The sequence below is a fragment of the Cannabis sativa genome, chromosome 3 (assembly GCF_029168945.1).
Source record: "Cannabis sativa cultivar Pink pepper isolate KNU-18-1 chromosome 3, ASM2916894v1, whole genome shotgun sequence".
NCBI classification, from domain to species: Eukaryota; Viridiplantae; Streptophyta; class Magnoliopsida; order Rosales; family Cannabaceae; genus Cannabis; species Cannabis sativa.
In genome coordinates this window covers 11,569,280-11,638,560 of record NC_083603.1, presented here as the reverse complement: position 1 = coordinate 11,638,560, position 69,281 = coordinate 11,569,280, and the positions used below count along the sequence as shown (strand labels likewise).

Genomic DNA, 69,281 nt, shown 5'->3' with positions numbered 1-69,281 from the left:
AATTCTAATTATCATTATGAATTAATTTAATATTTTTTAAATTTAATTCAAGATATTAGTGTAATTTGAATTTTAAAATAGTAAATATCTATCTTATTGCTTAATTATCTATCTTATTTTTAAATTTGATTATATCTTATCTTATTTTTAAATTTAAGGTCAGATTTTAACTATTTTTAAATTAAATCTTTTTTTAATAATTTGACCTTATTTAAATTTAAAATAAGATAATTTTAATCATGTAATTTTAAATAGATGTAAGATATTTTGCTAACTTTTAAATTTTGTTATTTTATTTATTTAAATTAAATTTAAAATTTGAAAAGATATTTCATTTATCTTTTCTAATTTTTATTTAATTTTTATTTTTTAAAATAACATTTAATTTTTTAAAAGTAGTTAGCAAATTTTAAAATGATATTTAGGTTGGTTGAAACCTAATTTTTCAAAATTGTAGGTTTAATTTTAAATATTTTTTTTAAACAATTTTGAAATTTATATTAATATTTTTTTCGAAAAATAAATATTTATTTTTTTTATTTATTTTCGAAATTTTTTAAATTAATTTTTTTTAATTAATTAATTATAATTTTTGAAAATTTATTTATTTAAAATTAAATAAATCCTACTTCCAACTATCCAGCTAACCTTGTTGCAGGAGTATGTGGTTTTAGCTTGTGTGTAAGTTTTCAAAACCTATTATTACTTGATTGCAAATAGCCATGGTTACTTTTTGCCAGATCTAATGATCTGATGGCTCCCTTAGTCAAGTTAATAATTTGTAATAGGTAAATTTTACAATCTTCTTTCATTTGTGTATGACCTAGCAACATGATAGGATCCATCCAAAGTGTGCCTGTGTGAGCCTATATGTTTATTTTATTATATAGATGCATATAGGTTGTTGCTAAATAAAATGTCACACCATGATAGATTTTATTTAGGTCCATTTAGTTATTGGACCTATTCAATTAATAACAGTTATTTATTTTAAGGTTAAATTCTTCTCTTTTGGGCCTTGTGTGAGAGTTGGAAGCCATAGAAGTGGGTACGACATACTGAACCCAGCACCCCCTCACATGAACTACCCCAATTGTGAAGGCCCATTTGCCTGATTTGAATAACTGTACTAGGTTAATTATATTAGTTTGACCTAATAAAATTGAATTAGCAACATAATTAACTTTTAAAATATATGAAAATTTACTTTCATTTTAATATTTTAAAGTTAATTTTAAGAAAAACACTTTTAGTTTAGATATTATTTCTAGACAAACTATTTGTATTTTTCTTGTATTTAATTAAATATAGAATTTTAACTAACTAAGATTCTTTCTGGAACTTATTTAATTAAATATTCCTATTTAAGTTATAAATTAGTTGTATCAACTGATTTTTCTTATCTAACTTAAATTTGAATATTTGATTTAAATTTTAAATCAAGTTGAGGAATCTTAGGCATTAGTTATTAAAGATTCTTAAGATATTTTTTAAGTTAATATCTTTTCGAATATTAACTTAAAATGGAATATTTTAGATATTTTTTAGGTTAATATCTTTTCGAATATTAACTTAAAAAGATATCTTCAAATTAAGTGGTTATAACTTAATTTTGATATTTAATTAAATCTAAATTTGGAATTATTTAAGTTTTAGATTTTTTTTTTCTATATAACTTAAATTAGATATTTTTCAAATTTTTGAAAAGATACTTAGTCAAATAAGATATTTTCTAGATAGTAATTTCTAGACTACTTATTAATTCTAATATTTTAATAGGAAAATAATATACTTTGTGAAATTAATTATTTAAATAATTAATTTTGGTACAATTTTATTAAGTATATTTTTCCTAGTATTAAACTAGAAGTAGATAATTAAGCCTTCTCTACACTTAATTATTATTTCTTGAATTTAATACATTTAATTAACTTGAAAAATCTAAATATCTAAGTTGATTTTAATCATGATACTTGAATATTTATTGATTTTTCATGACACTTAATTAAATAGAAAATTATTTTTAGGTTGAAATTAAATTTTTCAACTTAAATTTAAATAATTTTCAATATATATTTTTTCTTTATTTTATTAATCAATTTCGAAAAATGGCATTTTATTTATGCAATATTTTTTATTTTTTTTTTAATTTTGAAAAATAGATTGAGTTGTAAATTAATTATTTATTTTAATTAATTCTTGGACCAACTACAATCAATGATTTTTTCATTTAATTGATTAATTTAAAATAAATGAATTTAATATATATATATATATATTATTAGAAATTGAATTAACTAGTCAAAAGAAAATCTAGATAGGTGATATTTTTGCTTGAAGTATTTCTTTTCTATTTTTATTATTTTCGAAAATTGTATTTTTTATATACTTTAAATTTTCGAACTCAATAAATATATTCTCAAAGGAAATTTTTAAGTTGCTAATTATTTAATTTAATTCAACTTAAATTAATTTCCTTAATATTTATATTTAAGATTATTACTAAGATGGAAATAATTAATTTTATTTCAATCACCATCTAAGTATAATTTTATAAATATTATATTAAATTCTTATTTTTGAATCTCAATTCTAAATTTCGAATTTAATGAGAATTTATTTATTAGAATAATAAAAAAAATACATTTTAAAGAATGAGCTTTATTATTATTAAGATATTCGATCTCCATTGTGGGTTTTACACCGCGTTTGTTTTAGTGAGTAATCCTCCCTAATGGAGGAACGTTCATTAGCAATTTCGCACCGTTTAATCTCGCATGATAAGTGGTTTGTAAGTGTTTTATATGGTATAGATCACCCTAATGGTGGCGACCATATTTGACTTGCAAATTGCGAAACAATGGTAGAAGCTCATAAGATAGAATAGCCTTGACTCTCGCTTAAACGGGACAACGCTGGATTCCAATCTTGATCGAATAAAAGGTTGCTAGAATGTTTAACATTTTAGATGAGCTGACAACTCTATTCAATGGATGGTAGCTTTGACTCTCGCCTAAACGGGACACTGATATCAGTTTGTTGAAAAACCTTGGAAATTATTTAAGATTGAATTTTTAAGTATTTTCTCATATCATTCCTACTTGCTATGTGCTTATAATTTCTGAATTGATTTCGTGTTAAACCATTATTAATTTCTATTTGTTGATTTCTATTATTTTGTAGTATCCTGTATTATCAAAATGAATCCCATGTTATCACTGTTAACTGAAAACAAGCTGAATGGATCTAACTTTAATAAATGGAATGAGAACATTAATATTGCTCTCATAGGAGAAAGTGCCTTGTTTGTTTTAACTGAGCCGTCACCTGAAGTGTCTGGGGACAATGCTTCCAAAGCTTTGAAAGAAAAGTATGAGCGTTGGCAGAAAGCAAATGACAAAGCTCTATACTTTATGCTTTCTAGCATGGTTGACACCCTCAAAACTCGGTTTTCTAAAACTGAGAAGGCTGCTGAAGTTATGACGAAGTTAAATGAGCTATTCGGTAAGGCATCACTTCAGTCACGCTTTGACGCGACTAAGAAGTACATTAATGCACGGATGGAACCTCATCAAAACGTGCGTGACCATGTTCTCCTCATGTCTAGTTATTTCCAAGAAGCCCAGGATCATGGTGCTGAAATGGACAGTGCTACTCAAGTAAGTCTTATCTTGAATAGCCTGACTCCAGCATTTCTACCATACACATCAAATTATGTCATGAATAAGAAGGAAATTGACTTTCATGAATTAGTCAATGACCTTCAAACTTATGAAAATTTGATTGGAGGACCCAAAAAGAAAGGGAGTAAACCTCATAATCCTGGAAATGGTAATGGGACGATGAAACCTGAAGCAAATATTGCCTCTGCTTCAAAGCCCAAATCGAGGAGGAAGTGGAACAACACCAAGAAGCGAACTAAAGCCATGAAGAATAAAAAGGCTGCTCCTTCTGGTGATGCTACACTTAAAGGAAAGTGTTTCTACTGCAATGAGAAAGGTCATTGGAAACCCCAGTGTCCTAAACTTCTTGCAAAGAAACAAGGTATTTCCATTAATAAACTTTAAAAGTTTAGTGAATTATTATCCAATTGGATTTATGATTCTGGACTAACTTTGTTTATTTGTTTTCTTCTTCTTATAGGCCAAGCTACTTGAACTCAATTGAGTTGGATCAGAAAGCTGGACCAAGGGTGAAATCGTCCAGATGAAGATGAAGCTCTTCAATTATTTTTGAATTAATTGTTTTAGTTTAAAGACAATTTGGATTTCAAATTTTAGTTAGGGATATTTATCCCTGTTTCTCTTATATTGTTGCAATACATTTTTTTATTATTAATAAAGTATTTTTTTTTTCGAAATCACCATTGCAAATTATGAGATTGAGCTTCATTTATTTTATCTTCATCAACAATTACCACATTATATTTGTATGTTTGTATGTGTAAGTGTTTTTATTATTGATGCAAATTCTATAATATTTACAACTCTTCATAGATTTATATTAAATAAACACTAGAAACTATTTCTATGTTTATTAATAATTGTTCATTCTAATACAATTATTAAGAATTTGTTTAATAAAAGGATCTTTTGATCTGATAGGGGTGGAGAAAAGTTAAAAAAACTATGCAGTTCAACGATCTTTTATATCTAATGAACTCTGGATAGTATTCAACTCCACATAAACTCTATCACACTAAGAGAATCATGATCTTTACAACCTTTAGGGGTGGATCATAATCTCCATATACTTAGGGGTGGAGGTTATCCACAAGTACCCTATATGTATATTCTTAGGGGTGGAGTCTATTCCACAATTCCCTATATAACACATATCTTCTTTAAACATGGAAATAATATAATGAGTCAGCTATTGTCAATATAAATTCTTGATCTTGATTGTATGTTCCATTTTGTTTTTACTGTTGTAAGTAAAAGTTTGATACCTTTGAAAGTTCTTTGTTAAAGTTTCACACTACCTTAATTGAGTGGGAGAATTTTAAAGTTCTATACCCATCTTCATTAGGTTGATAATTGTGATAGGTACTTAAGAACACTACTGAAAAGCAAATCTAACCATTTACATGGATAGGTATAGCTTATCAGAATTATGAGAATAAGATAAAGAACTCTAGTTCAGTCCATTCGAATGACTTGAACCAAGAATTCTTAATCCTCATAAAAATTTGATGGTATCTTAATTTTGATTACTTTATCTCTGGCATGTATTTTTCACTTCAAAATACTAGTCTGCTATGTTGATGACTTAGTCTTAACTTAAAGTTTCAGACTAATACAAAAGTCACAACTAGGTAACTCTCTAAACAATCAGAGGTAAAAAGTATTATTTAATCAGACATCTGCTATTGAGTGGGAGCTATCTGAGATGTAATCAAATAGGGAACATTAGAAGATATTCAAGAAAGATTTATGAAAGTGATCTATATGTCAGATATTAAGGAACTGTGTATCAGTTATCCTTGTATCTCACCATCTAATTTCGATTTCTATAAGATGGTGCTTACTTTGGGGGTGGAGGAATTATTGTATAATAATTCAAGCTCTACCAGAGAAGAATTATAACTTTGTGTATTCGAAATCCAAGAAAGTTATATCACTGAAGATAAGTCTACACTGTATTATCTCAATTACATATTTTAAAATATGAGAGATATGTCTTCTGTTTATCCAGATGTACTTTTAATACAGTAAAGATTTCAGTATCCCTTGATGAGTAAAGCATATAGTAAAGGATGTTTCATAAGTGTATTTATGAACTAGTTTCCAGAAGTTTGGGTGGATTCAAATATACTACACTTGATCTGAAGATCAAGACATCAGATTGACCTATTTGCGCAGTTTGTTTTATATTAGTGCAAGTGGGAGTTTGTTGGGTTTTATGCCCTAAATAAAACTCTTTACAATCTGATTAGTTATCAATACAAGAAATTTGAAGTGATTGATGTTTGCATGAATTTTACATGCTAATGGTTTAATATGTTTAAATATGTTTATTACATTCATACACACAAAATCAGTTAAATCCAGATCATATGTTTATTCACAATTACAGTATCGTCAACACAGTGGAATGTGATTGTGATCATATGAATCAAAAGTCTTGGTCCCTGTTTCATCAGTGTTATTGGATTTACACTAATGTGATAATCAGCGATGATGTGTACTTACACTTGGAGTAAGTGTTATGTTCTTTCCAGGACATTAGTAAAGTATACTAGTTTCGAATGTATGGAGTATACATTGGACTGGACCGATATTGCAACTAAGTTAAGATATTACAAACTTACCGTTATACATATCTTCCCAAGTCAATATCAGTAGTTGATCTTAAGATTAAAAGAATCTAAATCCTGATATGCTTAGGCTCAACTCAGGAGTGCTATTCATGTTCTTAGATTTATTAGTTAAGCCTACTTTTGGGTCAGGGTGATACGTATATTTTGGGAACATGATAGTATGATTGAGTGGGAGTGCTGAACATAAATATGGAATCTATAGCTTCTACTGGTGTATAGAAGTCAAGTGATGATTCCCTTCGAGCTTAGCAAATAGAAGTAAATGGATGAGCTCTTGTTTAACTGACTAATTATTAGATCACTAAATACCATTTACAGGTAGCTAAGTGTTTTAAGGGGCAAAATACATTGAGGGGTGAGAACGGTAAAGAAATCCCATCTCGATGTAGCTCATCTATATAGAGGATCTTTAAACCACAATAAGATTATAACAATGGTTAAATGAGATAGTATATTGATATCGTGGAACATACAATATGCTCTATATAAGTCTGAGAGTGCAATTCTAAGTTCTAAGAGTGGATTCAACGAAGAATTAATAAGTAGGAATTTACTTGGTAAATTTGGTTCACTTATTGGAAGCTCAGCATATAGATCCATGGTCCCCATTCTAGTTGAGAACATTCTGCTTGTAAGACTCATTAATTGATTCGTGATTGATCAATTATAATTCTAAAGTTAGACTATGTCTAATTTTATGAATTTTCACTAAGCAGGGGTGAAATTGTAAAGAAAAGAGTTTCTAGGTTTATTTATTTATTAATAGACTTTATATGTCTAATTAATAATTAAATTAAATGACAATATTATTTAATAATCTATTTTAGTTATTAAATAATTAGTTTTGGCATTTAAAAGATTAGAATTGGAAAATTGGCGTTTTTGAGAAAATAGAGATAAAATTTGATAAAACTGCAAAATCAAGTGAGGCCCAATACTACACAATGGCCGGCCACTTATTGTGGGATTTTAAATTAATATTTTCATTATTTTAATGCCAAATAATTCCTAACCTAAACCTAGTAGTTGCCTATAAATAGAAAGTGATGGCTCAGTCACATAACATGCTTTCATTAGTAATCTGACAGAAATTTCTCTCTTGAGAAAAACTGAGCCTTCCCCACTTTCTATACTTGGCCGAAACCCTCTCTCTTCTTTTCCCTTCATCAATTTCGTGACCCTAGTGAAAGAGTAAGTGCCCACACACTGCAAGCAGTAACTCAATCATAGATTGGAAGACTGTGAAGGATCAAACTTGAAGAAGAAGGACATTCGGGCTCAGATCTTGATTATACTCTGCTACAGAAAGGATTCAAGGGTTAGAGATCTGAGTGGAAGGAGACATTAATTCCGCTGCATCAATGTAAGGTTTTCTTAACTTTATATGTGTTTAATTTATCGTTTTAGAAAGTTCATATTTAGGGTGTTTAAACAACATACTTGTGAGTAGATCTAAGATCCTGGTAAAATATATTCCAACAATGACATGTTTACCCTTATGTGTATGCGAGATGAATTTTTGGGCCCTAAGGGCATTTTGGTCATTTGACCTCAAATTACTATGTTTGACAAATTGAATTTTGAGGAAAACAAAAAAGGAATTTTCTGGTTGTGTATCCCTCTCACTCGACCTCTCTCTCTCTCTCACTCAAACCCTCTTTTTTCTCAATCTTTGATTTCTTGAGAAATTGGTGTGATTATTGCATGAATTGGAGCTTGATACTTGGGAATTGTTGGAGTTTAGCCTTAAATTGAGAATTGAGGTGACTTCCCTTGGTTAATCTTTATTTATTAACTGAATTTTTTTAATAAAGAGGAGCATGAAATAGATGTGGTGTTCTTGATTATGCATGTTGTTAGATTTGATGCTTGATCTTAGTTAATTGAGCTTGTTGTTGTTCTATGCTTCTTTGATGAGTTTGGGCAGAGATTTTATGATGTTTTCTAGGTTGGAATTTTATATTTTAATAGTGTTATGCTGCTGAGTTTTTATTGTTGATATGTGGGTTTGAAGCTCAAGTTTGAGAGCTTGAAGTTGTGAGTTTTAAGCATGTTTTGAGTTGATTTTGTAATCTGAATTTTGAAGTTTATTATTGAAAATTGATGCATGAATTATGTATTTTAATACCCTATCTTTGAGCTTGATAAGTTGTGAACATGTTTTGAGTGTTTGCTTGTGATTTGGGTTGAAAAGATTGGGTTGGATGGCTGAAATTCGTGTTCTTGCTTGCTGGTTTCTGGGTTTGGAACCCAGGTGCCGCGGCATGCTCTGAGCATGCTGCGACCTGCCCCTGTTGTGGGAACCTGGGAGTTGGCCCCAGGTGCCGCGGCATGACTTGGGCATGCCGCGGCCCGCCCTCGTGGTTTTGGGCAGTTTTGTGTCGAACTTTGAAAATTCATATCTTGTGATTCCGAACTCCGATTTGGGAGTTCTATATATCGTTGGAAAGCTCGTTCCGAGCTCTGTATGATTATATGAATTTTAAATGCCATGATTTAATTTTATGAGTTGAAAACCAGGGGTTAACCCTATGTGTGAAAATCCCAAATTTGTGTGACTAGGATTACCGACACCTGATCAGGAGCACCCGGGGATTCAGAATCTCTGTCGATTGCGGGACAACAGGTAAGACAGTGATTAGCATGTAGAGTATGGGCAGTGGCACCTATATTGAATGTAATGACCGCTTTAGTAATTTGGATTAGTAAAGGCAGTTAGCATTAATTTATGATATTTTATGATTATTTATTAAATTAATTATTTGTGGACCGCAATATTTAGAAATGAATATAAGAGTTATAATTTCTCAATTTCGGAGATTTTATTAAACTCTAGGGGCATTACTTGGTTTATATGTGAAATATGTTATTTTTGTAATTTTTGCTCGGCGACAATGAAAAATGCGATGGATGGCTAGTTTGATCACATGGATAAGTTTATAACCTTATTTCTTAGTGGGAAATATTTTATAGAAGATAAAATATCGGAATTAAGCGGGGTTATGGAATTTGACCATTTTACCCCTAGCTTAAGAAATACCCTAGTTTTAAGTCTAAGGGGTATTTTAGTCATTTATTATTAAGATGATTAGGTGGCTGCCTAATTAGATGGCACATGGTAATTAGTATTTTCAGCAAGGGATTAATTAATCAATCCCTTTTCATTTGAAACAAAGTTAAGGAAAATTGAAGAAAAACTAAAATATAGAACCCTCTCTCTCTTTCTCTCTTTCGACTGGGGCAAAAACCAGAGGAGATCACCTTTTTTCACCATTAATTTTCTGGATTTAAGCTAAGGATTCAAGGAGGAGCAATCAAAGGTAACCCTAGAACCATAGTTTTATGTTTTGAAGCTTTTAAGTTTAGTTTGAACTTGTAATTTTTAAAATTAGTGGCTGTTATGGTTTGAGATGCTTAGGGATCGAATTTTAGGCTTAGTTTGAGTTGGTTAAGGGTTCTAGCAGCTGGTTTGGTTGGTTGATTTAGGTTTTGTGCAAGTTTGAGCATAAAACCTTAACTTTGGTCTTTAATGGCAAGTTGAGTTTCTTTGGTTTATTCTGTGAAATACTGGTTGGAAATTATTGTTTATGCATTGTACAGGTATACTAAAAAGTTTGGTAGAGTTTGGCTTGATTTTGAGGTCATGGGGGGAATTTTTCGAGTTCCTAGCATAGAACCAGAATTCCGGTTCTGGGGGACCTGTAGCAACCGGTCGACCGGTTGGTGTCCCAGAACCGGACTTCCGGTTGGGAACCAGTCTGCTGGTTGGGGCAGTTTTTGGAACCCTAGTTTTTTTTTCTTCCATTTTTGAGATATTTAGGGTATTGCCATGTTATTTATCGATAGGGAAACTTTTAGTTTCAAGTTTAAGTCCCTGGAAAGTGATTTAGCGAGTCGCTCATCTATGTTATAATTAATGTGATTAGGACATCCATCTAGCACGAGACTTTTCGTTCAGGTCGGCCAGCACACTTGAATTCAGAAAGAAGGTAAGAACTGTATATAACGTGTGATATGAATATCTGAGTGTATGTATATGTTATGTGTATATGCATGCTTAAAATGTTATTTGCACTACCAACACTTATACAGTTATGGTATAGAGTGCATTGGTATAATGAATGTTATCTGAGAGTACCGTGATACCAGCATCAGTACGGAGAGGTACTGGGAGTGCGTGGTATATCACTCAGGGGTACTTAGGGTATGAACAAACTGTTGGGTTTTATGCCCTAAATAAAACTCATTTCATATAATCAGATTTACTCATTAATAAAGATCAGAAATAACATTTTATGTTGCATGGTTCACATGATTTATTTCATGATTATATGTATATAATGTATGAATTCTTCTTAAGTCCAGAACATATGAGTTGGTTAAAGATTATAGTGTTGTCAGCACAGTGGAATATAATCTTTATTATATGTTCAAAAGTTGATTCCCTGATTTGTCAGAACACTGGATTTAGACTGACATGGTATAATCAGCGATAGGTATTCTTACACCTTGGAAAAGTGTTATGTCCTTTCCAGGACATTGGCAAAGTTTACCAGTATCGGATGCATGGAGTATGCATTGGAATGGACCGATATTGAACTTTGAATTAGATTTTGAAACTTACTGTAAACATCTATTCAATTCAATATCATAAGTTGATCCTAGATCACATGATCGAAATCCTGATATGGTTAGGCTCAATTTCAAGAGTGTTACTCGTGTTCTTTGATTTGTTAGTTAAGCCCAGTTTTGTATCAGGGTAATACGTACATTTTGGGAACACGGTAATGCAATTGAGTGGGGAGCGCTAACATAAATATGGAATCTATAGCTTCTATTTTGCAAATAGAAGTAAAGGATGATTTCCTTCGAGCTTAACCAAACGAAGATAAATGGTGGAGATCTCATTTCACTTAGGTGAAATATCATTTATACAGGGTTAAGTGTTTTAAGGATAAAATACATTGTAGGGTGTTACGGTAATTTAATCCTGTACAGTGTAAATCATCTATATAGAGGATCATTGATCACATTAGGGTTATAACAATGGATAACAAATGACGTGTCTATATCGTGGAACATATAGAGCGTTTCTATATGACTGAGAGTGCAATTCTAAGTTCTAAGTGTGGATTCAATGAGGAATTAATAAGTTAGGGAATTTACTTGGTAAATTCGGTTCGACTTATTGGAAGCTCGGTTATATAGACCCATGGTCCCCATACTAGTTGAGGCCATACTGCTTGTAAGACTCAGTTAATTGATTTTAATTAATCAATTAAAATTCTAAAAGTTAGACTATGTCTACTTTATGAATTTTCACTAAGCAAGGGCGAAATTGTAAAGAAAAGAGATTTTAGGTTTATTTATTAATTAAGATATTTTATATGTCTAAATTAATAAATATATTAAATGACAATATTATTTAGTAATCTATTTTAGTTATTAAATAATTAGAATTGGCATTTAAAAGGTGAAATTGGAAAATTGGCATTTTTGAGAAAATGGGAATGGAAAATAACAAAATGGGAAAGTTGCAAAGTGAGGCCCAATACCCTTTGTATGGCCGGCCCTTGCATAGGAATTTCCATTTGTAGTTTCTATTATTTTAATGCCATGCAATTCTAACCTAAACCTAGAGGGTTTTCTATAAATAGAAAGTGTTGGCTTGAGGAAACAATGACACACATCTTTGATCACTTTGTTTCTCTCAGAAAAAGCCTCACACGCCACCTTCTCTCTCTCTTTTCTTCTTTGTATTTTCGAATTCCCTTGAGTGATGAGTAGTGCCCACACACATCAAGTTGTATCTCAATCATAGTATGGAAGACTATGGAATTTCTGCATCAAAAAGGAGAAAAGAAGATCCAGGTTCAGATCTTGGTGATGCTCTGCTACAGAAAGGAATTAAGGGTAGAGATCTGAACGGAAGGAGTCATAATATTCCGCTGCACCCACTGTAAGGTTTTCTAACTTTATATGTGTTTATTTTCATTGTTTTAGAATTCATATTAGGTTGTTAATCCAACATACTTGTTAGTAAATCTAGATCCTGGTAAAATAATTTCCAACAACTGGCACCAGAGCCATGGTAATGATTTACTTTCATGTAATATGAATTAAAACGATGAATGCATGTTTCTGTGTTGATTTGGATGGTTTCATGTTGGTTTATGTGCTTATGTGATGAATGTTAATGTTGTACGAAATTTTTCCATGAAATATATTTTTTCAATTTTTGAAAATATTTTATTTGGATTCCTTGTGAAAAATTAAGCAATTTTGTTTTTTACGGAACTCGATTCCGATAAAAATTGAAAAAGTTATGAATTTTGGAAAATCGGGTTTCTTGGATGTCGAAGCTAGGTGCACGAATGCACCAGGTGCTTCGATCCGCGCGCGCGTGAGCCTGGGTGTGCACCCTGCAGACGCCGAAGTCTGCCGCACACGGGACCCTGCTCCCGCCGAGGTTTCTCGCCCATGACACTCCATCCGCGCGCGTTTGAGGCTGCTGGCAGCCTCCTGGGCTGCTGCATGCAGCCACTTTCCCAAAATTGCGATTTTTGGGATTTTTTTCCCAAAAATCCAATTTTTTTCATGGGATTGTTTCCCAAAATTCATTTTTCCAATTTTAAATATTTCTAAATTGAAATGTTTCCAATTTTAAATATTTTCAATTTGGAATTTTTCCAAATTTAAATATTTCTATTTTGGATTGTTTCCAATTTTTAAATATTTCCTATTATGGTTAGATTTAAAAATTTGTTAACTTCTTTAATATTTATTTATTATTTAATTATAAGATTAGATATTTTGATATTTAAGATATTTTAAATTAAAAGATAACTCTGTCTTTTTATTTAAAATATTATATTAAAATTATCTTATATGACAAATTAAATAATTAATAAATTTGAAATTAACATAGATATTTTTATAGATATACTTACCATAATGTTTTCAAATTCAAAAATTTGTTATTTTGTTAAATATTTAATTATTTATAAATTATAAGTATAAAAATGATATTTTTTTTTATATATCATTTTTTCCTTATTAGAAATTTATAAATCATATCTTAAATATTTAAATAACATAGATATTTTTGTAGAGATTTGAATATTGCTTAATTTGAGATATTTTGACATATAATTATGGTAATTATTATTTAACCAAATCTATTTTAAAATTGGTTTATTTTATTAAATTATAAGGTCTGAAAGTGATATTGGAGATTCTTTCCTTTTAAATCATTGATCTTATTAGATATTTAATTTAATTTGATTCAAATAAATCTAGATATTTTAAAATTAGTTTCCTTTATTTGGTTAGTTTAAGAATAATAATTTAATTATATTAATATCTTGTTTTCACATCTGTTACATGGACAATGTTTGTTTATTTATATTGTTTATTCAAAATTTTTTAACAAACCTATTATTTATCTGATCTAAATTGCTATGATTAACTTGTTGACAGATCATGATCCAATGATCTGATTTTAATCATAGTCCAATTGACGATAGATCTTATAAATAATTTGTAACAGGTAAATTTTGTACTTCTTTCATCTGTGTAAACCTAGTAACATGATAGGGTCCATCCAAATCATTTGACCTGTGTGAGCCTATATGTTTGCTTTTGGACTTAGATACATATAGGGAGCCCATTTAAGTTTTTACTAAGTAAATGGACTAGGTTGCTAAAATAAATTTTGACATAAGGAAATTTATTTAGGCCCAATTAGATTTGGGCTTATTCAATGAATAACAATTGTTTATTTTAAGGTTAAATTCCTCTCTTTTGGGTCTTGTGTGAGAGTTGGGGGCCATAGAAGTGGGTACGACATACTGGACCCAGCTCCCCCTCACATGAACTACCCCAATTGTGAAGGCCCATTTGCCTTATTTAAATAATTGTATTAGGTTAATTATATTAGTCTAACCTAATTAAAATTGAATTAGCAACATAATTAACTTTTAAAATATATGAAATTTATTTTTCATGTAATATTTTAAAGTTAATTTTAGAAAAACACTTAGTTAATGATATATTCTAGACAGTTATTTCTAGTACTAGTTATTATTTCTAATATTAAATAGGAAAATATCATAGATTGTGAAATTAATTGTTTCCTAATTAATTTTGGTACAATCTAAGTTTATAATATTTTCCTAGTATTAAACTAGAATTAATAATTAAGTTTTCTCTTTACTTAATTATTTATTTCTTGAATTTAATACATTTAATTAAATTGAAAATTCAATATCTAAGTTGATTTTCATCATGATACTTAAATATTGTTATTTTCATGTTATTTAATTAAAGTTGAAAATTATTTTAAGTTTGGAATCTTATTTCAGAATAACTTAAGTTTGAATAATTTTCAAAATATATTTTATTTTATTTTATTAATCATTTCCCAAAATTTCGAAATTGCATCACCTAGATGCAGAAATTTCGAATTTTATTTGAAAAATAGATTAAAGTTGAAAATTATTTATTTAATTTTGGACCAACTTAAATCATTGACTTTTTCATTTAATGGTTAATTAAAATAAATGAACTAAAATATATTATAATTAGAAATTGGATTAATTAGTCCATGAAAGTCTAGATAGATATTATCTGTTTTGCTTGAAGTATTTTTCTAAGTGTATTTAATTAAATAGAAAATTAATATTTAAGTTGATTTTTTAATCATGATACTTAAATATTTGAAATTTTTCTTAGATATTTAATTAAATAGGGAAATTATATTTTTTGTTGAAAATTAATTTTTTAATTAATTTTGGGACAACATAAAATTAGAGTAATTTTCCAGGATTTATTTTATTTTAAAGCATTTTCGAAATGCAATATATATTTATAGAAAATTAAATTTGAGTTGTAAATTAATTTAAATTAATTTTGAAACAACTTAAATTGAATAATTTTCTAAATAGTTATTGAAATTATTACTAAGATGGAAATAATTCACGTTATTTATCAATCTAAGTATAATTTATAAATATTAAATTAAAATTTATATTTGGAATTTTTCATTCTAAATTGGAAATTTTAATTAAATAAATATATATTTAAAATAAATGGATTAAAGTAAATATTAGAAGAAAATACAACCCTTCATTAAATAATGAGCTTTATTATTATAAGGATATTCGATCTCCATTGTTGGTTTTACATAGCTATTGTTTTAGTGAGTAATCCTCCCTAATGGAGGAACGTTCATTAGCAAGTTAGCACCGCTTAATCTCGAAAGATAAGTAATCTTGTAAGTTTTTTTTATATAGTTTATGATCACCCTAATGGTGGCGACTATATAAGACTTGCAAGAATATGAAACAATGGTGGAAGCTCATAAGATAGAATAGCCTTGACTCTCGCCTAAACGGGACAACGCGGATTCACATCTTGATCGAATAAAAGGTTGCTAGAATGTTTGACATTTTAGATGAGCTGACAACTCTATTCAATGGATGATAGCTTTGACTCTCGCCTAAACGGGACACTGATATCAGTTTGTTGAAAACCTTGGAAATTATTTAGGATTGTATGTTTTAGTATTTTCACTTGCCATTCCTACTTGCTATGTGCTTCATAATTTCTGAATTGTGTAGGAATTTGTATTGAACCATGTTATTTTCTGTTATTAAATTGTAGTTTAATTTCGAATCTTCATTGTTGGTCTAACTTGATTTGTTTTTCTAATGAGATAAATCCCTAATGGATTTTCACCATTAGGCTAACATAATAGTGTTAGATCTCGAAAGATAAATATTGTATATGCAATATCTAGCTGTTCATCAATTGATGACACCTTAGACTAGTGTTTTACAATATGAAACAAGAAGATTGTATAAATAAGATTACTTTGACTCTCGCTAATCGGAGCATCGTTGGATTCTTATTTAAAACGAAATTATCCTAATTCCTCTTAGCTTATTCATTTCGAATTAGCTTAAAGACATATCATTGGATGAATGGTCTATAAATCATATGAAGTCTTAATTTCTCTTAAGAAATTAGATGACGCATATGATTATATTCCTGGAATTCTATCCCTAAATGATATAAATCCTCAATCTTAGATATCTCCTACTTGTATAGGCAAATCATAGAGTTAGATTAGTAGTGGTGGTCCAAGAGAGAATTACTAATTATACAGTTACACTTTAACAAGTGTTTCATAACCATTTTCTTTCAATGGATTCAAACTGTATGAGTTTAGTATTCTGTGACCAGAATCCACTTGCACTATTCTAAGAACTCTTTGTTGTAACTAAAAGATACAACCACATATTTCATAAATCTATGGCAGTTGTATCTTGTTCATAGTGGTTTTGACAAGATCATTCTCTGCAAAGAGTTAATATGCCTATATCCACTGAAATTAAGTTCATCTCATTTGCAGATGGATGTACATTCAGGGGTGGATATGAGTTATCGTTGTATTCTTAAAACGATCACTCTAGATTTAACCTTATGCAAAAGAAATTTGAAATGTTTGAAAAATTTCATGAATTTCTAGCAATAGCAAAGGTAAGTGGTTAAAGATCTTGCGAACTGATAGGGGTGGAGAAAAAGTTAGTAGATATGCAGTTCAAAGATCATTAATTTGATTTTGAATAATATCCAAACTTACCTCCCCAGAAATTCGAGTTGCATATTGATGATTAGTTACTAGTCGTTGCCTAAATCCTTATATGGTAATTTCAGAATGATGTAATGGTTGTATACCTAATGTAAATCATTACTAGATTCATGGATGACCTAATCGAAAGAAAAGCTAGAACTGCTAACCCTGGTTTGCATGTTTGTTAGCTATTCTAAGTGATTAGGGGTGGAGCATCCCATAGTCATTAGATAAGAAAGTGTTTGTTTAAACAAATACCACTTTTTCTAAGAAAATGACTAAGTCTGAAAATAAAGTAGCAAATAAAGGAGATATTTTTTCTTGATTCCATAAGTGTTCTATCATCTTATTCGTTACAAGATGATCCCACTACCTCTGTTGTCTTAACACAACTGAAGAGGTCTATACCATTTAGTTTTCTTTGACATAGTTCACGGTACCTTGTTGTAGTGGGAGAGTTTCTAGGAACTCACCTTCTTATAACTTGGAAGACACTAATGATTAAAATCCATTGTGAGTTTAAACAAGTAATGGATTGTCAAGATAAGAAACTAAGAAGAAAGCCAATAAAACTATGATTTGATCCATTCACATGGAGTAACCTAAAGTTTTCTATTACAAGGACATGAAAGGAAATTTTCGTTCATAAGTCTATTCAATGGACTTAACAAAATTTCATGTTCCTAGTATTGTAGGTTTGAGTTTATCTAAACCTATGGCTTGTGGTATACCTGGTAATTACTTACTCTAATGCAAGCAACTTACTTTAGTAAGATGCTGGAGCATTTTCTTTCCAATGGAAATCTATAGAAGCTTCACAACTTCTTAGATATAGATTTTATTTAAGGAAAAGTCTCAACTATTCCAGAAAAGATAAAGACATGAAAGAATTTCTTGAATCAACAGTGAGAGGTCTCAGATATGCTTTAGTATGCCTTAGACCAGACACCTGCTGTTGAGTGGGAGTAATGAGTAAGTATCAGATTAATCCAGGAGAGGAACATTGGAAGACAATCAAGTAAATCTTAAGATTAAGAAGAGGAACTATATGTTAGTCAATAAGGGTGTTTGTTTAAAACTCTTAGACTACACCACATCAGATTTCAAGACTTGCCTTTGTGCTAGAAAGTCTGCTGATGAGATGGTGATTACTTTGGGGGTGGAGTAGCGATTTTAGAGAAGTGTAAAAACCTATCTGAAATCTCTTGGTCTACCAGAGAGAGACTGAATGTTAAAAGTTGCAGGAAAGATACTTATTCAGTCTAAGGAAAGTTCTATACTTTTGTGGCAGTGTTCCAACTTGCCTTAACTACTAGGGTTACTTCCTGAATAACAAAAGAGTAGTTGCCCAAAAGTATAGAATCCAGTATCCCAAAAGAGTAAACATATAGAGAGGAATTTCACATTATCAAGGATTTTGTGATTAAAAAAGAGTAATGGTGGAGAAGAGGTTGTGTTTAATTCAACCTGTCAGATCCCATTACGAGGAGTTTACTACTATTACACTTGATTGGTATATCAAGGTGTTAATGATTATTTGAAATGCACTTTTTGTTTTATATTAGTGCAAGTGGGAGTTTGTTGGGTTTTATGCCCTAAATAAAACTCATTTCATATCATAAGATTTACTCATTAATAAAGATCAGAAATAACATTTTATGTTGCATGGTTCACATGATTTATTTCATGATTATATGTATATAATGTATGAATTCTTTTTAAGTCCAGAACATATGAGTTGGTTAAAGATTATAGTGTTGTCAGCACAGTGGAATATAATCTTTATTATATGTTCAAAAGTTGATTCCCTGATTTGTCAGAACACTGGATTTAGACTGACATGGTATAATCAGCGATAGGTATTCTTACACCTTGGAAAAGTGTTATGTCCTTTCCAGGACATTGGCAAAGTTTACCAGTATCGGATGCATGGAGTATGCATTGGAATGGACCGATATTGAACTTTGAATTAGATTTTGAAACTTACTGTAAACATCTATTCAATTCAATATCATAAGTTGATCCTAGATCACATGATCGAAATCCTGATATGGTTAGGCTCAATTTCAAGAGTGTTACTCGTGTTCTTTGATTTGTTAGTTAAGCCCAGTTTTGTATCAGGGTAATACGTACATTTTGGGAACACGGTAATGCAATTGAGTGGGGAGCGCTAACATAAATATGGAATCTATAGCTTCTATTTGGCAAATAGAAGTAAAGGATGATTTCCTTCGAGCTTAACCAAACGAAGATAAATGGTGGAGATCTCATTTCACTTAGGTGAAATATCATTTATACAGGGTTAAGTGTTTTAAGGATAAAATACATTGTAGGGTGTTACGGTAATTTAATCCTGTACAGTGTAAATCATCTATATAGAGGATCATTGATCACATTAGGGTTATAACAATGGATAACAAATGACGTGTCTATATCGTGGAACATATAGAGCGTTTCTATATGACTGAGAGTGCAATTCCAAATTCTAAGTGTGGATTCAATGAGGAATTAATAAGTTAGAGAATTTACTTGGTAAATTCGGTTCGACTTATTGGAAGCTCGGTTATATAGACCCATGGTCCCCATACTAGTTGAGGCCATACTGCTTGTAAGACTCAGTTAATTGATTTTAATTAATCAATTAAAATTCTAAAAGTTAGACTATGTCTACTTTATGAATTTTCACTAAGCAAGGGCGAAATTGTAAAGAAAAGAGATTTTAGGTTTATTTATTAATTAAGATATTTTATGTGTCTAAATTAATAAATATATTAAATGACAATATTATTTAATAATCTATTTTAGTTATTAAATAATTAGAATTGGCATTTAAAAGGTGAAATTGGAAAATTGGCATTTTTGAGAAAATGGGAATGGAAAATAACAAAATGGGAAAGTTGCAAAGTGAGGCCCAATACCCTTTGTATGGTCGGCCCTTGCATAGGAAATTCCATTTGTAGTTTCCATTATTTTAATGCCATGCAATTCTAACCTAAACCTACAGGGTTTTCTATAAATAGAAAGTGTTGGCTTGAGGAAACAATGACACACATCTTTGATCACTTTGTTTCTCTCAGAAAAAGCCTCACACGCCACCTTCTCTCTCTCTTTTCTTCTTTGTATTTTCGAATTCCCTTGAGTGATGAGTAGTGCCCACACACATCAAGTGGTATCTCAATCATAGTATGGAAGACTATGGAATTTATGCATCAAAAAGGAGAAAAGAAGATCCAGATTCAGATCTTGGTGATGCTCTGCTACAGAAAGGAATTAAGGGCTAGAGATCTGAACGGAAGGAGTCATAATATTCCGCTGCACCCACTGTAAGGTTTTCTAACTTTATATGTGTTTATTTTCATTGTTTTAGAATTCATATTAGGTTGTTAATCCAACATACTTGTTAGTAAATCTAGATCCTGGTAAAATAATTTCCAACACAAACCCTACCAGCACTCGTACATTGAGGTACGTAGTGTATGTGGTATAGTGGCTATACCCTAGTATGGAACGTTCGTACTCATCTGTTAAGCCTTGTAAATAGGTGTATGGGCGCCTAAGTACAAGTCGAAAATTATAAGATATGTTATATGCTTTTCTTACTGAGTCTCTCGACTCACAGTTTTGCTTCCTTGTGTAGGTAAAGGAAAGGCGAAAGCTGAACAGGAGTGAACCTGAGCTGGGATGAGATTGTACATGTCAAAGCAGCGCGACCTGGAGTGTTCGGTCTCGGGACATCTGGGGATTGTATTTTTGTAGTCGTTGTGCGACCTGTTTGTTTTGTATTTTGGAATATTAAGTTAAAAGTTTGAAAACGGGATCCCGACACTTGTAAATATTTTAATAAATTATAAATTTTATTAATTAATATAAAAGTTTTACTTTGACACGTTTTTCAAGAAAATTCTTTGATTAGCAAAGATTGCACTGTAATTGAAAAAGTACTGTAGCGTGTCTTAGCATTAGAGCGTTACATTGAAAGTGATATGTATGATTGTTTAATTACCGGGATTAGGGTTATTACCCTAATAGGAACGGTATAGCTAGCTAGGGTTATTACCCTAGTGATATATGTATGAAAATGCCATGTCATGTCATATGTAATGAGATTCAAGGGTTATGCGCTTAAGGCATAATCAGGTTGGACTCGGTAACCATAACCGAGATGAACAAATTCTAAGGCCTTAATGTATTTAGACGTGTGAGAGCAACACGTAGGTCTACGCCACGTAAATTTAAATAGATGTGTGAGCGCAACAAATAGGTCTACACCACGATGCAGGTTTGTGTCACACAGACATATGTGAATGGCATATTTGTTTAAGTAGTATGATGAGCATCTTATTATTGTAATGTTATATACTGTCTTGCTAAATTTGGCTCACGGGTGCTCTACTGTGCAGGAAAGGGTAAGGCATTAGCTGATCAACCATGAGTTCAGTAGCTGGGCGAAGAATGTACATGTCCGGGCCATATCAGACCAAGCGGGTTAAGGGTCTACTAATGTTGATTTGGAAACTCTATTTTGCCGCTTAGGTCGGCTAACTGAAAGAGACTTGTAATAAAGTTTATAAATATTTTTGGGATCCCAACTGTTGTAAAGTTTAAATTATTACAAGTTTTATTTTCATTCAGTTTTTTGCAAAAATTTAATTTCTGCGCTATTTTGGTTAGTAATCCCGTTTAGGGGATTAGGGTTTCTTAAATAACTTGGGTAGCGTGCCTAATTATTTAGGGCGTTACAGAAGGAGTCCATGTGGAGACAAAAGTCTCGGGAATACTCGTTGAAGCTTGGGGACAGAAGCACAAGGTTTTTTCATGCGGCGGCTTCAATTTGAAGGAGAAGAAATCAAGTGTGGTACCTACAAGACAAAGAGGGAACGATGAGGGAGAACACCAAAGAAATTTCAGTTATAATAAATGATTATTTTAAAGAGCTTTTTACCTCTGATAAACCTGAAATATCAATGGAAATGGAAGAATTATTTGATAGTAAAATTGATGAGGAGGCAAACCAATGCTTGACTAAAATTCCCTCGTGTGAAGAAATTCGAGACAGTTTTGAGCATACACCCCTTAAAATCTCTTGGTCGGGATGGACTTCCGGGTTGGTTCTTCAGAAAATATTGGGATGTGGTTGGGAATAATGTGTGTTCGGCGGTCCAAGAAGCCTTTATCTCAGGAGAAATTCATCCTAAGCTGAATTACAATTTATATGCCTCATACCTCAGGTGAATAATCCTAGACGAATGGATTAGTTCAGGCCAATCAGTTTATGCAACTTTCGTTATAAGATCATTGCCAAAATTCTAGCCAATAGAATGAGGCTTATATTGAAGGTTTAATCTCCCCATTCCAATCAGCATTCATACCGGGTCATTGGAATGCAAAGTCTTCAATCTTAACCCAAGAGCTTGTTCATACAATAAGGAAAAAGAGAGGAATGGGAGGTTTGATGGCAATCAAACTGGATATGCACAAGGCATATGATAGGATGGAATGGACTTTTATTCGAAAAGTTCTCAAGGCTAATGGATTTGATAAAAAAGAGTTGTGGGTTATTAATGTCATGTGTGACTGGGGTATCTTATTCTGCAATCCTAAATGGCATTCCTTTGAAGAAGTTTAAGCTGCAAAAGGGACTAAGACAAGGAGATCTTTTGTCTCCCTTCATTTTTCTCCTTTGCCAAGAAGTTCCTTCCAAGATCATCCAAAGACAAGAGAGGGAAAACAAGATCCATGGAATCCAAATCGCAAGAGCTGCAATTCCAATTTCCCACCTCATGTTTGCGGACGACACGATCCTCTTTGCTTGAGCTAACAAAGAGGAGGCAAAAAACTTGACATGGGATGCCTCAACAAGTACGAGAGATGGTCAGGATAAGTGTGTAGTAAGGCTAAATCAAGCGTGCTATTCTCTAACAACCTAACAGCTGATAAACGAAAGAAAATCTTGAATCTGCTCAATATTAATCAATCCCAAGGGGAGGAAAGACACCTAGGCAACCCTTTTGTTTTCAAGAGAAGGAAAAAGGAAAGTTACATGAAGCTGAGAGATAGTATGCTGCAGAAATTAGAAGGGTGGAAGATGAAGTTATTGTCATATGCAGGGAGATTAACTTTAATAAAAACAGTGGCATCATCAAAGCCGATTTACACAATGAGTACAAACAAAATACCAATCTCAACTTGTAGGGACTTGGATGGGTTGATTAGAAGCTATTGGTGGCAAGGAAATGTGAGCAAAGGAAGATATTTGGCTTTAAAGTCTTAGGATACAATCTGCCAGCCAAAAGCTACAGGTGGACTTGGGATTAGAAGATTCGAAGACTCCAATAGAGCCTTAATTGCAAAGCTTGCTTGGAACATTGCTCAGGGGCTGAGTAAGCCGTGGTAGACTGCTTCTTAAGTAAGTACTGCAAACATGAAACGTTTTTGATAGGAAAGAAAAAGAGCAGTGATTCACACTTATGGAAATGTATTCTTGAGGCTCGGAACATAATTCTCAAAGGTTCATTAGCCTTACCGGCTGGTGGAGAGTCAATTGACATTTGGAGTCAACCTTGGATTCCTTGGCTGGAATTTATGGACTTTAAGAACCTGATGGACAGCTTCAGGCCAAGAAGATACACTGCTAGAACAATAGCAGACTTATCAACAGGGAATGCATGGAACAAGGAAGTTGTTCTGCAATTTTTTGGAATGAAATCGAGGGATATGATTGTGGAGATTCCTAGACTCCCATATCCTAACAGGGATAGGGTAATATGGAAGGAGAAACAAGAGGAAAATTCTCAGTGAAGAGTGCTTACATAGTTCACCAGAAGCTCAGATTTAAGGAGGGTCAAGATATATGGAAATGGCTTTGGCATTCAGATTTTTACATCCAAGAATTTCGGTTCTGTTGTGGCGTGTATTTCATTATGCAATTCCAGTAAAGGATAGACTGCCTTTTCTAGTGGACAAGGAGTGTCCTCTCTGCAGTTATAAATTGGAAAACTGCTTACATTTATTTAGGGACTGCATCTTCGTTAAATCATTATGGTTCTCGAGCGTTTTTCCTATGCGTATAGATAAAATTCTAGGGGAAAGTATGCTGACATTTGTGGAGAATCTAATTAAGGGTCTTTCTGGGACTGAGATAGGAAGAAAGGAGATCCTCACATATCTGGGTTGCATTGTTGACCAAGTATGGATGAGCAGGAATCAATCTTGCCGGGAAGGAGTTTCATGTCATATCGATGAGGTTCAGAGCAGAGTTAAGAATGTATATGGAAAATACTCGAACTTTAGTAATGGTAATACAGATGCAGAAGTTGGCCCTAGTCAAGCTGTACCAACAGAGAGAAAAGGAAATTGCGCACCATTCAGGAAGTGGAATGGATCCTATGCACAGATGCGTCTTGGTACAAGGGAGAAGTCGAATTGGCAGCAGTTTTGATCAACAAGAACACAGACTACTGGACAAAAAAAAACAGAGTACAACAAGGCCATTTCTGCATTAGATGCAGAGCTAACTGCTATCTCTATGGCACTGTCTTGGGCACTAGAAGAAGGAAGGTATGAAATTCACATTCTCTCGGATTGTCAAATAGCAGTGCAAGCTTTAGACAAGTTCTTAACAAGTCTTTGACAATTTTAAATTACAGTAGTAAGTTTAATATTTGCAAGTTTTATCATATTAGCCGTAGTTTGAATCATTTTGCGGATGAATTAGCAAGAAGTGCTAGAGTTTCTAGACAATTTGAAGTTTTGTATCAAGGGAAGGGTGATCCCCCTGTGATCCCTATATATTTTCCTAATTAATGAACATCTGTTCTTCCCAAAAAAAAAAAAAAAACAATATCAAATAGTACATGAGATGTAGTTTTCAATAATTTCAAACCATTAATTAATAAATAATAATAAGTTTCTATCATTTTGAAATACTTCACAAAAATTGATACAGACACTAGTGAAGGTTGAGGTCAAAGTTAATAACTTAAAATCTTGGTGACAATTAAGTTAATCGTGCATATTATATACATTACAATAATAAACCGACCATTTAAATATTTTATTTAATTTTATCTAACTAGTTGAGAATGCTATTATTCACTAGACTATTGTAGTACTACGTATACATTGAAGTTAGTGAAATTCAAAGAGCAATTATTTCTTTGTTTCAGTACAATTGACAAGCCATAAAGAAAAAGCTAAGATCGAAAATGGACTACATAGGCATATATATCACATTTATTATAATAAATGTCTTAATTAGGGTTCATCTTTTTCCATTGTAATGGGTAGAAGCTTCACACAAAAACAAAATATCAAATCCCACTAACAAGCTATTTCCCATTCAAGAGGGGACACGTGACTTAGCCACTATAGACATTATTATAAGGTGTACATAGACACAAATTTGACCTCTTGCATTGCATTTGCATCCTTATAACAATATTATATATATACAGACATTACTTTATTATTCAAATCACTCAAATTGATGTAAGCAATTGTATCATGACTGTATAACTTATTATTAGTGAATAGGGGCTATATGGTTAAAGCTTATATCATTAATCTCTATTATAAAGGGACACAAAATGAAATTGAGACCAGGTAAACCCCTAGAGCTACCTCCACTTAATTTGTACTATGTGTCAAGTTTGATATACATACCCAGCTGGTTTTTCATATAGGAGATTAAGTTTGCTATGTATTATTAATTAGATTTTGCTTTCCTTAAGTCAAAATATTATTTATTTTTCATTCTTTTATTTCATGATCATTTCATCAGGACCATGTATAAGGAATTAATAGGTATAGCTAGCTAGGTCAATATACCTTCATTCAGAATAGCTAAAGAGGTCTGAGGAGATCATAAAGATAAAGTTTTCTACTTAGTTACATGCAATTTAATTAATTTCAAGAACTATGTTTGGCTGGAAAGATTTTTAGGTGGAAAGGTAGAAGGAAAGGAGAGGAAATCATTTTGTTTGGGTCTAAATTTACAAAATTCAGTCCTTTCAAAGGAAGGAGGAGAGAAAAAAACAAAATAAAGTGTATTAAACGTCTAAATACTTTTTATACCAAACAATATGAAGAGTTGTTATCCTCTTCATTCATCCTCTTTATTAAGTAATAGTGTCCTATATAAGGGTTATATATTTATACTTATCTTATCGTAATAATAATATTATAGAGATCATAAATATATATTATGTATCCACCAGAATTTGTTGTGTACAATAGAATTTATAGTGCTAATTGTTAGCTTTAACCGAAATAGTTAATTAAAGTATTGTTTGGTAATATTTTTATGTTTTAATTTTTTAATTACGAAATGAAAATAAAATTTTTGTTTTTAAAATATTTATTTTTGAAAAATAAAAATGTATTTTGTAATCACTTTTGTTTTTCAATTTTAAAAATAGAAATCAAAAATGTGTTCTATAAAGTTTATTTTCATTTTTAGTTTTTGATTTTATTTAAAAGTCAGGTCTAGGTTCGGAGTCAGAATCGAGTTCGCGCGGGCCAGAGGTCAGATTTAGCGCTGGGACCGTGGGGGGGGGGGGGGGGATTTGGGTCCGGTACTCTGGTCAGAGTCCAAAATATTAATTAAGAAAAAAAACTGTTTACAAAAATATTGAAAGTGATTTTTTTTTTTTTGTTTTTAAAATTTTGATTCTCAATTAAAAAATTGAAGAAAAGTGAAAATAGTTTTATTAAACATGTTTTTGAAAAATATTTTTACTTTTTTTAATTTTAAAAACAGAAAACTAATTAAAAAAGTGTTTCCAAACGCCACCTAAACTGTTAAAAATTAAGTGATGGTTAAAAATTGAAAAGTGTTTCTAAAAGTGTGGTTAGAACTTAATTAACTCCCACAAAAACTTTACCAAATCCCACATCCTCCCACCAGAATCAATCACCGGCATTAAGCCCCATAGAGAAGATCTCCAAAGGTGGGCAACAAAGTTACAATAGAGAAATAGATGTTCAGTTGTTTCCACTCCTACCTCACAAAGAGGGCAGCACGTGTCACTAATCTGCATTTTTTTGGCCAAAGTCGCATGGGTCGGGAGAGCATTAAAAAGGATACACCACCACATATACTTGTGGCGCTCAAGGCCTTTGAGGTTCCACAGCTTATTCTAGAGAAAAGGCATTACAACACGATCAGGAGCATGGGCAAATGCTTAGACCGAATAAGCAGACTTAGTAGAATACTCTCCTAAATGGTCTTTGGTCCAAATCCAATCATTTTTTTCACAGCCAGAAGGGATACCCCCTTCAAAATATCACGGACCGTGTCCTCATCAAATAAGGATTTCAGCTTATGAAGGTCCCACTCACCAGAATCCAGTAAAATGTCAGCTACCCAATTGATATCCAGAGGATAGTTTGCCGCAGGCTTGAGGGTAAAGGTTTTTCCATGTAAGATCCAAGAGTCCTCCAAGATATTTGTGTCTTTCCCATCCACAACCCTCTTACACACCCTTTTATCTAGAATAGATCTTGCTTTGACCACGTTTTTCCAGAACAACGAGTCAATATCCTTGTAAGAGTACTTCATAAAAGGTTTATCTTTCAGATACTTAGCCTTAAGAACTCTGCAACAAAGAGATTGGTTCTCACTAAGCATTCTCCAACCCTAGTTAGCCCAAAAAAGCCTAGTTCATTTCTGTTGTTTTGCGAAACCCCAACCCCAAGAGATTTTGGGAGACACACACTATCCCATGCCTTTAAATACACCCCGCCATTACCTCTTTCACATTCCCACCAGAAGTCTCTGGCCAATGTATGCATCCACTTTCGATGCCATATGCTTAGATAACTTGGTCGTTTGCATAGTATAAACTGAAAGTGCCAACCCCACAGATTTGATCAAAGTAGCCCTGCCCGCTTTAGAGAGAGTTTTAACTTTCTACCCTTGAAGTTTAGTCACTAGGTTATCGATCACAAAGTTAAAATCCGCATCATTTTATTTAGATCGAAAAAGCGGTAGGCCTAGAGAATTGATGTTACCCACCAAACCTTCAATCTCCAAAATATCTTTAATTCCCCTTTTCATACCCTCACTTGTATTATTGCTGAAGAAAATAGAGGTCTTGAGTTTATTCACACTTTGACCAGACCAGTTACAAAATTTCTCAAGGTACTCCCAGAACCCCTTTGCCTCCGAAATGGTAGCTTTACCCACCAGTATAAGGTCATCCGCAAAGAGAGGTAGGATAACCGGGGGCCATTCCTGCTCAAGCTGATACCCTTAATAACTCTTTTATCTAAAGACATCTCTAGAAGATGGGACACAATTTCTGCCGCCTAGATAAAAAGATACGGGGAAAGTGAATCCCCTTGTCTGACACCACACTAGGAAACGATTTTTCATACAGGCTCTTCGTTGAGACAAATGTTCAGGGAAGTCGAGAAGATCCATTGAGAAACCCAATTACGAAATCTATTCGGAGCCTTGAAACTTTGGAGCACATGATCAATAAACCACCAACTAAGCTTATCATAGGCCTTAACAAAATCAATTTTAATTGCAAAAAGGCCTTCTTTTCGTAACTTTCTTCTTTTTATATGAGTGAATAATCTCCTGGATTAGTACATTGTTATCTTGAATACTCCTTATAGGAACAAAAGATACTTGCGTAGGACATATGATTCTAAGAAGGATAGGCCAAATTCTATTTGCAATGATTTTTGAAATCACCTTATAAACCACATTGCAAAGAGAGATCATAAGTCTAAACTGAAAAACCGTTCTTGGATTGAGGACTTTTGGAATTAAAACTGCATTTGGTAGCATTGATACCCTTATGCATACCACCAGACATAAAGAAGTCCTCCATAGCTTCACAAAAATCCCTTCCTACAATATTCCAATAATGCTTGAAAAAGAGTACCGACATAACGTCTGGACACAGAACCTATAAATTGCTGTAGAATATATATATATATATTTATATATATAGGTAGCAAACATTATGTTGCAAACGGAAGAAGATGACATATTAATGTGACAAAATACATACATATCATGATAACATTTTGTTGGCAAACATATTAAAGTTGATGCACAATAAAGTTGCTACATAAATTGTATTAATTACTCTTTTTTCGGCCATAGATATAGCAAACATGACAAATCATGTGTATGCATATTAATTATAGACATATCTCTATATATTCATAAAATTGTAGTTTAAACACAAAAGAAAGAAATTAACATCAATGTCTAAAGTTATGACTTTTACAATTACCTTGATGAGATTAAATTAAATAGGGCAATTATAAGAAAAAGAAACTGATTAAAAAAAGACTTGAATTAATCAAATTGGAGTACGTAGTAGAAAATTATTGTGTATGGGAATGGAATTGGTGGAAATTAAAGCTAAATAGATAAAGAAGAGTTATCGAATGGGAAACAGCTGTCGACCATGGACAGTCCACAGGTTGACTCTTGTTGACACATAGTAAACTTCCACTATTTTGATCTCTTCTTTCTCTAATTCAACTATTAATATTAATAATAAAATAAATTCCACTATTGCATCTCTTCTTATATAATTATTAAAAGTATATATACGTAATAACCTGAGGACATTCCATTATAATTTCTACATTAATTAAAAACATAAGGGCTTGTTTCTTTTCTTTTTATATAATTATTAATTTACATGTACGACTCTTATTATTGTTGTTGTTGTCTAAAAAAATATTAACAATGAATAAGACCATATGACAATGACAACCACACAAATTTATGTATATAATATAAATAAATAAATGATATTGATTGATATAAATATTTGTGTGGTCTGGTAATGCTTATTTACCACAATCACAAGATAATTAAACCATATCTTCAAGATTATTTAATGGAGAAATATGATCAGAAATCATGCAAGAAAACCCTATCAACTTTTTGGACTTTAACAAAAACAGAATAGCTTATTGGTTACTAAAACTTAAACCCAAATAATGTTGATCTCTCTCTCTCTAGTGGTATCAAAGAGGAATCATTCGATGCATTTTAAACATTATATATATAAATAATACTCAAAATGGAATTGTATCCTCACAGAAGTAACATGTACAACTTCTGTTTGGGGTGGGGTCCACATTTATATATATAATTATAGTAGTGATAGTTATTTTAATAAAACTAACACACATGCACAACAAACAGTACAACAAAAAAAAAGTTTATGATCAGAAACCAGCAGGCCGGCCTTAGGTATAGACGGGTTAGATTAGTATCTAAAACTCATATTTTTTGAGAGTCCAAAATAAAAAAATAAAAAAATTTATTAAGCTTTTGTTTAAGTAAAAATTTAAGTGTATTATAATCAATAAATATTCATAGCTTAGTTAGTTAAAGTGGATGGTATAATACTTAAAGTCATGGGTTCAACTGCCATAACACTTTTTTTTTTATATTTTTTTTTAGATATTTTTAAGGACCTTAAAATTTAATTCGTGGGCCTATATATTTTTAGAGCCTGACCCTGGAAACGAGTTCATTAAGTCGTGCCTAATACTATCAATATCAAAAATGACATGTTCATGATACTATCACACTTCCAACCTTTTATTTGCTGTAGTGAAACTGTTTGAATCATAAACTCTATATTTTAAATTATTTGATTTTGTTTTTATAATTTTGATGTATTATGATGCATAGTTAAATTATTTTAAATCATCCAATTTATATTTATTAAAAAAGTAGAAGCTTAATTAAATTATGTATGCTTAGTTAACTAGACTAGATGATATACTCTAAATTTTCTTCTTTATTTTGTAAGATTCTTTAAAATTTAATATTTATGCTCCATTTATATAAAACACTATTCTTAATACATTTTATTAACTATTTTAGGTTTTCATATTTCTTTTTATAGATATGTCACATATATTAATATTATATATTAAAATAAATAAAATATATTAAAATTTAAAAATATAAATTTAAGTGATGCATTTTAAAAAATCTCCATGTATATGGTCACTATAAAAATTTCACTTTTAGTCACAATAAAATTTGTAATTAAAAATAATAAGATTATGACTAATTATAAGTAAAAATTCTTATGTTGTTACTAAAAAGTCCGTGTCTAAATATATTAATCATAAAACTCATAATTTGTTGTGACTAAAAATCACATTTAATCACAAAAATTTTATGTTGTAACTAAAAAATTATCACTAAATATATCTTTATATATTAAAAGTGTCTATCTAACGGCATTTCTTGGTTTAACAGAATATACTTAAAAATAAAAGAATATTCTGTTAAATTTTAACGATTAGTTTTGATCTCCCGTTAACAAATAAACCCAATAATTAAATCCAAAAAAATTAAACAATCTTTTAAATATTAATAATCTCTTTTTAAATTAAAAAAATCATCTTAGCCACATATTTCTCTAACAAACCTATCTTGGGAGAATATTAATAATTTTACTATTAATAACATACATTATTATAACATAATTATGTTTTACTTACTAAATATACTGACACATATATTTTATTTTTTTAAAACAAATCGTTCAAATAATTATACTATTTTAATTATTAATTAAAATAAAAAATTAAAATATTAAATAAAACTAATAGTACGTGACTTGGCACGTAACGATCATCTAGTATATATATATATATATCTATCTATAATATATATATATTGTAGTGAATGTAATTATATAAATGCTTCAGATAAAATTAACAAAATTAAAATAAAATTTTAATAATATTTTAAAAAAATAGAATAAAAAAACTGATGAGGCTCTAACTAAAAACAATTATTACCCAACAATTTTTTCATAAATAAAATAATTATTTTATATTATGAATGATTATGATGCTTATAATGAGGCATGAGGGGCATATTAGTATTTATAAACTAAGCATGCCTCATGTTTGGTCTTTCTATATCTATATATATAACATATTACATACGTCCATTACTCTAACCTCAATCTCTCCCCTCCTTATAATTCTCCTCTTTCTTACTCCTCAAAACTATAAGTCTATAACTATAACTTTATATACCAGTATATATATTGTGACGATCGAACCAATTAATAACTAAGTGTAATTAATAATACAAATCAATATTAAGAGATCGATGATGATCATGAAACAGTCCCAACTCACTCATGTGTTTCTCATATTTTCACTCTTTGTTTTTCTTCTTCTTTGCTTCCAATTGGATGCTCGTTTACTGGCCGAGGAAGTACAAGGTACCTATACATATACATATACATATATATATATATATTAATTGTTGTTATTTTTCTTTTAACATTAATATTATTGAATATGATTTCATTTTATTATGTTTTTTTTTTAATATTATTAAATGTATATATATGCCAGTTGGGAGAGGGTCAACAGCTAATAATGAAAAAGTGAATTATGATGAAGAGATTGTCAATGAAGAATGGCTTGTTACAGGATCTAAAGATGATATTTTAGAAGTAAGACTTTTCTAGCTATATGATCTGGGTATATATATATATATATATATATATATATATATATATAACTTTGAAGATAGACTTATTCTTAATTTAATTAATTTTTCAGCTGATGGGATCAAGGGAATGTGATTATAAAAATGAAGAATGTCTGAAGAGAAGGATGGTTGCTGAGGCTCATTTGGATTACATTTACACCCAACATCACAAACCTTAGTTATATAAATATTATTAATTAGGACATATCATATTAATTATGGACCAAAGTTACTCTTAATTATTATATATATAATAGTAGTACTTCTCCAGCTATATATATATGTGTGTCACATGTATGATGTGTACAATAATATTTCAAGAGCAAAATAAGGTTGTATTAATATAGGCCTATAGAGAATCGCGTGTTTAGTTTAATACCAATGTCATATTAGTATGCTTTTCTTTCAATAATGGCTTAGCTGTTTCTAAATGTATAAACTATTTTATATAGTAATTAATTTTTAGTAGTATGTCTTAATATGTATAATGCCAATAGTATATAGAATAATCAACTCAGGAGTGACTAAGTGTTGATAGAAATAAAAAAAAAAAAAAAAAAAAAAAGAGGAAAAAGGAAAAAGGAAAGAGAAAGCAGTGGTGATTTCATGTCATGAATAATTATAAGGACAATATTTCTCATTGGAGGTCTCTGGTAGGTCCTGTTATTGGACCCACAAGGAAGAAATAATTGAAACATATATATTATTAACGTTTGTTTATAACGCATGGAATCAACATTTCCTATTAAAAAGGGGAGAAATGTTAAAGGGTACTAATAGTGCCTAGGACTCTCCTATGTGTTAATATTATTATTGGTTCAACTAAGTATTGGATCCCATATAATTTAATATAATAGTTTTTATGAAGTATCGCTAGCCAATCGCAACGCGACATATCAAGAAGGTTGTAACACCCTAACTAGCATAGACGTGTTAGCGTGATTTTTAACGTACTGTGCAGCTCGTTGCTAACAACGAGGTTATTGGAAAAACATGATTAATTAAAATTTTTCTTTTTAATTAAAACATAACATATTATACTTATAAAATTCTGGGATCCCGTTTACAAAATACAATTACAAAAGTTTGCTATTTATTTACAAAAGATTTGTCGCCTAGCGACTAAACAACGGAAGCCCTGATGTTCCTAGAGGATCGTACGCTCCAGGCCTAACCGCCTCGACATGTACAATCTTCATCTGCTCGCTCTCACGGCTCCTCAGCTTTAGCCTTGCCCTTACCTACACATAGCAATAGCACTGTGAGTCGACAGACTGAGTAGGAAAAGCATAACATAATAAACATACTAAAATCCCGGGTTATCGTCAGGCGCCCATACACCTAACCATAACCCTAACTGAATCAGGAACGTCCTTGACAAAGTATGATTAACCGCGAATCCATCCTATACTCATATCGCACTGATGTGGTAGCAGTTAATCCATACTATCTGATAGCCTAGCATATATCTGATGGCATCTCGGTGCAACTCTATGTACACCTCACTGTTGCCCTGATATGCTAATCTGATGGCTATATAAGATTTGCCTAACATATATCTAATATGTTATTCTGACGACAACTAACATGTACGCTAAACATGTATAAGTATATGCATGACATTATACTAGTCTTACCTCGATTCCGAATTCAGGTGTGCCGGTCAACCTGAGTGGAACAACTGCTTGGCAAATTACAAGCTCATAAATCACATCAATCGTAACATAGGTGAGTGATACGCTAAATCACTTTCCGAGGACTTAAACTTGAAACTAAAAGTTTTCCTATCGATAAATAACATGACAATACCCTAAATAACACAAAAATGGGAAAAACCAGGGTTCCCAAAATTTCCCCAACCGGTAGACCGGTTCCCCAACCGGAATTCTGATTCTGGAAAAAATTCTTGGAAGCCAACTAGAATTCCGGTTCCTACATGCCCCTCTGAACCAGAATTCCGGTTCAGTACAGGAATGACCAAAAATTCTATAACTCAACCAAAACAACCCTAATCCACATGAAACCTTCCAGACCTGTTTTAGCATCCTAAAGATCAATTTACAAGAAACAAAACCAATACCCAAACTCAGAAACAAGAAATGCCATTGATGAGCCAAGCTTGAGTTCAAAAACTCAAAGCTTGCTCATCCAACAAACTAGCCATCAAAACCTGCTCAAACCACCCTATATTACCATAATATAGCTACAGAAAACATAATCTAACGACAGCAACAAGAACAGCAAGTAAAACAACATTTCATGCAAAACTCCATTTTCTTACATTTGAAGCAACTAAAAAGATTGAAGCTAAGAACTTACCTTGGCTTGGAGACGCTTGAATTTAGCTAAAGATCACTTAGAATTGATGAAGAAAACTCAAACCCTAGCAGCCCTAGGAATTTGAGAGAGAGAGAGAGCTTTGAGAGAAATATGATTTTGCTTCTTTTTCCTTATTTTTGTAAAATGATTAATAAAATGGTTTTATTTGGATTATTATCAGCCAAAGATAATTAATAAAATCTGATTATAAAAAGCAACTAAGTCCACTAAAGGACAAAATACATATGGGGCAAAATGACCATTTTGCCGCTCCCACACTAACACAACATAAAAAGGTACTAAGGGTATTTTGGGAAATTTTAAATTCCCGACTAAACTCGACATTCCCAATGTCTAACTATACCGCCCCGCTATACTAAAATACTAAGATGTGATTCTACTAAGCCATACACCGCGTTCTAATGTTGCCGGGCACTGAACATGGAAAATTATGAAATTTCTATATATGACATATAAAATGCATTCTAAATTCAAATAAATCACTATAAATTAATAATTTAAAGTTAATAAATAATTTTCATAATTAAACCCTAATTATCTACTAATTTCCAAATTTAAGCTAAGTGGTCTTCACAAAAGTGCTAGGCACCACTGGTACCTAATAACAATGCTCTTAAAAAGTGGTATCCCATATTATGTTAAACCAATTAAAGTTTGACACGTCAATTAATTTTTTATTTATAAAAAAATTAAATCTTTAATAAAATCAACAAAATTAGTTAACATATTTAATATAAATTAAATTAGTTGATGTGTCAAACTTTGATAGATTTAACACAGTGTAAGACACTAATTTTTAACAGGTGATCTTGATTCATAATACATCCTAATAACTCAAATTCATCAATAGTTATAATAATTCAAATCTTAATTCAATATGAAATATGAAATAGTACGAATTAATATATTGTAGGTATTTATTATTTTTTCACATCACCAGTCAATTTTATCTTTTTACAAACTTGAATCTTCATTAAATAGGTCAAGAAAAGAAGCTAATTTGTTCAAAAGGAAAGTAAAGAATCATTCTAAACCAACTCATTATCTAGCCTTAGATCTAATTTGGCTAAGTTATGAGCAATAACATTATGCTCTCTACCAATATAAGCAACTCTAAGTCCAAAATTAAAGGATAATGAGTTCTTAATACAAACCAACAAATCATCTAAGATTCTACGGTTCCAATTATAATTTAAAATCAAAATATTTATTTAAAGTTGTCCAACAACAAAATAAAACAAGGACTTTTGTTTTATATCCCTAACAATAAAGTGTTAGACTTTTTATTTGGGCTTACATTAACTTTTATTGATTTTATTAAAATTTAGGTTGATTGGATATTTCTTTGCTGTGTTATCACATATTGTTGGTGATCAATAGTTAATGGGCTTAGCATCTGTGTGTAAAGTCTTACTAAAGCAAAAGTGTGAGCTTTTCTAATCAACCAAAGCCTTTGATGAGCAGACCCAGTCCAACTAGGGCTATGTAGCTAAGTCCCATCCCTAACTCTATAAATACATATTGTCTCATAACAATTATATACTCTTTTTGATAATCAGATAAATAAACTGCTTCTGAATCTAGGGAGAAAGACTTAGTTGATAGTCTTGCACTATCAAATTGCAGTAACTACTATGAATCAATCATGTACGCATTCAGGTACATATACCTAATTATTATATATATTATTATTGTGTTTTATGTTATATACAAATTGATCTTGAGTTTATTATTGATTTTTCTATCATGTGGTATCAAATTGTCTATTGTATATGATTTAGAACCTATAATTTGTATAACAATTAATATGTATATATTAATTTTCTTCAATTACATAATAATTTCGTTATTATTTTATGTTGAATTTTTTGTTTTTCAATCTTAAAAGTTCAGAGGTTTTATTCATTTTGATATATTACTTGCATAAAATTATTGAGTAAATTAGGAGAATATTAAAATTAAACTTTTAGGGTTTATATTACTTGCATAAAATTATTGACTAAATTAGGAGAATATTAAAATTAAACTTTTAGGGTTTAAATATTTCTTTATGAAATTAATTTTGCGTTTTTTTAATTCTATAAATTATAATCTGAAATTGATTGTTCATATCTCATCAATAATTAATTTAAAATGTTTCTACACTCTTAATTTTTTGAATTGGAGGACACACATAGCCAAATCAGGTTCTTTTTGTTCTTATATTTTCGGATTAGCTTCAATAAGATGCTGTATTGTTTTACTTGTTTCATCCCAAATTGAACCCATAAATAGAATAGAAATTCAATTCCGGACAAAATCCCTACTTTTACCGTTATTTTCGTCGTGTCTTTTGGCCGGTTTTTTCGTCTCGACCCGACTGAAGAGAACCGGGTCACGCGACCCACTTTCAAACCTGGTTCAAGGTTAAAGACAACCATCCCCCAGCGAAGCCAATCTCCGCAGCGGCGCGTGGGGGCGCGTGTACTACCGTCCGACGTCGTTCTACGATAATTCTTTTTCCCAACATTATTAGAATTTAATTTATGATTTTATATGATTTTTAATTAATTTTTTTGGCTTCGTTTAATAATTACTATTATTTTAATGATAATTATGTAGTTAAAAATTATTAGAAACAATTTTTGATGATTTTTGAAATCTGTAAATCATAGAAATTTTTTTGGGTTTCTTCTCGTTTCATAGGACATAGTCACTCTCTTATTTTGATTTATCTTGACTATGTAGTCTCCACCAATATTCTTATATTTATATTTTTTCATTATTTGTTGTTCTAAAATTTGTAAAACTTGATTGTTTGATGCAAAAACAATGTGTTCTAGTGACACTTTATTTTTTATTATCAATATATTGTTAGACTTTTATTTGGGCTTACATTATGTTTGATTGGTTTTATTAAAACTTGGGTTGATTGGATAGTTCTTTGCTGTATTAGCCCATGTTGTTGGTGATCAATTGTTAATGGGCTTAGCATCTGTGAGTAAAGTCTAGGTGAAGCAGAAGTGTGGGCTTTTCTAGTTGACTGAAGCCTTTGATGAGCAGGCCCAATCCAACTAGGGTTTTGTAGCTAAGTCCCATCCCTAACTCTATAAATACATATTGTCTCATCACAATTGTATACCTTTTGATAATCAGATAAATAAACTGCTTCTGATTTAGAGATCTAGGGAGGAAGACTTAGTTGATAGTATTGCACTATCAAATTGGAGTAACTGTTGTGGATCAAACAGAGATAATTGCTATGGATCAATCAGGTACACATACTTAATTATTATATCTTATTATTGTGTTCTATGTTATATACAAATAGATCTTGGGTTAATTGTTAATTTATCTAACATGTGGTATCAGATTACCAATTGTATATGATTTAGAACCTATAATTTGTATAACCATTAATATGTATATGTTAATTTTCTTCAATTACATATTAATTTCGTTATTATCTTATGTTGAATTTTTTATTTTTCAATCTTAAAAGTTTAGGGGTTTTATTCCTCATTAAATTCTCTTTCTTTTGATATATTATTTGCATAAAATTATTGAGTGATTTAGGAGAATTTTAAGATTAAACTTTTAGGGTTTATATATTTTCTTTATGAAATTAATTTTGTGTTTTTCAATTCTATTGATTATAATCTGAAATTAATTGTGCATATCTCATCAATCATTGATTTAAAATGTTTCTAAAAGTTTAATTTCCGAAGTGGATCAAATTTTTGGGTTACTTTGCTTCTTTAGTTTTTGGATTAGTTTTAATTTAGATCTACCTAAGTTTATGTGTTGTTGCATGAAATTAATACCATAGATCTATTAAAAATTGTAAACCAATCAAAATCCCTCTTTTTCCTGTCCGTTTCGTCACTTTTTTGGCCGGAATTTCGTCCCGACCCGCTCGGGTCTGAACCGGGTCGCACAAAACCCATTTTTTCAGCCATGGAGGTTGCTGGAGGTTGAAGACAACCCGCTGGGACGAAGCCCACTCGCGGCTGCCGGAGAGTGAGAGAGAGTGAGGTAGTTTCGTGACTCCGTTTTCGACGATTTTCTTTTCCAGCATTATTAGAATTTGATTTCTGATTTTTTGGTGATTTTTAATTAATTTTTTGACGCCGTTTAATAATTATTATTATTTTAATGATAATTATGCAGTTAAAAAATTATTAAAAATAATTTTTGATGATTTTTCAAAATCCGTAAATCATAGAAAATTTTTTGGGTTTCTTCTCGTTCCATAAGATATAGTCACTCTCTTATTTGATTAAATCTTGACTATGTAATCTCCACCAATATTCTTTCTTTCACATCTTTCCATTATTTGTTGTTCTAAAGTTATAAAACTTGAGTGTTTGATACAAAAATAATGTGTTATGGTGGACACTTTATTTTTTTATTATCAATATAATAAAAGCAATTAATATATCTCTTTTGGAAATTTGGTTGAAAATTATTAATTTTCAATGATTGTTTTATCACCAAATTTCACATGTTGAAGAAAATATTATATCTTTTGGTTGACTATATTTGTAATTACTTGCCCAAAGGTAGTATTTACATATATTAGTTCACATTCCATGAAGTGAGTTAATATTAAATGTATATATTTTAATTATTTGCCCAAAGGTAATAATTTAAATATATAAATTTATTATTATTTTTTGCTTGAATTAATACATATTTTTAAGAAATTTATTTGCCCAAAGGTAATAAAATTCTTAAATGATATGTATTTTTTCTTTGTTGTTAACTTCATGAAGGTAGATCATGTGTGTGTTATATTCTCACCCCAAAGGGGAGTTTATAATGACCAGTTGACTCTACAATATTTTCTAATGCATCGCTCATATTGCTTATTCAAGTTTTATTTTTTTGGATTTTTCAGTCTCCTTTCTACGAACAACAATAACGTTTTCATCTGAATTCTGAATGCTTCCAACTTTAAGACATGGAAACGAGATGTGAAAATTGCTTTAGGCATAATAGATTTGGACTTATGCCTTCGAGAAGAAAAATCTGCTGATCTTATACTAATATCAGAATTGTTGCCCAAAAATTCTTCATGTACAATGGAAAAATTCAAATCATCTTAGTCTCATTGCTATGAAACGTTTAATTCCTGAACATCTTTTGGTGGTTTGCCAAACACCACAAATGCTAATGAGTTTTTCAATGCTGTAGAAAAACTATATGACACTGGTGAAAACGCTGAAGCTGGACATCTTATGGATAAAATGACAACCATTCAGTTTGATAAATCAAAGGAGTGCTAGATTTTATTTTGAAAATTATTATTCTTCAGTCCGAGTCGAAAGATCATAATATTTCTTTTCTTGACTTTTACACTATTCTTCAAGTTCTTATTGAACTTCCTACCTCTTTTAGATTTATCAAGACAGCCTAAACACTTATAATAAAACATAGAGTTTTAGTGATCTAATTTCTCAGTGTGTAGCTGAAACAAGCAAGCTAACAAAATAAAAAGAATGAGTCTTCTCACTTTGTTTCTCAACTCAAGCCCTACAAAGGATAAAGAAAATATGAAAAGAAACAACTACAACCAGGGGCTAAGGGATCTCAGAAGATAAGTGAGAGGGAGTCAAAGCTTAAAGTGGCACTTATGTTAGAGTTGATGTTATCTATATTGACACATTTATTCTTGAATTACAGTTTAGTGTTCAGATTATTTTTGAACAGTGATTTCTTGATTCCTACTTTTAAAGTAATTCAGTTTCGCTTCCGCTTTTAGTTAAACAATGAATTTCTTTTCTTTTTGCCAATTATAGTGTTGACATTATGTTTGACTCCGAATAATTCACTACTACAAAATACACTATTCACGTCGGTCAACGCTACTGTTCATAGCGTTGACCGACGTAAATAGTACTCAAATAATTGGGGCGTCACTTTAAAAATGACACTAATAATATCTTATTTGCGTCTTTTAGATATATGACGCTAAAAACTAAACCGACGAAAAAAGTAGGAACTTTAAAAATTTACGTTTCATTTTGCGTCTGTTATTAAAACTCGTGTATTGTATTAGCGAGCTTTTAAAAACGACGCAAAATACAATAGCGAGAGTTAATAACCGAAGCAAAAAAAAAGTGAAATCCCTAAAACTAAAAATTCCAAAATCCTCAGCCCTCTCTCTTCAGTCGCATCTCCTCTTCAGCCCTATCCCTAAACGCAAAATCCTTACGATTCTCTTCAGCCGCATCTCCTCTTCAGACAACGGTGAGAACTCACCCTAACCACCTCCTCTTCAGACGATTCGACGGTGGTCTGTGGTCTCTCTTCTCGCGTGAGTTCCTTCATTTCGCCTTGGCAGTCTTGGATTACATTCTTCTTCTTGTTTTGGTTCTTGTTTCAAAGGTTGAGACAATACTTCTGGTTCTAGAATGAAGTCGTCTAGTATGGGCTTTTGACCACCTCCTTCTTCGTTTGAGTGAGTTCTGAATCAAGAACTGAAGTCGGAGAAGAAAGATTTCTCGACTCTTCGCTGGATTCGTACCCAGATACCAATGCTGAAGCTCTTCTTGTAATCTCTGGCTCGGCCGAATTTTCTTTCGCCCAAGGAGTGACGAAGTTGGTCAAAGCGTGTGGTCCACGAAGCTTAATGGCAGCGTTGTCGTACACCATGGGAGCTTCCTCTGCCGTATCGTACGTACCCAACCAGAGTCGTACACGTCTAGCTGGATCTCGAATCTCAGCTTGAAGAAAGTTTGAAAGGGTTGGCGTAGGGCTTGTGGAGCTCACCGGGGAGAGCTTCCAAAGATGAATGAATACGTTTTAGAAAAACTGAGAAAGTGCAGTAACTAATTATCATTGGATAGGAAAGGTAAAATGCTTACACTTCTCAATTAATTTACATTAAAAATAATTATCATTGGATAGGAAAGGTAAAATGCTTCAGAAACTAATTGGAGAACATCCTATTCCCAACTGATGGTTAAACTTGGTTGAATAATTAGCTTTGTTTTTCACCATGCCAGTTTCAGTCGTGGCAATTGTTTCCTCTTGATGCCCCTTTGGTGAATTCCTATCATAAAGTACATCACAAAAAGGTAAAACAGGTGTTTATGACTACCTTGTTAAGAGTGGTAAATTGCTTTATTGATTGCAATATTTTGTTAAATTGGAGTGTTTCTTGTACTCTTATATTCTTTTATGGCATATATTAGCATCATTAGTAAATAGTCTCAGAATCTCAGGTAATAATCTCAATTAAAGTAGAAGCTTATGATAATAAGAGGTTTACCATTGACAAATTCTGTTATGGGGCAGGAATATACTGTTCTTTAGAGTCTTTTCTTCTCTCACATTACATGGGGCTATCTTTGCCTTGTTCATAGGTCATGAGCGATTCGAGTTTGAGCTTCTAATGTTTTAATATCTCCCACATTTTTAATCTAGTCATCTGCATTTATTGCAAATAAAATTGCGTACATGAAAAATTTATGACTTAACCATGTCAGCAAAAGATTTTAAGTAAACAATCCTATTTATAATTCAAATGGCTCGACACTTGATTTGTACAATTTATTTTCCTTTTCTTTTTTCAATTATATATTATATGGTGATCAAGTATAGAAAAAGTTAAAGTCACATGGTAACTAGATTCAATTAGAGGGGTAGTGATATATGGCATCTACGATGTAAGTATATAGTTTAAGTGAGATGGAAAAATTCCATAATACTTGCTGTTTTTTCCTCCACGTCATCAAATTGCATAATATTTAAGTGCAGCTAAGTGATCTTCCTGAAATTGATTGCATGTTAATTACACAAAGCCTTGATAATCACTGTCATTTGAAGACTTTGAATCTCCTCTCTGCTAAGTACCCCAATCTTAGAGTGCTTGCAACTCCAACCTATATATCACTCTAATTGTTAGTTATATAAGCACGTGGTGGTTTGCTGAGTCTTGTCTTCGTAAGTGCATACATATAAGCACTAATTTGAGAAACATGAAATGGAATATAACTCCATTCTGTTATGAACTTTGTATGTTACTTATATTATTTATACATTGTGTTCTAAAGTTAATATAAAACATCAATGTTTTGTTCTTAAATCTCTCTGTAAGTGGGGGGTTTCATCTTAGAATGGCAAGAGCAAGGTCCTTATATTGTTTCAATGTTGTTTACTTCTTCTCCCTTTCTTAGTCCTTTTGTTGTTTTACTAATGAACACATCTCTAATCTTGACAAATAGTTGAGATAGTGGATAGTGTAACTTGATAAAGTAATATTTTGGAAGGTTTTATTTTTGTGATTAAATTATTTTGCCATTTTGATTATTGCCCTTTATTTTTCAGCAAACTAATTTTTAACCAATTAATCTTTATTTTTTGCCCCTACCATACCAGAAAGAGGTATGGGAAAATAGATATTGTTGTCACAGCTAGTTCATTTTCATTCTTACTCTTATATTAGCTAAATTTCTAGTGTGAAGTCCACATGAATAATATCAATATATTATATTGTCATTACAGATACGAGTAAGTCAATGTGGATAAATTTGCCAATATCAATTCTTTTGGTTTGCGCATTAAGTATTCTTTTTAATGAGGTACGTACTTCGAATAATATCAAGAGTTATGAAAGTTAGGAATAAAAAAACCTTTTCTAATCACACATATAGAGGATAGGCTTGTGTATTGTTAGCATAAATTTTTACTAAGTTATGAAGGTTGGGCTTGTATATTGAAAGTATTGTTAAAATATTTGTAGATTTTTACAATTTATAGATTGTTATATCAACATATATGTGTATGTGTGTAAATTTAACAATAGAGAAAGAGAACAATTTTAGAGTTAATAATATTAATTTGAAATGAATTATGAACAAATGTAGAAGTTTCACAAAAGGGTAACTATATTTGTTACAAAATATACTAAAATTCAAGTTTAAATAAAATTCCTACCAGTGATTATTGATGACAATTGTTAATTAACAATAGAATACCTTAATTATCACATATTGCTTTTGTTGCTAGACTGTATAGAGTAATAGTCCTCAGTTGTGCCTATTGAAATTTGTGAAAAGTTTGATACTTGTATGTTTACATCAATAGTTGTTAATCTAATTGAATAGTGATTAGATTAGATTTTGATCCTTTGACAGTAAGTCATTGGCATTGCAAAGAAAACTTTGTAATCGATTTTCAGTTCATGGAAAGCCAAGAAATTTTGCTGAGATTTCGAATTTAGAATATCTGAAAACTCTTCTCATTTCAGATTTTTAGGACTATGCAAAGCCGGCGCGCCTTTTCCAAACAGCAGAAGCTAAAATCTGTAAAGAAATCTCAGCAGTAGAAAATGATTTCAGTTCTTTCTGTATGTGTACTGGTTAATTGATTTATTTTTTTTTATTTTCTTGCTAGTGTTTAAAATTATTTTCTGCAAGATTGTGTCTTAGCTTGTCAATCTCTCTCTGTAAAACTCTCTTCTCTTGTTCCAACTCATGATAGGAGGGGAGATGAAATGGGTTTTGCTTGTATCAAAGGAAACAATTTTCATAGCTGCATCAGCTGTATCATCATTACACAACATATGCTTAATAACAACACCTCCTTCTTCTTCATCATGTCTTTCCAAATCTTCGAAAACCCTATCACGCTCTCTCCTCCTTTATTCAGATTCTTTTTCCAGTTTGAAAAACCCAACTCCACTTTTCAATCTCCATTTTAAGAAGAAGCTCACAACCTACAAATCTCATTCCCTTCTCTAGTTTTTGCTGCACAAACTAATTGAATTGAGTACCTATTTATTTTCTTTCACGAGAGACAAGGAAACAACTACAACCGCCGTCTAACAGAAAAAAAAAAGTTAATTTTCTATACTAGCTAGTGTTTTGTATAGCTGACTGTAACTAAAGCTGAAGAGAATAATATACTATTCTTAGGAACAAAACTCTCTAACTAAAGCTGAATTTTTAGTATATTGCAATTCAATTTTGGATCAATAGTTTTGTTATGTAAAAAAATATAGATTAATTTTTGACTTTTTGTTAAAGTAAATTTTTTATAAGATAGCTATATTTTAGCAATAGATCACATTTTTAAGTGTTATTATGTGTATCTCTCTTTTTTATTGGGTGTGCATGTGACTCTTAGAAATCTGAAGAAAAAGAGAGTGATAAAGAAGAAGAAAAAGAAGAAAAAGTTGTGTATTATAATGTAAGTATTCTACTCTAACTCGGTGTTATATATGTGTTTCTAAATTTTGTTAGAGGCTAGTCAGAGGCAGAGGTTGATTTATACTTGTAATAATTTTCATTGAAATATATTATAGGATTGGAATTGAAAGTCATGGAAGAGGAAGAAAAAGATGAATACTTTTATGATCCTTACGAAGATGACTTGGACAAAAGAACTTGCAAAATTGCCTATGGTGATGGAAAGGATGACTACATGCAAGTCTAGTAAATCTAAAAAACTTAGACCACCACCTGAATATAATGACATATTAGATTGATCATTGAATAGGGTATTAAATTAGGCTTTGCTTTTTCTCTTGTTTGTTTATGTTACTGAATTAGTGCTAAATTTAAAAATAAATAATATTAATAATAATAAAAGTAGATGAACCTCTTTGATTATAGATTAAGTACAAGGTTACTATTTTGGTTATAATACATGAGTAACAAGTTTTATGATTGTTGTTAATTTTGCATATGTAATTAGTTTAATTTAGTTTACAATATACATGGAATTTAAATTTTAGGATCGATTCTATTAACAATTTTAGTATTATGTGATTAGTTAATAGAATCGATTACTAATTTTATATAAGTTTTAAAAATGTTATTTTAATTTTTTTATATTATGTATTTACTATTATATAGAGTTATTCTAAAATTTGATAATGCAGGTGGGGAAAATTGGATGAAAAATTTGCAATTTTTCCTTACTTATATTTGTGCGTCATTTTATAAGTGACGCAATAGGTAAAAAAAAAAGTATTTTCATAATAGATATGACATTTTTAAACCGACGGAATTAGTTTTTTGTGACAGTTTTAAAATGCCATGAAACATTTAGCGTCATTTTTTAACCGACGCTTAAAATAAAATAGAAAAGTAAGTATTTAGCGTCGGTTTATAAATGTCGAAAATTTTTTTTGCGTCGTTTTGAAAATGACGCTAATAAAAACTATTTGCGACTACGGTATATACGTCGGTTTTATAAACCGACGTAAATTCTTTAAGTGACACTTAAAAACAGACGTGAATAGTGAATTTTGTAGTAGTGATTGGAAACTATTTTTACTCTGATATTCTTTTCAAATTATCATTGACTTCCTTAGCTTCCTTTTTTTTTAATGCTGTGAATATTGTGGATAAGAAATCTTATATTAAGATAACATCCTTATTATTATGGCACGATATATCAGGTCATATTTCTAAACAAAAAATGATCGATTCCTTATAGCTAAAATTCTTCCTCCTGTTGATGTTTCTGGTTGGAATACTTGTGCTGATTGTACTTGTGAAAAATTGACTAAAATAAGAAAGCAGACTGCTATCTATAGTCACTATTTATAAGAGATTATCCACAATGACATCAGTGGACCTTATTCCACCACGTTGTGTAGAAACAAGTATTTTATAACTTTTATCGATATTTTTTTTTCTTCTTTCTTCTTATGGTCTCACCTACCTGATCAAAGACAATCCAACGCTTTTGATAAAGTCAAAATCTTTCGAAATGTTCTTGAAAAATAATTGGGCAGAGTCATAAAATTTGTTCATTTTCATCGCGGAGGAGAATATTCTGGTTGTTATAAAGAATCTAAACAACACATGAGGCCTTTTGCTGAATATTTTCCAGAAAATTGTGTAGTTTCTCAAAACAATATGTTAGGTTCACTGAGCAAAATGGCGTTGTTGAAAGGAGAAATCGCACTCTCATGGATATGGTGAGAAGCATGATGAGTAGAACAAATCTTCCAGATTTTTATGAGGTGAAGCACTCATGACTGCAACTTATATTTTAAATCGTGTTCCCAAAATCCTTTTGAGTTGTGGATTGAGAGGAAGCCTAGTCTTAATCATCTTTGTGTATGGGATTGTCCAGCTAAAGTAAAGATTTATGATCCTAATTTGAAAAAGTTAGATCCAAGAACAAATCTTTGTTATTTCATTGGTTATCCAATGCACTCAAAAGGCTATCGCTTTTACTGTCCTACTCGTGGTAGGCGAATTGTTGAATCTCAGACTGCTAAGTTTCTGGAATTTGATGTTGCTGAAAATATTCCTTCAACATCTCTTGAAATGGGGGAGTCATCTAAAGGAATTTGTATTCCTGTGTCATTTTCAAGAGATGATAATAGCAGTCTCTATCCTACTCCAGTTGGTAATGCTCCCATTGTTGATGAATACATTGCTCCCGATATCGAATATGATGAAGGTCCTATTATTGATGAAGGGCCAATTAATGATGAAGCTCCTATTGTTAATGAGAATCCTGTTATTGAAGAAATTCCAGTTGTAAAAGATGTTATTCAAAACAATGATCAACAAAGAGAAGTTATTCCAGAAGTACCTCCTCTAAGAAGATCTCAGAGACAAAAGAAGTCAACAAAGTGTCATGATAATTTTGTTTATCTTGGAGAAGGACTATATGATATTGATCATTTTGTGGATCCTGTCACTTTTAGTGAAGCACTTAATAGTCCACAATCTTCAAAATGGTTAGCAGCTACGGATGACGAGATCGACTCCATGAAGAAAAATGGTGTATAGGAGCTAGTTTTATTACCTGATGGTTTTAAACCAATAGGTTGTAAGTGGATTTTAAAGGCTAAAAGGGATAAAAAGGGACATATTGAAAGGTTTAAAGCGCGTTTAGTGGCTAAAGGCTTTACTCAAAGAGAAGGTATTGATTACACTCAAAATTTTCTCACATGTTTCCACTAAAGATTCATTCATAATTATTATGGATTTAGTTGTGCACTCTGATTCAGAGTTGCATCAAATGATTGTTAAAACTGTTGTTCTGAATGGAGAATTGAGTGAGCAAGTCTATATGTCTCAACCTGAAGGCTTCGAAGGAAATGGAAATGACAATTTGGTTTGCAAATTGAAATGATCCATTTATAGTCTCAAACAGGCATCTCACCAGTGGTACTTGAAGTTTAATAAGGTTGTGACACTGTTGGGTTTCATCGAGAACAAGTTTGACTAGTGTATTTATATGAAGATCAGTGGGAGTCATCATATTTTTCTTGTTCTTTATGTAGACGATATTTTACTTGCCAGCAGTGATTTGTCATTACTAAATGAGACCAAAAATTTTCTGTCTTCCAATTTTGATATGAAAGATCTTGGAGAGGCATCCTATGTTTTGGGGATTGCGATCCATCGTGACAAGAATTGAAAATTTTTTAGCTTATCTCAAGAAGCTTACATTAATCGTGTGCTCAAAAGGTTCAACATGAATTTGTGTAAAGCCGGTTCTATTCCTATTCTGAAAGGGGACAAGTTCACTAAGCAGCAATGTCCTAAGAACGACTTGGAAAGAGAAGCAATGAAGAATATCCCATATGCAAATGTAGTAGGGAGTTTGATGTATGCTTAGGTTTGCACTAGACCTTGACATTGCTTTCATGGTCGATGTTCTTGGGAGATATTTATCTGATCCTGACCATGATCATTGGGTTGCAGCCAAGAAAGTTTTTGAGATATTTGCAAAGAACAAAGAGTTTTATGCTTGTGTATAAGCATGTCAACAATCTTTAAGTTGTTGGTTATTCAGATTCAGATTTTGGTGGTTATGTAGATGATTTAAAGTCAACTTCTGGCTATATTTTCACTTTTGTTGGTGCTGCTATTTCTTGAAAAAGTGTTAAATAGACTTTAATCGTATCATCTACTATGTATGTTAAATTTGTTGCATGTTATGGGGCATCTTTGCAAGCTTTATGGTTAAAGAATTTGATTTTAGAGATACGATTAGTTGATCCTATTTCCTCTCCTATACTAATCTATTGTGATAATAGTATTGTTGTTTTCTTTTCAAAGAATAATGAGATTAGTAGTGCTTCCAAATATAAGGAAATAAAGTATCTCACTATTAAAGACTTGGTCAAGAAAGGAGACATTGTGATAGAATATTGAAAGACCAAGTTGATGTTTGCAAAGCCTCTAACCAAAGGATTAAGTGCCATATTGTTTGATAAACATGTTTTTTGATATAGGCATTTTATAATCTTTTGCTCCTTTGGGTTAGTGGGAGTTTCTTGCTTTATCTTTTGAGATTACATTTATATGTAATTTACTTGTTAATGTTATGAACTACTTTGTGGGCCAATATTTTTTGATTATTGGATGTTTATGCTTTCAGTTAGGTTTTGTTATATTCTCGAGAATAATTGAATTGAAAGCATGTAGTTCATATCTTGTTGTGATCATTGTATTTTAAGTATATTTACTAAAAGACAATAATATTTTGTTGGCTTAATTCTTTAAGCAAGTTTAGTGACACTTACTTATTTTTTAAGTGGTGTATGTTTAATTTCACCGGCTTATTTATTAAGCATCACGGTATCAGTGAAATTGAGGACTGATAAGGATATTATGTTATTTTAAATTGATCACATGTTGAACATAATTCCTTACCACACTACTAGACTTATTGACCATGTCGATTTAATACTTTGGTATTTGTGATTATGAATGTCTTTTGTTGAGCTAAAAATAATATGACTGTCATAGTTCATTATCAAAGGTTAAATTGGACCGGTATGTTGAGATGCTATCAGAGAACTATCATTTTTTTAAAGTGGCCACAAATGTTTTCTTGTTGTTCAACCCATGAGTCGTTTTCAAATAAAATTATTTTGATATATAATATATATGTATTAAAATCAATGTAGTCCAAGTGGGAGAATGTTAGACTTTTATTTGGGCTTACATTATGTTTGATTGGTTTTATTAAAACTTGGGTTGATTGGATAGTTCTTTGCTGTATTAGCCCATGTTGTTGGTGATCAATTGTTAATGGGCTTAGCATCTGTGAGTAAAGTCTAGGTGAAGCAGAAGTGTGGGCTTTTCTAGTTGACTGAAGCCTTTGATGAGCAGGCCCAATCCAACTAGGGTTTTGTAGCTAAGTCCCCTCCCTAACTCTATAAATACATATTGTCTCATCACAATTGTATACCTTTTGATAATCAGATAAATAAACTGCTTCTGATTTAGAGATCTAGGGAGGAAGACTTAGTTGATAGTATTGCACTATCAAATTGGAGTAACTGCTGTGGATCAAACAGAGATAATTGCTATGGATCAATCAGGTACACATACTTAATTATTATATCTTATTATTGTGTTCTATGTTATATACAAATCCCCTTTTAGAAATTTGGTTTAAAATAATTAAATTTTTAATGATTATCTTAGCACCAAATTTCATATGTTATGAAAATTATTTATTTTAGTTGGCTATATGTGTAATTACTTGTCCAAAGGTAGTAGTTATATATATTAGTTCACATTCCATGAAGTGAGTTAATATTAAATGTGTATATTTTAATTATTTACCTATAGGTAATAATTTAAATATGTATATTTATTATTATTTTTGGTTTGAATTAATATATATTATTTAAGAAATTTATTTGCTCAATTTCTTAATTAATATGTATTTTTTCTTTATTGTTAACTTCATGAGAGCAGATCATGTGTGTCGGTAGCAACGTTGAAAAGTCTTAAAAACTGTCTCTAAAGGTGGTTTTTGTAGTAATGAGTTAATTTATATTCAAATATAATATATTATTATTTTTAATAGTCATAATAAATAATATTTATATGTAAAGAAAACATATTACATTTAAATACATTATAGTTAAATACATAATGTATGTGAAGAAAAAAGCCATAATAGTAAATTAAAAAAATTATTGTTTACAATTTTATGAAAAATAAAGTAGTAATAATATAAAAGAAAAAAGAAAGAAACACTGCCTAATTTTTTTTTTAAAACAAAATATTAATTATTATTTAAAATTTAAATAACAACAACAACATTCAGCCCTTTAATTGAAGGCATAAACAAAGTAAACATATTTGTTCTAAACAGGACAAGATGACACAATGGCAGTAGAAAGAAAATTGGCTAACTCATACAAGTCCCACAAAACATAACATTATTAGAAAGAAAGTATACTTGAATTCCTCCAATAAACTATAAGGTTATGAAGAACAAAAATGTTAAGATAATTATAATTAGAGGAACTGTTAATTAAACAATTAATTAATATATGATTCCAACATAATTGGAATCAAATGTACTAATATACATACTGCCCATCCACAAATCATATCATACATGAACAAGTAAGTGTAATTCACATAGTTAATTAAAATAAATATAACACATAAATATCACTTTAAAATTTTGACTATGAACCTTCACTTCAAATATTAGTGAAAGCAAGGATTGTCTACTGCAATAGCTTGATGAAACAATAGATATTTTGATGGCCTTTCTATTTTGAGACAATTGAGTTTTCCACCACTGCAGAATCCATATAACATGGTTTTGTTGTTCTCATCGTCACCCAAATTAGAAATAATCTTGGCCCTTTCCTCCCAAGAATTCCAGCTAACACATTATATTCAAAGTTTAATAGTGACAAAATCATATTAATTATAGAAAATCAAATCCGCTTATGAGTAAGTGTTAGCTGCAACCAAAGGAGAGAAATCATTATCTAATGACCCTAACTTGTTCCTTAAATATTCATGCTATTCGAGCAAACTCATAGTCCCAAACTGCAAAAGGCAGCAATAATTAAGGCATCATAATCTCACCAAGATCAAAAACAAAACAAAACAAGCATTTGGTAGTTTCTTTTGTTCTTCCTAACTTAAATGTGCAAAAAACAAGCATTTGGTAGTTTTTTTTGTTCTTCCTAACTTAAATCTGGAAAACCAACTGGTATATACCTCCCCTCATACGATGTTATTCATATGTAACAATGATAAGAAGTAATTATTCCAAAAGAAGAAATTGAGAATTTATTAATTGGTGAAAGCTTGATTAACACTAAACTGAACTAATATATATTTATATATATATATATATATTCGTGTGGTGGCGTAGAATAGAGAAAGCTCGAATCTATCGCAGCTATTGCTCTTATCTACACCACTGTGTTTGATAATCAAATATTAATGAGATTTGTTTTATTTTCATTTTATTATTTTATTATATATATAAATAGTATTTTATTATTTTATTAAATATAAATAAAAAATTACCCATGAATTTCTCATAAAACCCAATATGTCACTGACTAAACAAACAAACCCCAATATAGAATAGACATATCCAGAGAATTGAATACTCTCTAACTAAACAAACCCCAATATGTCACTGACTAATAACATAACCCACTAATAACCAATGTACACAATAGTCTAATAAATAATATAAGAACAAAAAAAAAAAGTTTGGGCTCAAATTGTTTTTGTTAATTTATCTTGCTACTCGATCGTAAAGAGCAATTCTTCTCTTCTACCTGCCCTCCATGTAGAAGAGTCTGAAATTATAGAATGTTTAAATGATTAATTTCAATCATATATATTAAGGACCAAAAAAGGTCTTTTTATAAAATTTTTTAAAATAAGGCCAGATTCTAAAAACAAGTCAAATAAGAATTTATACATAGAAATATGTATCTTTGTCGAAAAAAAAAAAGAATAATGATAATTGTATAATTACCTGAGGACGAAAACTACTTAAACTTCTGATATTGGACATGTCTCAAATAAATCGTCATAATTAAACTCACTTAAACTAGAATTAGAAATTCCCTTCACCTTCATTTGATATCAGTTTAGAATCCATGGAAGGATGAAAACAGAGAAAAGAAGAAGAAGAGGAGAAAATATCTGAAGTGAATGAAAATCTTATTCATTGAATTGAATACAGTACATGAGTAGCCTTTTATAGCTACTGTAAGTAGTTACAGACCTAACCAACAACCAATATTAACAACTAACAATGACAGCTCAGACTTATCCAACTAACTAACTTCTAACTAAAATACCTAACCAATTATAACTCAATACTCCCCCTCAAGATGGGCTATATATATCCCTTAAGCCCATCGTGTCTTTAAACTGATTGAACTGGTTAGCAAACAATGGCTTGGTTAAAATATCAGCTAGCTGGTCCTTTGTTGAAACATGCACTGTCTTGATGATCCCTTGCTGCACTTTCTCCCTTACCAAATGACAATCAATTTCAATATGCTTTGTTCTCTCATGGAACACTGGATTTGCAGCAATGTACTGAGCTGATTTATTGTCACAATAAAGCAATGCAGGGCTTTGCTGTTCAATCTTTAACTCTTGTAATGTAACACCCTAACTACCTTAGGCGTATTACGTGATTTTTAAACGTACTGTGCAGCTCGTTGCTAATCAACGAGGTTTATGGAAAAACGTGATTAATTAAAATTTTGTTTTTTAATTAAACTTATAAAACAATATTACAAAAGACTCGGGATCCCGATTTATAAAATCATTTACAAAAGTTTAACTGTATAACTGTTACATCAAAATAAAAGTCGTCTAACGACCAGTTACAAAAACTCAGCCTTGCTGTCCCGAGGATCGTACGCTCCAGGCCTAACCGCCCCGACATGTACAATCTCATAAGCTCGCTCACGGTCCATCAGCTATAGCCTTGCCTTTACCTACACATGAACATAAACTGTGAGTCGACAGACTCAGTAAGAAAAGCATAATAATATCATACATACAACTAACTGCCGTGTCCAACACGATACTGAGTCCCGCTACTGCCATGTCCAACATGGTACTGAGCCACTACTGCCATGTCCAACATGGTACTGAGTTTTGAACGTTCATAGGGACGGTACTATTGACAAGTATCCTCCTGATCGGTCGAACCGGTCATACTCCGCCGCTCGGTCATACTCCACTCGTACCGACGGGATAGGTCAATAGCACCGAACCACCAACCAAATGTCGACTGATCGGTCGAACCGGTCATACTCCGCCGTCGGTCATACTCCAGCCTGTACCGACGTGACAGGGTTGGATGGTTCGAAGCCTAAATACATAACTAATGTAATCTAGCAGGCTTCCTACATGCACGCTAAACATGTAATCTACATATGCATACTGTTATACTAATCTTACCTGGATTCCGATTTCGTGTGTCTTGGCCAACCCGACCGGAACCGAAGCCGAGCTACGGACATCGGCTCCTAAACCATAAAAATCACAACGCTATAAGTGACACGCTAAATCACTTCCCGGGGATTAAAACTAAGAACTAAAAGTTTCCCTATCGATAAAAAGCATGGCAATACCCCTTAAAACATAAAAACGAGGAAAACTAGGGTCCCTAAATTTTCCCCAACCGGCAGACCGGTTGCCCAACCGGAATTCCGGTTCTGGAAAATTCAGAACCCTCATCCGGAATTCCGGATGCACAACCGGAATTCCGGTTCCTCGCAGGCAGCCAACTAAAATTTTCATAACTCGACCAATTCAACCCCAATTGGTACCAAACTTTCCAGACCTGTTCTAAACACCCCAAAGAACAAATCTAAGGCCTCAAAACCACCCAGAAAACACATATACAAAAATCACCATTGGAGCTCAAGCTTTGAGTTCCAAACTCAAGCTTGAGCAAATCCACCTAAACATGCATTCCACTAGCTTAATTCTACTTAAACTAGCATATAATCACCTCTGAAAACTATAAGGAACATCCAGCAACTTCACAGCAACAAATAGAACCATTTCATTAAAAAATCACATATTTTAACATAGAAACTAAAAGCTTTGAACAACCTAACTAACATGCTTCAAACAACTCAATTAACATCAATTAAACATGCTTTGAACCACGTAAAACATCAACAAAACACAAAGAAGAACAACCTCAATTAATCATGCATGCATCATCATTTTTCATCATTTTTTTCAAGAAATTACAACAAGAAAGGTTAGAGACTTTACCAAGGATTAGAAGAACACTTAGATTGGATGAAACTAGCTTGAAAATTGAAAGAAAACTAGCCCTTGAACCCCAAGCCTTCAGCCGAAAAAGAGAGAGAGAAAAGAGAGGTTTTCCAATTTTCTAATTTTCTAAACTTTGAAATTTTTGGATAAATGAATTAAACCCCCATTACATAACCCTTATTTCAGCCAAATAATACTAAAAATTAAACATTTAATTTTCAAATAAAAAGTCACTAAAAGACAAAACACTAATGGGGCAAAAAGACCATTTTGCCCCTCCACCATAAAATCATGAAAATCATACTAAAGGGGTATTTTTGGGAAATTCTAAATTCCCGGCCATTCCCGACATTCCCAATGTCTAAAACCCGTCCCCAAATTACTAACATACTAAGTTGTGATTTCTACTGAGCCAAACGCCGAGTTCCAAAATACCGGACACCGGAAATGCAAAATATGCAAGCTACTGAATAACATAAATAACAGTAATAAATTATTTAAATAGCTATAAATAATTTCATAATTAAACATAAACAACTGATAATTTCCAAATTAACTAAGCGGGCTTTACAACTATCCCCCCCTTAAAAGGATTTCGTCCCCGAAATCTAACCTGAATAACTCTGGATATTGAGCTCTCATATCTGACTCTAGCTCCCAGGTGGCTTCCTCCACCTTGCTGTTTCTCCAGAGAACCTTGACCAATGCTATGGTCTTATTCCGAAGGACTTTATCCTTTCTATCCAGGATCTGCACCGGGCCGTTCCTCATAGGTCATGTCCGTCCGAGCCGAAGACTCTCATAACTGAGTATATGAGAGGGGTCTGAAACGTATTTTCTCAACATCGAGACATGGAATACGTTGTGCACTGCTGATAAGGCTGGAGGCAATGCTAACCGATATGCCACTTGACCTATCTTCTCGAGAATCTCGAAAGGTCCTGTAAATCTAGGGCATAACTTGCCTCTTTTCCCGAAACGTTTAATCCCCTTCATCGGAGATACTCGTAAAAACACATGTTCCCCTACTTGGAACTCAACATCTCTGCGTTTCGGATCTGCGTAACTCTTGTCCGCTTCCGTGAGGCAAGCATTCTAGCTTTTATCTTTTCTATTGCCTCATTGGTCCGCCGAACCGACTACGGACCTAGGTATTTCCTCTCCCCTGTCTCATCCCAGTGGATAGGGGATCTGCATTTCCTACCGTACAACAGTTCATAGGGAGCCATCCCTATCGTACTCTGATAACTGTTGTTGTACGAAAATTCTATCAACGGTAGATACTTATTCCATGAGCCTTCAAAGTCCATAACACAGGCTCTCAACATGTCCTCCAATATTTGAATTGTCCTTTCGGACTGACCATCTGTCTGAGGATGGAATGCTGTACTAAATTTCAGCTTTGTACCCATTGCCCGTTGCAAACTTTGCCAAAATTTGGAGGTAAACTTCGGATCCCTGTCCGAAACTATAGACTTCGGTACCCCGTGAAGTCTTACTATCTCTCTGACGTACAGTTCTGCCAACTGATCCACTAAAAATGTTGTTCTAACCGGCAGAAAATGAGCAGATTTCGTAAATCGATCCACCACTACCCAGATGGAATCAAATAAACCCGTGGTCCTAGGTAACCCGACCACAAAATCCATCGTAATATCCTCCCATTTCCATTCTGGTAGGGTTAGAGGCTGCAACAACCCTGCTGGTCTCTGATGTTCAGCCTTGATCTGCTGACAAGTGAGGCATCTCGATACGAATTCTACCAAATTCTTCTTCATACCGTTCCACCAGAAGTACGGTTTCAAATCTTGGTACATCTTGGTGGTGCCGGGATGCAGAGAATATGGAGTAGAATGAGCCTCCTCAAAGATCTCATTTCTAAGTTCCGCACTGCTCGGAACACAAACCCTGGCTTTATACAAAAGCATCCCACTATCTGACACTGAAAAGTCTTTGGCTTGACCAGCCAATAGCTCACCTCGGATCTTCACTAACTCCGGATCTGTCATCTGAGGGACCTTTATTCTTTCCAACAGATCAGATTGCAGCGTTAAGTTGTGAAGCTGACCTACCACAAACTCAATGCTGGATCTAACCATATCCTCTGCTAGCTGAGGTGAGATCTGAACCATGCTAGCTACTTGCCCGGGACCCTTTACGCTCGTGGCATCGGCCACAACATTGGCTTTTCCGGGATGATAGAGGATCTCGCAATCGTAATCCTTCACTAATTCCAACCAACGCCTTTGTCTCATGTTCAAATCTTTCTGAGTAAAGAAATACTTGAGACTTTTATGGTCGGTATAGATCTCACACTTCTCCCCATAAAGGTAATGCCGCCAAATCTTCAGTGCAAAAACCACTGCGGCTAATTCTAAATCATGAGTCGGGTATCGCTGTTCATAATCCTTTAACTGACGGGAGGCATAAGCGATAACCCGATCGGCTTGCATCAATACGCACCCCAAACCCTGTTTGGATGCGTCACAGTAGACTACGAACTTCTCCTTGTCCGAAGGCAAAGCTAGCACCAGAGCAGTAATCAATCTCTGCTTCAGCTCCTGAAAGCTAGCTTCACATTTGTCTGACCAGATAAATCACTGATTCTTCTTTGTAAGCTCGGTTAGGGGCATTGAAATTTTGGAGAACCCCTCCACGAACCTACGGTAGTACCCAGCTAAACCCAAGAAGCTTCTGATCTCTGTCACTGTCTTCGGTCTCGGCCAATCCCTGACGGATTCAATCTTCCCGGGATCCACCTTGATCCCATCTTTACTCACAATGTGCCCTAGGAAGGACACCTGAGATAGCCAGAACTCGCATTTCTTGAACTTGGCATAAAGTCTATGTTCTCGAAGCCGTTGCAGTACCATCTGCAGATGTAACTCATGCTCCTCTTCTGATTGAGAGTACACGAGGATGTCGTCGATAAACACAATCACACAGATATCGAGGAAATCCTTGAATACCCTATTCATCAGGTCCATGAATGCTGCAGGAGCATTGGTTAGTCCGAATGACATAACCAGAAACTCGTAATGTCCATACCTAGTGCGGAAAGCCGTCTTCGGAATGTCCTCCTCTCGGATTCTCAACTGATGATAACCCGAACGGAGATCAATCTTAGAAAAGACTGTCTTCCCCTGAAGCTGATCGAACAGATCATCGATCCTAGGTAATGGGTATTTATTCTTCACCGTCAGCTTGTTCAACTCCCTGTAGTCGATGCACATCCTCATAGACCCATCCTTCTTCTTGACGAACAAAACCGGGGCTCCCCAGGGTGACACACTGGGCCGAATGAACCCTATGTCAAGCAACCCTTGGAGCTGAATCTTTAATTCCTTAAGTTCAGCTGGAGCCATCCTATACGGGGCTTTGGAAACCGGATCCACCCCTGGTGCCAAGTCAATCACGAAATCAATCTCCCGCTGAGGTGGTAACCCTGGAAGTTCTTCGGGAAAAACGTCCAAAAATTCCCGAACCACTCTGATGTCCTCTGGCCGAATGGTGTCTGGCCGAGTGGTGTCCACCACCACGGCCAGAAACCCTAAGCACCCGCCGTGCAACAATTCTCTCGCTGACATAGCCGAGATCACCGGGATCCGAGATCCCTGAACCGAACCCACGAACACAAACGGTTCTTCACTTTCCGGTTGGAAGACCACCATCTTCCTTTTACAGTCAATGCTCGCCGAATATTTAGATAGGAAATCCATTCCTAAAATAATATCAAATTCGGCTATGCTCATCTCTATCAGATCAGCGCTTAACTCTCTACCATCTATCCTGATCGGCATAGACCTAATCCACCTATTGGAGATAACCAATTCTCCGCCAGGTAACAGGGTTCCAAACCCTGATTTATATCTATCATAGGGTCTACCCAACTTACTAAAGACTTTGGCCGCCACATAAGAATGTGTAGCCCCAGAATCAAACAGCACTGAATATAGCGAGTTGTTAATAGAAAGCTGACCTGTGACTACTGATGGGCTGGCATCTGCATCAGCCTGCGTGATAGCGAACACCCTGGCTGGAGTGGGTATCGCTGGAGCTCTCGGTGCCTCTGGTCGGAGCTGGGGACATTCCCTCTTGAAGTGTCCGGCATGCCACAATGAAAGCATCCCCGACCTTTGCACTCGCCCCGATGGTGCCTCTTGCAGCCTAGGGCACTCGGGATAGGAGAATCGGGTCTCGCACCACCAGGACGACTCCCTGTTCTGGTTCCCCCGGAACCTCTTGTTCTGACTCGAGCCGCCGGAAGCAGTGGGTGCCCTCTTCCTCTGATCAATGGCCGAACCACTACTCCCCCTGCTATAGCCTGATGCAGGAGGGGTAGGAGCCCCGCCACTAACCGGAGTACTCGCTGATTCCGACATGCACCCCACTGCGCCCTCAGCTCGCAGTGCCTTCTCCACCATCTGAGCATAGGTGGTGCTGTCGTCTATGGTGATCATCAGGTCATGCCTGATCTTGGGATTCAACCCGTCCAGATACTTCTCCTTCTTGCTGAAGTCGGTCGGCACAATTCCCGAGGCTAACCTAGCCAACCGATCAAACTGAGTAGTATACTCAGTGACGCTCATGTTCTCCCGCTGGGTCAGGTGAACGAACTCTTTCCTCTTGGCGCTTCTGACCGCCTCATTGTAGTATTTCGCATTAAAGAGTTCCTGGAACCTTTCCCAGGTCATGGTGGTGACGTCATGGATCTGAGACACCATGTCCCACCATACCAGGGCGTCCTCCTGGAACTGAAACGTGGCGCACACCACTCTGTCGTTACCGGTGACACCCATGAAATTCAGTATCTTGGTGATCACCGTCAGCCACTGCTCGGCTTTCATTACGTCCGGACCTCCCAGGAATACCGGAGGTGCTTGCTTCCGGAACCGCTCATACAATGGTTCCAATCTATGGGCCGCCACCACTATCTCGGCCTGGGCAGCAGGGGCAGGTGCCACTGGAACTATGGGCACTGGAACTGCAGGAGCACCCTGCTGTCTCAACCTCTGAATCTCGAGGTCTTGTTCTTCGATCCGGGCTTGCATCTCCGCAAACTGTAACTACCAGTTCGGGGCTCCCTGATCGGCTGGGGGAGCCTGGGTAGCCTGTGGCGGGTTCTCATCACCCCGGCCACGAGCCCTGCCTCGGGGACCTCTACCTCGGCCCCTAGCAGGTAGGGGAAACTGAGCTCCCTGTCCTTGGTTCGACCCCACGGAGTTGCCCTGACTCCTGGTAGTCCGCCTGGCGTCCATCTAGTTAGAACCGCCTGCGAAACCAAGAGTTGGCATATCAGGTCGTATTCAAGGCGAGCTTACTAATGCCGCTTAACTTGGAAATTAAAAACGAAACATGCGCCTATTCTACTATCAGGCTACTAACATGCTTCCTAACAGGCTTTTCTTTTTCATAACTGAATAAAATAAACTACTAAAGCAATAAAGGCTTACTGAACCGTGAACCGAGCTAACTGCTGATGATGATTGTACATGTCGTGAGGATCTTCGGAAGACAACCTGGCGGCTCTGATACCAAATTGTAACACCCTAACTACCTTAGGCGTATTACGTGATTTTTAAACGTACTGTGCAGCTCGTTGCTAATCAACGAGGTTTATGAAAAAACGTGATTAATTAAAATTTTGCTTTTTAATTAAACTTATAAAACAATATTACAAAAGACTCGGGATCCCGATTTATAAAATCATTTACAAAAGTTTAACTGTATAACTGTTACATCAAAATAAAAGTCGTCTAACGACCGCCATACAAAACTCGCCTTGTCGTCCCGAGGATCGTACGCTCCAGTGCCTAACCGCCCCGACATGTACAATCTCATAAGCTCGCTCACGGTCCATCGCCTATAGCCTTGCCCTTACCTACACATGACCATAAACTGTGAGTCGACAGACTCAGCAAGAAAAGCATAATAATATCATACATACAACTGTCTGCTGTGTCCAACACGATACTGAGTCCCGCTTATCGCCATGTCCAACATGGTACCGAGCCACTACCGCCATGTCCAACATGGTACCGAGTTTTGAACGTTCATAGGGACGGTACTATTGACAAGTATCCTCCCGATCGGCCGAACCGGTCATACTCCGCCGCCGGTCATACTCCACTCGTACCGACGGGATAGGTCAATAGCACCGAACCACCAACCAAATGTCACTGATCGGTCGAACCTGGTCATACTCCGCCGTCGGGTCATACTCCAGCCTGTACCGACGTGACAGGGTTGGATGGTTCGAAGCCTAAATACATAACTAATGTAATCTAGCAGGCTTCCTACATGCACGCTAAACATGTAATCTACATATGCATACTGTTATACTAATCTTACCTGGATTCCGATTTCAGTGTGCCAGCCAACCCGACCGGAACCGAAGCCGAGCGGCGGACATCGGCTCCTAAACCATAAAAATCACAACGCTATAAGTGACACGCTAAATCACTTCCCGGGGACTAAAACTAAGAACTAAAAGTTTCCCTATCGATAAAAAGCATGGCAATACCCCTTAAAACATAAAAACGAGGAAAACTAGGGTCCCTAAATTTTCCCCAACCGGCAGACCGGTTGCCCAACCGGAATTCCGGTTCTGGAAAATTCAGAACCCTCATCCGGAATTCCGGATGCACAACCGGAATTCCGGTTCCTCGCAGGCAGCCAACTAAAATTTTCATAACTCGACCAATTCAACCCCAATTGGTACCAAACTTTCCAGACCTGTTCTAAACACCCCAAAGAACAAATCTAAGGCCTCAAAACCACCCGTAAAAACACATATACAAAAATCACCATTGGAGCTCAAGCTTTGAGTTCCAAACTCAAGCTTGAGCAAATCCACCTAAACATGCATTCCACTAGCTTAATTCTACTTAAACTAGCATATAATCACCTCTGAAAACTATAAGGAACATCCAGCAACTTCACAGCAACAAATAGAACCATTTCATTAAAAAATCACATATTTTAACATAGAAACTAAAAGCTTTGAACAACCTAACTAACATGCTTCAAACAACTCAATTAACATCAATTAAACATGCTTTGAACCACAGAAAACATCAACAAAACACAAGAAGAACAACCTCAATTAATCATGCATGCATCATCATTTTTCATCATTTTTTTCAAGAAATTACAACAAGAAAGGTTAGAGACTTTACCAAGGATTAGAAGAACACTTAGATTGGATGAAACTAGCTTGAAAATTGAAAGAAAACTAGCCCTTGAACCCCAAGCCTTCAGCCGAAAAAGAGAGAGAGAAAAGAGAGGTTTTCCAATTTTCTAATTTTCTAAACTTTGAAATTTTTGGATAAATGAATTAAACCCCCATTACATAACCCTTATTTCAGCCAAATAATACTAAAAATTAAACATTTAATTTTCAAATAAAAAGTCACTAAAAGACAAAACACTAATGGGGCAAAAAGACCATTTTGCCCCTCCACCATAAAATCATGAAAATCATACTAAAGGGGTATTTTTGGGAAATTCTAAATTCCCGGCCATTCCCGACATTCCCAATGTCTAAAACCCGTCCCCAAATTACTAACATACTAAGTTGTGATTTCTACTGAGCCAAACGCCGAGTTCCAAAATACCGGACACTGGAAATGCAAAATATGCAAGCTACTGAATAACATAAATAACAGTAATAAATTATTTAAATAGCTATAAATAATTTCATAATTAAACATAAACAACTGATAATTTCCAAATTAACTAAGCGGGCTTTACATGTAAGATGGACAGTAACCAAACCACTTCACAAGTAGTATTGGCCATTGCCCTATATTCGGCCTCAGCAGAAGATCTAGAAACAGTATGCTGTTTCTTGCTTTTCCAAGAGATGATTGAAGAACCAACAAAAATACAAAACCCTGTAGTTGATCTCCTAGTGTCAGGACAAGCAGCCCAGTCAGAGTCTGTATAAGCATGTATCTTCACTTCTGTTTCTGCTGCAAAAAACAGCCCTTGTCCTGGACTGTGTTTAACATATTGAAGTACTCTTTGGGCAGCATTTAAGTTAGAAACACGAGGTGCAGATAGGAATTGACTTAGCTTATTGACAGAGTAGGAGATATCGGGTCTAGTAATGGTCAAATACTGCTATTTACCTACTATCCTTCTGTACAAAGTAGGATCAGCCAGATTCTCTTTCTCATCTTGTCCAAGTTTCAGATTGCCATCCATTAGGGTATTCATAGGTTTGCTACCTAAGAATCCAAGGTCTTCAAGGAGCTGCAAAGCATAGGGTCTTTGAGACACAAATATCCCCTTATTTGATCGTGCAATCTCAAGACCCAAGAAATATTTGAGTTTCCCCAAATCTTTCAGCTTGAATCTATCATTCAACCTGATCTTTAAGGCTTCAAGTTGTTGCAGGTCGTTGCTAGCTAGGATTACATCATCTACATACACCAAGAGAAAAATGAATCTATCATCAAAGTGTTTGATGAATAGAGAGTGGTCTGTTGCAGAGTGATGAAATCCTTCATCGGTTAAGGCACTAGAAAATTTAGCAAACCATTGCCTTGAAGCTTGCTTTAGGCCATAAAGTGACTTTTGTAACTTGCAAACTGGGTTTGGTGGCAACTCCCCCTTAGGTCTATACCCTTGAGGTAGAGACATATACACTTCTTCATTCAAATCACCATGTAAGAAGGCATTATTTACATCAAGTTGATGTAAGTGCCATCCTTTCATGGCAGCAAGAGCCAAAACCAGTTTAACAGTAACAAGTTTTGTCACTGGTGCAAATGTATCTGTGTAATCCACACCCTCCAGTTGGTTGTAACCTTTAGCAGCCAACCGTGCTTTAAATCGCTCAATGCTACCATCAGCATTGAATTTAATCTTGTACACCCATTTGCACTCAATAACATGCTGATCATCAGGTAATGTAACCATAATCCAGGTATGATTCTTCTCTAGAGCATCAATTTCATTGTCCATAGCATTGTCCCATTCTAGAATGCCATGAGCCTGACTGAAAAATTCAGGTTCAAAGTGGCTGGAAACAGTGAGGACAGTTGCTCGGAAAGTTGGAGATAACCTGTGATAATCAATAACTTGGGACAGGGGGTGAGAAGTAACAATAGAATTCTGTGAAGAAAACACATCAGAATGAGTGGCAAGATAACAATGGTAGTCATTCAAATAGGATGGTTTAACAACTTGTCGACCTGTCCTACTTTGAACAATATGAGAATCAGTAGGACTACGGGACACAGACTTGTGAGACACAGGTGAAGTGGTCAAAACAGTGGTGTTATACACAGGTAAAGCAGAGAAAAAATTCTCGTATTCAGCTGAAAACACACCAGATTGCACAAAAGGGAATATGTGTTCCTAGAAGTAAACATCCCTGGAACAAAAAATTTTATTGGTATTCAGATCAAGCAATTTGTAAGCTTTCATTCCTGTAGGATACCCAATAAAAATGCATGGTGCTGACCTAGGAGAAAATTTTGATCTGTTTTGACTAAGTGTAGAAGCATAGGCTAAGCACCCAAAGGCTTTTAAATGCTCATATGAAGGTGGTTTATTGTGAAGAATGTCAAATGGAGACTTGTTTTTCAGGTTGGGAGTTGGTGTTCTATTGATTAAGTAGGCTGCAGTAGAGACACACTCTCCCCAATAAACCAAAGGCACATAAGATTGAAATAAAAGAGCTCTAGCAACATTCAGCAAATGTTGATGTTTTCTCGCAACATTAGAGTTTTGTTGAGGTCCTTGCACACAAGAGTGAAAAGGTCATTAAATTGCAATTCTTTTGCATTATCAGATCTAAGACCTTTAATGGTAGTGTTGAACTGATTTTGGACAAGTTTAATGAACTGTGGAATCACAATTTGGGCATCAGATTTTTGCTTAATTAGATGGATCCATGTGAACCTAGAGCAATCATCAACTATAGTAATGAAGTATTTGTATCCATCTGTAGTTAATGTATTGAAAGGCCCCCAAATATCAACATGTATGAGGTCAAAACACTTTTCAGTAATGTTGTGATTAGAAATAAATGGCAATTTTTTTTGCTTGGCATAATGACAAATAGAGCAATGAAAAGGGGAATTAGAAATAGAGTGAAACTTCAAAGTTTTATTGAGAGGATGAGTTTTTACACAAGATGGATGACCCAATCTATAATGCCAAACAGTTTCACTAATGATTTTAGAATCTAAAATAGAAGAAAAAACAGAGGGAAAAAGCTTGCTCTTGGACTGACCACAGTCTAGATAGTAGAGATTGCCAACTTTTCTACCCATCCCAATCACCTTGCTCTTCATAGTGTCCTGAATGACACATTTGTCATGGGAAAAATATGAATATGCAATTAGTCTTTGCTGTTAAAGAGTTAACAGAAAGTAAATTGCATTTAAAGGAAGGGACATATAAGACATTATCAAGAGCAAGATCAGAATTCAAGTTAATTGTTCCAACACAATCAACTTTGGACTGTAAACCAGTAGGCAAAACAACAGATCTAAGGATAGGATCATAATGAGTATCTTGAAACAAAGAAAAGTCAGAACAAACGTGGTGTGTGGCTCCTGTGTCTATAATCCAATCAGATTTATTAACAAGAAAACTCTTACCAGAAAAGTGTGAAACAATAGGTTGCTCATCTGAATTATTGGTAAGAGAGTTATCTGCAACTTTCTGAGCAAGCAGAGCCATCAACCTTTGGCATTGAGAATTGGACAAGCTAGACATTAAATCCTTCTCAGTGGATTTTTCCTCAGAATTCTCCTCTTCACCAGTAGTCAAATTAGTAGAAGCTGATTTCAATGGAGGACCTTTAGCATTTCTGTTGGGGAATTTACGATGGAGTTTGTGTCCAGGATGGTAACCAATGATTCTAAAGCATCTATCAATGGTATGGCCTGTCATACCACAATTAGTGCAAGAATACTTAGGTTTAAAAGGTTGGACATTACCAGCAAACTGTCCTGAACTGTTAGGAGCAGATTTATCAGCATCTGGACTCACATTAACACCACCGGTTAAGCTCCTTTGTCTTTCCTCCTGAATCACAGTAGCATATGCTTTGTTTACACTAGGGAGTGGGTCTCTCATGAGAATCTGAGACCTAACACTGCTGTAAGAGTCATTCAAGCCAACTAGAAATTCAAGTAGACGATCCTCCTCTTGATATTCATGAATGATCTTCATAGCACCACAACTACAAACAGGTTGTGGTCTATATTCACGAATTTGATCCCAAAGAGATTTGAGCCTTGTAAAGTATGTTGTGACAGTATTGGATTCTTGTGTTAGATTCTGCATAATCTTCTTAGCCTCAAAAATCCTTGGAGCATTTCTTTCATTAAATCTATCATGTGATTCCTCCCAAATTTCAGCTGCATTATCGTGATACATAATACTATCAGCAATCTCACCAGATATAGCATGGAGAATCCAAGATATAACAGTACTGTTACATCTACACCAGGCATCATATTCCTCTTGATCCTCATCAGGTTGCGGAAGCTTTCAATTTACAAACTTGATCTTGTTCCGTGCGACTAATGCGATCATCATCGATCTTCTCCAAGTGTTGTAGTTCTCACTTCCTGTGAGAATCTTAGGAACTAAAATAGCTCCTGGATTATCACCAGTGGAAAGGAAGTAAGGATTGGATAGATCATTCGCATTCGTCGACTTCGAATTTTCACCAAGAACAGAGAACTGATTCGAGTCTCCTTCATCGCGAGAACTCCGAGTTTGAATTTTTCCTCCTCGAGCCATGAAACGCTAGAAGATCAGCAATCAATGAAAGAAAACGGAGAAGAAGCACACATCAATTGTGGCTCTGATACCATATCAGTTTAGAATCCATGGAAGGATGAAAACAGAGAAAAGAAGAAGAAGAGGAGAAAATATCTGAAGTGAATGAAAATCTTATTCATTGAATTGAATACAGTACATGAGTAGCCTTTTATAGCTACTGTAAGTAGTTACAGACCTAACCAACAACTAATATTAACAACTAACAATGACAGCTCAGACTTATCCAACTAACTAACTTCTAACCGAAATACCTAACCAATTATAACTCAATATTTGAAGCGTGTCTTGAGAATGGCCTTTGAGATCACATCACCATGCAAAAAATGAGTAGTGGTCGAACTCTAATTGTAAAAAAAAAACTAATGTTTACGATTATAACTGCGATAAAATATTTGTGTATGTATATATTGCACCCATGAGTCTCATGATGAATGTGATTTCATCAAAAGAATTGGTAGAGATTTGATAGGGAGGGAGCGAATGATAATTATGATTAGCAAATTAAACATGAGTTATTTTTTTACTAAGTAAATAAGAAGTAATTTATTTAAATATTTAATATGAATATTTTGTTAAATAATGAAATATTCTTTTTTTTTTTTGAGAAAATAAACTTATTATAAATTAAATATGAAAGTCATTTACAATAATAGAGTTTATAGGCGGAGGTAAACAATCCAACCAAAAACAAGTCTCATCCACCCCTAACGCAAACTTAGCCAAACTATCAGCTGTCATATTTGCTGAACGTTTGACATGAGAACCATTCACATTAGGGAAAAACGACAAAAGACTAGAAATATCAACAATAAAATCTTGAAAAGAAGAGATTGCAGATGAAGGTTTGCATAAAGCATTAGCTACCCGAAGAGCATCCGTTTCAATTTGAGAGATCGACAGTTGGAGTTGTAGTGCCCAAGTTAAGCTATGAAACAGAGCAAGTGCCTCCATTTCATGAGATTCGAAACATCCAATCACTGGTTTGGAGAAGGTAGCTGCTACATGACCATTTGAGTCTCGAATTAGAGCACCAACACCAGTGATTTTCCTGTTAGTCGACAGCAGCATCGACGTTCATCTTGAGTGATCCAGGTGTTGGAGGTGTCCACGGGATATTGGCAATTGCAGATGCAGCATGAGCAATGTGGGCAGTAGCTGGTGTTTAAGGGTGATTTGCTGTGAGAGTCAGATCTGGACGAAATTTATGTTGTGTATTGTGGTAATTCTGCCAGTAATTCAATGCAAAAAAAAGCAAGATCCTTGGCTGTTTTAGCTCTATTTCCGTGAACAATTCTGTTTCTCTCAGTCCAAATTGACCACATGACACAAAAAATCTTTTCCATCTCAAGTTTTGAGAATATTGCACCCAAGTGAACCATATAATCGCCTTTGCGCATTGTCATGGAGTTGTTCCAGTCAAGAGTAAAATTAGAGTGCCGCCAAACCAATTTAGCATACTTACAAACAAAGAGGGCATGTCCAATGGATTCCCAAGCTTGATGACAAATTGAACAGGTGGAATCCGTGATTACCTTTCTTTTAACAAGAGCTGTAGCAACAGGAAGGGCATCATTGTAGACCCGCCAAATGAAGATCTTGATTTTCTGAGGCAAATTCAGCGACCATAGGAATTTCCACCATGAAGCAGTTGATGAAGAACACGAGTTGTTGTCATTATCTTCAAGAGAGGCAGCCAAATGGTACCTTGTTTGAACTGTGTATGCACCCGAATAGTTGTGATGCCAGATAAGGATGTCATCTTTACGGAAAAAAACTCAAAGGAATGGTTACAATTCGATCAACATCAGGTGGTGAGAACCATTGATTGAGTAAGGTCATGTCCCATTGTCTTTCTGCTGTAATGAGATTTGAAACAACAATATCAGTAGGCCCAGAAAAATGATAGGGACTGAAACTTGAGTGACCTGGTATCCAAGGGTCATTAGCACAACTAATTCTACAACCTTCACCAATTTTCCACCGCAGACCAGCCAGTAAAAGAGCTCGACCCCAATGGATTGCTTGCCATGTTAAACAAGGGGAGTGGCCAAGTGAAGCTTCAAGGAAGGTGGAAGGTGTTGTTTGGATAATATCGACTTTTTAAGAGCCTTGCAAGTAGAGAGTCGGGTTGTTGAAGAAGTCTCCAAGCTTGTTTAGCGAGCATAGCTTGATTAAAATGTACAAAAGAATGAAAACCCATACCACCATTTTCTTTCCTTTGACATAAAAGTTTCCAAGAGCGCCAACGAATCTTGCTACCATTTTCATTCAAACCCCACCAAAAATTGGCCATCATAGGCTCAAGTTGATTGCAAAAATAAACAGGCAAACGGAAGCAGCTCATTGCATAAGTTGGAATGGATTGGACCACGACTTTGAGAAGAACTTCCCGCCCCCCAGCTGAGAAGATTTTTTCACTCCAAGTGTGCATAAGCTTCCAAATCTTCTCTTTAATATCACTAAACATTCTTTTTTTATCTCTGCCAGAGTAAGATGGCAAGCCTAAGTATCGTTCATGACACTCACAAATTGGCATTGATAGTTGTCTATGAAAGAAAACTTGGGCAGCTAGCGTTGTGTTTGGAGAGAAAGACATAGCAGATTTATCCTAATTAAGAACTTGTCCCAATGCTCTTTCGTATAAATCTAAAGATCTTTTGA

General features: G+C 33.5%; 1 protein-coding gene, 1 long non-coding RNA gene and 1 pseudogene across 3 annotated transcripts; 2 read left to right on the top strand and 1 right to left on the bottom strand.

Annotated features, from left to right (window-relative positions):
* The first annotated feature begins 31,909 nt into the window (after positions 1 to 31,909).
* LOC115708762 (putative phytosulfokines 6) lies at positions 31,910 to 32,937 on the top strand. Its single transcript, XM_030636775.2, has 3 exons — positions 31,910 to 32,191; positions 32,328 to 32,428; positions 32,538 to 32,937. The coding sequence occupies exons 1-3, from the start codon at positions 32,077 to 32,079 to the stop codon at positions 32,643 to 32,645; spliced, it is 324 nt and encodes a 107-aa protein (XP_030492635.2). The 5' UTR covers positions 31,910 to 32,076; the 3' UTR covers positions 32,646 to 32,937.
* A 7,683-nt stretch (positions 32,938 to 40,620) lies between these two features.
* On the bottom strand, positions 40,621 to 41,629 carry LOC133035918 (ethylene-responsive transcription factor CRF4-like; annotated as a pseudogene).
* A 51-nt stretch (positions 41,630 to 41,680) lies between these two features.
* Positions 41,681 to 45,404, top strand: LOC115701020 (uncharacterized). Of its 2 annotated transcripts, XR_009686769.1 has the most exons (5): positions 41,681 to 41,702; positions 41,796 to 41,867; positions 43,297 to 43,373; positions 44,042 to 44,982; positions 45,098 to 45,404. It is a non-coding gene; the product is annotated as an uncharacterized LOC115701020 (long non-coding RNA). The 2 variants fall into 2 exon arrangements; XR_009686768.1 differs by lacking the exons at positions 41,681 to 41,702; positions 41,796 to 41,867; positions 43,297 to 43,373 and having other exon boundaries at positions 43,380 to 44,982.
* Positions 45,405 to 69,281: the final 23,877 nt, after the last annotated feature.

Coding starts and splice junctions, on each gene's coding strand:
- LOC115708762 (XM_030636775.2), top strand. CDS start 32,077: ATGATGATCATGAAACAGTCCCAACTCACTCATGTGTTTCTCATATTT. Junction 32,192..32,327: donor ACTGGCCGAGGAAGTACAAG/GTACCTATACAT, acceptor TATATATGCCAG/TTGGGAGAGGGTCAACAGCT. Junction 32,429..32,537: donor CTAAAGATGATATTTTAGAA/GTAAGACTTTTC, acceptor TTAATTTTTCAG/CTGATGGGATCAAGGGAATG.